Raw genomic sequence first — 72,089 nt, 5'->3', positions numbered from 1 at the left:
TGTGATGGTTTCTAACGAATATCGATATGCCGGAAGTCGCCATCTTGTATTTAGAAACGGCTTCTAACGTCGTTTTCTAACATCCATTCATCGAATCCGTTCGAAAAATATTCATATTGTGATGGTTTGTGACGAACATCGATATGCCGGAAGCCGCCATCTTGGATTTTGAAACGGCTTCTAACGTCGTTTTCTAACATCCATTCATCGAATCTGTTCGAAAAATATTCATATTGTGATGGTTTGTAACGAATATCAATACGCCGGAAGCCGCCATCTTGTATTTAGAAACGGCTACTAATATTGTGATCAATTGTAACGAACATCGATATGCCAGAAGCCGCCATCTTGGATTTTGAAACGGTTTCTAACGTCGTTTTCTAAAATCCATTCATCAAATTCATTCGAAAAATACTCATATTGTGATCGTTTGTAACGAACATCGATATGCCGGAAGCCGCCATCTTGGATTTTGAAACGGCTTCTAACGTCGTTTTCTTACATCCATTCATCAAATCCATTCGAAAAATACCCATATTGTGATCAATTATAACGAACATCGATATGCCGGAAGCCGCCATCTTGGATTTTGAAACGGCTTCTAACGTCGTTTTCTAACATCCATTCATCAAATCCATTCGAAAAATACCCATATTGTGATGGTTTATAACGAACATCGATATGCCGGAAGTTGCCATCTTGTATTTTGAAACGGCTTCTAACGTCGTTTTCTAACATCCATTCATCGAATCCGTTCGAAAAATATTCATATTGTGATGGTTTGTAACGAACATCGATATGACGGAAGCCGCCATCTTGGATTTTGAAACGGCTTCTAACGTCGTTTTCTAACATCCATTCATCGAATCTGTTCGAAAAATATTCATATTGTGATGGTTTGTAACGAACATCGATATGACGGAAGCCGCCATCTTGGATTTTGAAACGGCTTCTAACGTCGTTTTCTAACATCCATTCATCGAATCTGTTCGAAAAATATTCATATTGTGATGGTTTGTAACGAATATCAATACGCCGGAAGCCGCCATCTTGTATTTAGAAACGGCTTCAAACATTGTTTGCTGACATCCACTCATCAAACCTTTTCATTTTATTATTCAATTATTATTTGATTTATTTTTTCAAAATATCCCTTTTTGCATTCGTTGACAACCCTACGCACCTTGACAAAGTTAAAAGCTACGGTATTTGATCCCCTCCACAGCAGCAATTTGAAATTCAACCATTTCATGGAACGGTACCCACTTGGAAAAAAACGTTCAACGGTGGTCCTTCATTGGTCCAATACGTTGGATCATTGGTCCAATGAAAGTCCAATTAATCGTTCAACGGGAGGCCAACACGGGACCTTCGTTTGCCGATTTTGAAACAGACCGTTGAACCGAATGCTATTTTTTTCGTTCAACAAACCCGGCAGACAGAGGTCCATTGTTGAGCCAATTATAACATGAGGAGTTGGAGCCTCGTTGGACTAGTTTCACTGCAGAATTTCTGAAGTTTTCTCCACTTATTTGTTTAAACTAACAATACATACCTGCACAATACTTCTATTTCACGTAGAATAAAAACAAATTTTCTTTCTATGTAAAGGTAACACTTAATTTTCACACTATTTTTGCAAGAGAAAAAACAACAACAAACCGTTCCAGCAAATTGAACGAATATTTCGTGCAATATGTCGTTCAACAAACCAACAAAATTGAACGGCCTTCTGAGAGGGTATGGATATGAAACCCGTCACTAATGACGCCGTTTTGAATTTCTTCATGAATGCTTATTGCCAGAAATGAAATTCGTACCGAAGACAAAATGCAGCCGATTCTATTGAGGACTATCATTCTTTCGTTACATTCATCGTCCAACACGAGTAAGACTGTCGCCACTACATTCATGAAGCGCTCGCTCATGACTGTCACATGCGACTTTCATCTGTATGGTTCGTGCGACATTCATGTGTGACAGCCCGAATAGTAGGCAACATGAAATTTTCCAGCACACGACATTCAAAAAAAAATGTCAGCAGTTTCCAGCACTGACTGCCATCTCCGCCTAAGAGCAAATTCAGCAGCTGCAAGATTCATATGGGTGGTCTATAATGTAAATGAAACTGAAACAAACGTATCCCCAGCAATCCGTTTTAGTTTTATTTATTCGACCAGTTCTACTGTCAAATTTAAAACTGGTATACATTACCGTTCTATTTTTTTCTATATTTGAAACACAGATAAAACGCTGCTGGGGCTGCCAGTTTATTTTGTTATAATTTCTAGATTTAAATTTTAAAACTGACATAAATTATGCATCTAGAACTAGAACACTCCTGAATATGCCCTAACAGTTCAATTTAAATCTGAATTTTATAAGAAGAAAAACTGGGCTGCCAGCAGTGTTTTACTCGTGTTTCAAATATAGAAAAAAATAGAACGGCAGCGTATGCCACTTTTAATTTTGACAGAAGAACTGTTCGAATAAATAAAACTAGAATGGCTTGCTGGGGATACGTTTGTTCCAGTTTCAGTTCTATTATAGATCTTTTTTATATAGAACTTCTAGCTGCTGAATTTGCTCTAAGCAGACGCAAAGTTTACACTATTTATGTAACGACTTTTTGGAAATTCACCGAGTACTTTTCTGTACAAACCAAAAAAACTACCTAAATGTTCACACTCTGCGGCGACCAGTAGTCAGTCGTCACTCGTTTTCGTTCTAGCCATCAGAAAGGATATTGCATCTCGGTGCAATATCCAAAAAGTCTTTATATAAATAGTGTAAACTTTGCGTCTGCTTAGCGTTTCAAATTGAACTGTTAGGCGGAGATGGCAGTTCAATTTCAACTGAGTTGGTGAATTGGCTCGTCTCCGATGAGCTCGAACCTTCGTTGTCTGACCATAAGTACATCTTATTCGATCATTCAAACGTAAAATTTGATATTATCACATATCGTAATCCCAAGTCTACAAACTGGGACCTCTATGGTCTATGGACCGCTTGGCGACTAGATTTTACGGATTCCAACCAACAGTTGAAACCCCAATAGATTTGGAAAATGTTGTCGACGGGACAAACTCACTCATAGTTGAAGCATATGAAGAGGCTTGTCCACTTCGGATTGTGCGAGCTACTAGAGGAACTCCTTGGTGGAATGCTGAACTTGCTAGATTAAGGAAACTATGCAGAAGAGCTTGGAACCACCGATGCAGATATGGGTCGGAGGCATTCGTGTCGGCTCGAAGGGCTTACAAAAATGCTCTTTGATCGTCTTAGCGAAGTGGTTGGAAAAACATTTGCACAAATGTCTCTAGTCTCAACGAGACTAGCAGATTAAATAAGTTACTTTCGAAGTCTAAGGACTTTAATGTCAGTTTCTTAAGAACTTCAGATGGTGAGCACTTGTCTGATGAACTTCACTATCTTTTTAACACTCACTTTCCAGGATGTATGGATCCATCACCGACAGTTGTTCCTGAGACTTTTTGGGTAGTTACGATTCTTGGGCCCTTGCTCGAAGAGTTGTGACAATTGAATCGGTCAAATGGGCAGTAGAGAGTTTTGCGCTGTACAAGTCTCCTGGAAAGGATGGAATTTTTCCAGTTTTACTGCAGAAAAGGTATGAACATTTCAAACATGTTTTGAAGAAAATACTTACTTTTAATCTTGCGACAGGATATATTCCAAGAGCTTGGCAGGAAATAATTGTCAAATTTATTCCCAAAGACGTTCGCCACACTTATGAAGAAGCGAAGGGTTTCAGTCCTATCAGTCTTAGCTCATGTCTTCTTGAAACATTAGAACGCATTGTCGATCACTATATCAGAAATTTTAGATTGGGCTTGCATCCGCTACATGGAATCAGACCCTGTCAGCTTGGAGCGATCTCAATCTTCAGTTCAGCAACGCAATCGCACGGCGTCTCATTCAACATGTCATGTCAATTGTATGGGTGCGCAGCCCTGCTATTTTGGCGCGTACGAATTTGACATTTCTCTCCCCTATTTCTATGTATGAGATTCGATGCGGACTCACCTGAGGGCGACATGCTTGCTAAAAAGGATGTTGCCAATTATTTGTTCGGGAAATGTGAGAGCTGGATATCTTGTTAATATGATGTCTTTGATGGAATGTAACATGCTTATGAGCGTGGAAAGTCCACTTCAACCCTGTTACATGATGTTGTGTACATCATTAAAATAGCTTTCTCATAAAAGCAATCTTGCTTGGGAGTTTTCCTAGATATTGAAGGTGCCTTTGATAACGTGTCTTTCAATTCAATTCTGGAAGCAGCCCGTGGTCATGGCATACCTTCAAGTATCACAAATTGGATACACGCAATGCTTAGCAATCGACTTCTTTGTTCATCGTTTCGGCAAGCAGAGATTAGAAAGCTGAGTGTCTGTGGGTGTCCTCAAGGTGGTGTACTATCCCCACTTTTATGGAACCTAGTCGCTGATGGTTTGTTAAGGAAACTTAATAACTTTGGATTTCCGACTCATGGTTTTGCCGACGATTATCATATATTGCTGACCGGTATAAGCATTAACACTCTCTTTGATTTAATGCAGCAAGTCCTGCGATCTGTTGAGCAATGGTGTTGTCAGGTTGGATTATCTGTAAATCCGGGCAAAACATCAATGGTGCTTTTCACTCATCGTAGGATAATCACAGGAGCTCGTCCGTTACAGTTCTTCGGTTCAGAGGTTACTGTGGTTGATCAAATTTAATACGTCGGGGTTATTCTTGATTCAAAACTGAATTGGTCTGCTCACATTGACTTCAGGATTAAAAGAACTTGCATGGCTTTCGGCCAATGCAGACGAGCTTTTGGAAATCATGGAGACTCAAACCCAGATACATTCATTGGATCTACACAACTATTGTTAGACAAATTTTAGCATATGGATGTCTTGTATGGTGGTAGAAAGGAGAAGTTGCGACAGTTCAGGCAAAGCTAAATCATCTCCAAGGGATGGTTAGCATTATCTTGTGCATACCGTCTTAAGGTTACAGGACTTTGGAACAGTAACCCTTTAGATTATGCTACTAGCCACACTCGCTTGTGGTCTCAAATGGTTACGTGGGATGAGTATTTACTCGCTCCTAGTGACCTAACTCTCACATGCAGTTTTCCTTTCAAAACATTGAATGTGAGCTATCCTCTTCGTGAGGAGTGGTTGTCTGGAACGACAACTTGATGAACCCATAGTTTGTTATACGGACGGTTCTCTGTTGAATGATCGTGCTGGTGCTGGTGTCTACTGTCGTGAAATGAGGTTAGAGCAGTCTCATCCACTTGGTAGATACTGTACTGTGTTCCAAGCAGAAATCTACGCGATTCTGTGTGAAATGCAATCGGCAGTTCAGCAGAGGATCTGTGGTAAATGAATTTATTTTTGTTCCGACAGTCAGGCAGCCTTAAAAGCAGTTCGAATGATTCACGGTCGAATCTAGTGATCGCATGTCGAACTCAAATTAAAGACCTCAGCATTTCATATTCTGTTTACTTCCTATGGGTACCCGGCCTTTTGTATGGCCATAAACTAATATGACCTACCAATTTAGAAGATGCTTTCCCTTCTCCACAAATCGAAGTAAGGGATCTATCTCTCTCAAAATTCATCACAAGTCTTGCGGATTTTTGTTCCCTAGAAATAGACATTTAGAAGGTCTTAAACATGTGGGGTTGAAATGGCATGACGGAAAACGTTAAGAAATGTAATACAGTAACCTTCTCTTGGTCATAGCCACAAATTTTATTTAAATAATAATGATAGTTCCAGTGTAAAAGTTTAAGGTGTCTGTTAAAAACACCGGTATGTGGCGCACCGGATATTTTCTACTTAAGCAAGCTTCAGTAACATTATTTTTTCATTCTGGGCCGCTCCCGAAACCAAATCCTGGGTACGGGCCTGCCTTGATTACACCCAAATTTGAGCGAATGTAGTCGGTGCTACAAAATACCAGTGAAGCGCTAAAACAAAAACGGCTATAGTTTTCTTATGTTAACATTTCCGGAAGCGAAAGTGTCAGTTCGAAAAAATGTGAGGAGATAAAACTGTTGCCGTTTTTGATTTTAGCGCTGCACTGGTGTTTTGTAGCACCGACTACATCGCTCTAATTTGGGTGTAATCAAAGCATACTTTTCTTCCCTACACTTGTTTAGTGCCACCGTTGAACACATAAACGCTATATATTTTGATCAGGGCCGCCGAAAGGAAAGAGGGGGGAAGGGGGGATTCCCCCCGGGTCCGGACTTTTTCAGGGGGCTCGGAAAAAGAAAGACTTAAAACTTGACCGATCTACAAATTTTACCGGATCCGTCATACCAATACATGCACAGTCAGTCAAAGCCTAATAGACAAAAGGTATCTAACGGGCCTCGCCGGCCGAATGCGGATAGGTCTTAAGATGCAATTAATGCGAGAGTCGCGTTTTTGGTGTGGAAAATACACGGAAGGTATATTCACATGTATAGGGGCCCGTAATATTCACCCCGATTCTGTATTTCGTTCGAATTGGATTGTTTCGATCGAATACGATTGCATTCAGTAGCTCGATCAAGTTCGAGTTTTCCATACCAAAGCATCACTCGAACGAGTTCGAGTTTTCCATACAAATGCATACCTCGATCGAGTTAGAGAATGCAAATTTTTACATTCGTTCGACAAATCCGATTCGATAGAAATACAGAATAGGGGTGAATACAATTCCCCCGGGCCCTCATTTGCTCTCGGTGGTCCTGATTTTAATCCACTTAGTGATGCAAATAATGCTTTTTTCATATCGCTGATATTTTTATAAATAATATTCTTCACTCTACTTTTCCTAGACTCTTGCAAAAATAACAAATAAGTTTATTTAAACATCAACTAATATAACCTACAAAATGGAACTGTTCTCAGATATATTCAAATAAAGTTCAGGAATTTGATTCTTAGTTTGTGAAAATCGGTTCAGCATTCTCATATTACTTATATTTGCAAAAATACCACTAGAAAATTCAACCAAAAAAATTTTTTTTCAAACTTAAAAAACTTAAACTTTCTTTGTGTATCAACTAACATAACCTTTTAATTTGTAAACAATTATGATGAATAATTAAAATTTTTTGCATCGTCGTGCTAAATGACGGTTAAAAATTTTAAACACACTTTACCCTACAGTTTCGGAACCGGAAATCGAACCCGGATGAAATTCAACAGCAACCTATGGACTATAGGACCTTGCATTCGAGTCCAAGTTTGTGAAAATTGATCAACCATTTCAGAGAAAAATGAAGGAGTTTTGTTTTAGAGTTTTTGATCACTATTTCCGGTACTTCCGGAACCGGGAAATACGAACCGGTATAGCCGAAGGTGCGTTTAGTAAGTAACTAATATAACCTAAAAATTAAAACAGCTTTGAGCCAAATCTAAAACAATTTTACCCTTTGTTGCACCGTCGTTTTAAATAACAATGTGCAATTTTAAACACACTTTACCCTATAATTCCGGAAACTGAAGTCGGATCCATATGAAATTCAATAGCCTAATATTCCTATGAGAGTATCTTGAAAATCGGTTTGTTTAGAAATATAAGAAATATGAGTGTTTAACAAATATATTTATATTGATTTTTGTTGTATATCTCTAGTAATTATTTTTAACAATTAATAGTACTGAAGCCTAGCAGAATTACTTAATTTCGCTGAAATCAAAAAAACTCATTAAGAGCACCTCTTATGACTGTGGAAACACTATTCTATACACATCGGAGTACTGATCCACAAAATGTACTTCAAGCCCGTCGGTGATGAACTTAGGTAGATCCGTGTAGTCCTTTTTATTTTCTTCTGGTAGAATGAGGCAATTCACGCCACTCCTCTTAGCAGCAATTGTCTTCTCTTTGATTCCACCGACAGGAAGTACTTTTCCCATGAGCGAAATCTCTCCTGTCATAGCTACATTTTGACGAATTGGTAATCCTTTGGCTAACGATAAAAGTGCTGTAACAATGGTAACTCCAGCACTGGGGCCATCTTTAGGTGTAGCTCCTTCTGGTACGTGCAAATGAATGTGAGAGGATTCCAAAAAATCATTATTTTTATCAGATTGCTTCAAATAGTTCCGTGCAACGGTAAGGGCAATCCTAGCTGATTCTTTCATGACTTCTCCCAAGTGACCTGTTAATTCGAGAGTTCCATCGCTCCCATCTTTCTTCACAGAATCAATTAGTTTTCTTTTGGCAGTTTCTATGTACAATGCCGAACCTCCCATGGCCGTCCATGCGAGTCCCATAACCACTCCCGGAGGAGTTGTTTCGTACATTCGATCATGAGTAAATATAGGTTTTCCTAACAACTCACTCAGATTTCCTTCTGTTATTTCAGAAAACTCGATTTCTTTCCGAACAATTTTAAACGTTACTTTCCGCACAATTTTTTCAATATGTTTCTGTAAATTGCGTACTCCTGATTCCCGGCAGTAACTTCGAATAAGCAGATTCAATGCATCATCTGTAATATTGATGTGTTTGTCCTCTAAACCACAATCTTTTTTTGCTTGTGGAATGAGATATTGCTTTGCAATGGCTACTTTTTCTTCGGCGACATAACCTTAAAAATATATTTAAATAACGTTTAGCATTAGCAGAATTTAGACCAAAAAAAACTATTTTACCTGACATTTCAATCATTTCCATTCGGTCCCGCAATGGCTCAGGGATAGTATCTACAACATTGGCAGTGCAAATAAACAAAACCTTGGACAGATCAACTGGTACGTCTAGGTAGTGATCCAGAAAGTTCACATTTTGCTCTGGATCTAGTAGTTCCAAGAGTGCTGAACTTGGATCTCCCTGATATCCCCTATATCACATAAAAGGTACAGTCAAAAATTAATCTATTTGAATGTAAAGTATCTTACTTTCCAATCTTATCCACCTCGTCAATCAGTACCAGAGGATTTTCAGTTTTTGTTTTCTTTAAACATTGAATTAATTTTCCCGGCATTGCCCCAACGTAAGTCCGTCTATGTCCCTTAATTTCAGCAACATCTGTCATACCACCAACACTGAACCGGAAGTATTCTCGATTCAAGGCTTGAGCGATCGAACGTGCAATACTGGTCTTACCCACGCCCGGAGGACCATGAAAACAAAGAATTTTCCCTTGCGTTGTTCCCTTTAATTGACTAACAGCGATGAATTCGAGAATTCGTTTTTTGATGTCTTCCATGCCATAATGATCCGCATTTAAAACATCGGTAGCTCGATCGATATTTAAATTTTCTTCACTCATCACTCCCCACGGCAAAGTAGTTAGCCAGTCGAGATAGTTTCTCGTTACACTATAAAAAAAAGGTTAATAGCGTTACCTTGGTTATCTTGAATTTGACTCACTTGAATTCTGAACTATGGCTTTCTAGAAAATTTAGTTTGTTCAACTCTTCTTCGATAACATCTGCTACGGCTTTAGGAACTACTTTATCCTTGATTCGTTCTCGATACTTTTCACCAATAGCGTCTTTATCATCCTTCTCAATGCCAAGTTCTTTTTTTATAACCTTTAGTTGCTCCTGAAGAATATACTTCCGATGTTGTTGTTTCACCTTTTCTTCTACTTCGCGACCTATTTTGGCTTGCAATTTCGATAATTCCAGTTCTTTTTTTAATAATGATAGAGCAAGCATGAGTCGTTTTGGAATCTACGAATATAATAACATAATTAGACACAATATTCATTATTTGAGACCATAGAGCACTCACGTCCATTTCCTCCAGAATTTCTTGCAATTCTGGTGGATCCGCAGCAGATAATGAAGCACCAAGGTCACATAGATATACTGGATTATCGACCACACGTTGATTTTGATGCAACATTTGTTGTAAGCTCTCCCTATGAAATTATAATAATTTCATATACATCAAGCCTTGTTCACAAAATTTTCTAAACATTTACAATTTAACAATAAACAAGTCATTTACCTGTAGAGTGGATTCATCGTTATAATATCCCGTATGGTTTTGATTACCTCCTGTGTAAGAGCCTTCACTTCTTCCGTATGCTTGAATGCTTCATGTTTGATATTTTCTACTTCCACCATCAGCACAGACTGTTGTTCACCGTCTTTTAGTAGTCGCCGCTTTGGTATCTCTTCGATGGGCTCTCCGTCCAGAGTGCTGTCATTGTTAGCATTTCTAATGATCTTTTTATTGCGGTTTTTGTGTTTCCGACGTCGTTTTTCCGCATCACTTTCGTCAACTGAGATATTGATTTGTGTTTTAAACAATGGATATTTTATTGTCATTTCTGTGAGATGCAGAACAGAACAATCTAATCAATCCAACTGGTTTGTTGAAAATACTTACGTTTTCCTTCCGGTGGAGCATCGAGATCCTCAAATAACTGACCAACAATTTTAATTCGTCGATGAGCAGTAACTACAAGACGAAGTTTGTCACCGAGATCTTGCATTTCTTGTATTTGTGCGAACGTTCCCACATTGTATATTTCAATCAGATTTTCAACAACCTCATTTGGATTGTCATCATTTTTTTTTAAAAATATAGCTGCATACGGCTGGTTTAACTTAACCTTTCGCCTTATTAAATCTATGAGTAATGGGTTGGTTACCTATCAATATAAAAATAACTTGCGATTATAGATTCGGACCAAGTATGATTTATGCATATGAATATTCTCGAAATTTTTACAAATTCATTCTACTTACTTCCAGAATTTTCATAAACCTTGGGAATACTGGATTACGTTTAACAGCTATTACTGGTAAATGAGGCCAAACTTCTGGAATAGCCACTGTGGCTGGTAGTTGACTTGAAAACGAAGCCGATTCTGGTTCGACGTCCGGCTCATCTTCATCCTGATCTCGTTTACTGCAAAATGTCCGCGAACTTAAAACCTGCATTGAGTACACATTAAGCCGTCGTTGCAACAATATTCGAAAATCGAACGTAATTGATCCCCGTATCGGATTTGGTATTATTGCGTTACATTTCGAATGTTTACCGGCTCTATTTGAAGCAAAACTTAACCTTTTTGCACCCACATTCATAAAAACTGCTGAATTTTGAGCGTTTTTTGAGGAAAGCCGGTTAAAACCACGAATAAGTTGATTCATTTTATTGGTTCGGAGTGCAATAATATTCCACACTACTATTTTACCATTCCAGAATATAAAACCACATTACATCAGAATTCAAGGACCGTTCGTTCTGTCCTAATAATTGACAGCAGTTCGAAAGCACTGGAAAATTAGTCAACTGTCACGCCTTAACAAAAAATCATTTAGACAGAAATGTGACAGTGAACCAGTAAAAAAAAGTTGTTTATTATTGGCCTTCTAACTACAGTTCGACATGTAGATGGTGCTTTTGTACAAACGATGATGTTTTCGAATGAAGCTGTTAAAATACATACACTCAGAAAAATATTATAGTAACCGGAACCTGTTCCTCATGGTCATTTCAATTATGCACTCAAATAATAGTAACGACCATGATATAAGATTATTTACCATCTGCATTGATATAAGCACTAGAACAAAAAATCTACTACTTGACTATACTATTTGTCTTTATAATTTTTCTGGCATGGCAATTCTGACAATCATTGAAATAAGAACAAAAAAAATCCCATTGACAACTACAAGTAAGGTGAAATTGAACCTTCGACTACCATAAAGTTGAGAAGTGATATAGTTATGACTACCATGTGAGTAAGTTCTTCTTCAGAATATAAAAATGTTACCATGAATAAACATATAGTTGGATAGAGATTGTCAAGTTTGAGAGCACTATACATATTGTTCATATCAACATAATTTATGTAGAAAGAACATCGTCCGTATGGTATTTTTCAACCGACTATGTATTTACTCAGGGCGACAATACAAATTGTCAATCAACGCGTCTGCTTTTTTTAGTGTCACATAAAGCTTCATAACAGCGGCAGATTTCATATTCCAGCGACGAAATTGCGATATCTTGTATAAGTGTTTAATTTTGTAATAGTGCGCAGTTATGCTTCAGCATTGGTATTGCAGGTGAGTAAATTTCATAAGACATAATGATTAAGGAAAAATTGTTACAAATTGTTACAAAACATGGAGAACTCGATTGAGAGCATGTTAAACACTTGGCACTTGTCGTATTCGATCGATACATCGCCAATAATGAATATCTGAATATGGAAGCTATTTCGGAAATAATATCCAGAAAAAAATTTAATGTGTTTTCCGTTAAGTTTCTGTGTAAATAATTCTATTAATAATTTTTTTCGATTTTTCTACACTTTTATAGGAACTGTATTATTCCCCAAGAAATTCGCTGGTAAAAAACCCTTCTGGTTTATTATATGATCAATTTCATAACAGAAAAAAAAGGAAACATTAAAACGTTAAAGAGAGCAACGAGTTGGTGATTTGGAATGTCTACGAGCGATCAAAACATAAACTCTTGCCCTAAGTGAAGGTAAATTTATCATCATAAAATAATTGAAAGTAACGAATATTCGAAATCAAAATCAATTACTAGAAGTTGCTTGTTTCATTGCTGGAAAAATTGGCTCAGAATCAGGTTTTTCATCATGCTGAAGAAACACTATGAATAATTTTTTTAAATGTTATAGATAATATTTATATATAATGTTATATTAGAGTATAAATGTATTAGGAAAATAAAGCCGGTTTTAATGTATTCTTGTTATTCTTACATCGATTTTTTTAAATTAATATAACTTTTGAACGTTTTCGCATGTTCGGATGATCTTCATCATTGTCAAATTAACCATAATACCGTGTTTCGAAAGAACCAGAAGTGAAATGTTAAAAATACCATGGCACTAGTTGAAACAAAAAGTACAATGTAAAAATATATGCTATCATGGTTGTGCTAAACATTCCAATTGTAGTAGTTATTCATACGTTATACAGTTCAGCATTACTATTCTAGAGCCAAAACCATTCATAGTCAAAGTGAGCTTGCATATTGTTAATATCATCTGATTTTATTGTGTGCTGAGAACCACTATACTCGTATGGTTAAATTCACCTCCCATATGGTACCATATTATTTTTCTGAGTGTAGGAATGTTTATTCTCCAGTGAATTTTTATTTATTTGTATTTATAATCAAAGAATATTCTGTTCTAATTAGGGGAAAAACATTGATTTCTATCAATTAGAATTTTAACCAATATTTTAAATATTCAGCTTGGGAAAAAAAATCTAAGTTTTTTGCTTTCAGAATGACCTACAGATTGAAAATATTGACTTTACTTGGTCTGGCCGATTTTTCCACCCAATAGTTGTTTAAACCTTGAATTTCGATTACGAAAATTGATGACATAACCTCACTTAGCATTAATATCTAAATATAGTTTAATATTGAAGAAATTAAAGGTTTACCTTTTATGCAAAAGTTGAATGAATGAAAAAGTTTTACCCATTCCGTAGGTTTGTCCAATAAAAAAATACCATGCAATAACTATTTCCGCATTTAATATGCGATTCATATATTGGCACATTGTCGCAAAGCTAAAATGTAGAGGCGCTGCTTGTTTAGAGATTGTGGCGTGAATACTTAAGCGCACCTTCATGTGAGTAAACCAACTTTGCAATGTTAGACTGCGGGACAACTCGAAACCCTCGAAACTTGGTCACACCTGAAAATAAACTACACTAGCTACACTGGAATGTTAACACGAAAGGAAGTAAGAGAGACTAGACGAAAGCTGAACTATAATTACTGTTTTTTGAGAAGAAAAATCCGGCCACAGAATCGAGTAATTAGCAGTGAATAACAATTTATATAAACCTAGTTGAATTTCCGTTTAATCAGATATGATCAATAGATTATAGAAAGAAAATTTGTTGTTATTCTACGTGAAGTAGAAATATTGTGCAGGTATGTAGTGTTAGTTTAAAAAATAAGTGGAAAAAACTTCAGAAATTCTGCAGTAAAACTAGTCCAACTCCTCATAATAAAAATGGACCAACAATGGACCTCTGTCTGTCGGGTATGTTGAACGAAAAAACTGGCATTCGGTACAACGATCTGTTTCAAAATCGGCAAACGAAGGCCCCGTGTTGGCCTCCCGTTGAACGATTGTTTTTCTAAGAGGGGTGCAGCATAGAAATCAGAATGACCAGATCATTTTGAAACCCATTGATAAAAATGCGCAGTTAAATTTGACAAGCAGAGTTGCCAAGTTATTTTTTCAAATATCTGTCTGATTCAAACATTTATCTGGATTTGTCTGTGTCTAAAACTATGTTCAAAGTAATTTTGACTGAGCTTCATTTTCAGTGTTTTCAGTGGACAAAAAAAGCACTCAGCACCTGTCGTATAAAGGCCAAAACACCGTCAAAATCTGGTAAGATCTGCAAAATGTGGGAAAATTTGCAAAATTTGGTAAAATTTTTAAAATCTGCAAAAGATCTGGTTTATTGGAGAGTCTGGCGAAGCGAGAAAAATCTGGCATTTGTACAGCCTCCTGCTATGACGTCATGAAACTGTGGCCAGCATCATTCTGCAATGAAGAAGAATGCCTAGCCAAAAACTGGATATTACAAACTACTTGTTTATTCAGTACCCTTTAAAGCACTTCCCCGAAAATTATCGATCAGATTATCATAATTACGATAAGGAAATTAAGATTTAACTCGAATTGAAATGCTCGAATGTTTGTTTACCTTACTCCGAGCTCTGATTGCCCACTAGAGATGAGCAATTCGCTCCTGAGCTGTTCCAGTGAATCGAATCTTTAAAGTGAGCTGACAGCTCACAGCTCTTTTTAAAAGAACCGCAGCTCACCAGTTCACCGCACTGGTAAGGTGGAAACAAGTTATATGAGCTGAACGGATCTTCGACTCTTGAAGAGCGAGTTCTAAATGAGAAGAAATGTGTGCTTTCATTCGTTCTACCAAATGTGCATCTATCCTTCTTTAACAGATTGAATGAGCCATTGTCAATAAGAAATCTTACCTCTCACTCAGTAGGCTAAGGTACATTCAGGGATGCCAACAAATGTGACATAATAATGATTCGGACACAAATTAGTTCGCATAGCATTGTTCTTCAAGCATTAATGATTTTGATCATGCATATGAAAGAAAAACGGAGTAAAAGAAACGGCGCAAGAAATACGGTGCAAGAAAAACAGCGCTCAAAACTAACCTTCAGTTCATTCTGAATGAGCTGATGAGCTGATGCATTGAATCGATTCACTTTAGTGAGCTGATCGGTCCGGAGCTGCTCACCGGTATGAGCTGTTTCGCACATCTCCATTGCCCACCAAATGCCCCAGATGCCCGCATACGCATGGCTGCCAGATGGCTGACTAAACGCTGCCAGCGGGAAAAATATGGCTGGCAGACATTCTGGTGACCGACTGCCTCACCGCTGCCAGATATACAACTCAAACGATACAACCGTATTCACCAGGATTTTTCCACATTAAAATCTTTGACATTTTCAGCGAAGGTGAGAAGATGAAAACGCTCGGCTAACTTAGATACAGGCAACTTTGTTTTGTCAAATTGGATTTGACAACCGTCACTGAATCAATTTTGGTGCCGTCTGGTGGCCATGGCTGCCCAGGTAGCCAAAACGCTATGCGGGTGTTGGCTATACGATAGCAAGATGTAAAATACACTGGTGACGTGATAAGACAGTTTTGGTTGTGTTGGTAATTTTCTCATGAAATTTAGTATGGCGCGCCGGGATTCAAGCATGTAAACATAAACAAACGACCAGTTCAGATTGGGATTTCACTACTAAGTTACTCCATTTTGGCGGATCGCACTGTGGAATCTATTACAGTCATCATGGATAATGGAGTGATTGTGCTGTGGGTGGCATTTTTTGGCTGGTGATGATCTAAATGGTTCCGAATTGGATGAATAAAATGTTGCACTTATTGATAATTTTGTTTGATACACAATGGAGACCAAACGTTGATTGTCGCTTAACAAATCGGTTAACCGATAATGAATACATCTTGGTTTTACAGTTCCTAATCGATCAAACAATATTTGTCTGTAGCTCTTCATACTCTTAAGTATGGTTTTATTTGACTTATATTTTTTTCTGACGCAATTTATTGTCATCAATCCATCGTGATACACCAGAGATGACAAAATGAAATCATTTCAGACTACCGATGTTCATATGGAGGTCGAGCGAATCGATCCATTTGTTCGCTCGAATTACACCGTCGGTCTAGAATGTTACCAACCAAAGTTTGAGATTCCGAATGTTTACTGGGTACATACGTTCGAGGTTAACTACGAGCGAGTTGGTTATACGCTGCTCTACTCTACGATGCAGGCTTCAGTACTCCCGTTAACTCACACACAGAACGAAAGTTTCATATCAAGTTTCTATCCGTAGTACGTAAGTACTTTTTTAATGATGGTCGACGTGTTCTTGATCTTGTTATTTTTTTACAGAAGGAAGTTGCTGTGACCACTAAGTCTGGCTAGACCAATGCCATTTGCTTCTACCAAATCCATTCCGGAAAATTTGTCTTTGAATCGCAGGTTGAGCTAAAATCAGTGTACTCATTACGTGTGATGATTGAAAATATTGAACTTACCATGCTTTTTTAAGACCCGACGTTGAAAACCACAAAATTTAAGCTGCATTTCGCTCGACTGATAATCTTTGGTCCCGAAATGTGCAGAACATACGCGCCAATTCTTTTCACTATTGTACTCCAGCCCGCAAAAAATATACCAGTTTTTATAAATAGACAGATCATTTCCTCTAATTCGACGATTGAAACATCCCAGAACAAAACACCGCATTTTATTGTCAATATTTTCGCAAACAGAATCAACTCTAAATATTTTCATAAAAGCAACTCCCGGAACGTCATTTCTTTATGTTTTTCTTCTTCACGTCTCTCTGTTATTCCAAAATAAAATGACAACCGCACTAACACATAGAAAAACGTGATCACCAGGTATTTTACATCGTGATACGATAGCACTTGCTGGAGCGCCATATCTTTGCCACCGGGCTGCATTTGCAAGATAAATCTGGCAACCTGACAACGCTGTTGACAAGTTCACCAAGGCAGAAATGCCAAAATAAGTTTATTGTATGATATTTTGGATTCCACCAGAACAATGTTGGTTTTCCGAAATCTGCAAAAAATGCACGAAGTCGTATATTGCACTGATATGCAGACAATAATTTATGTGTACCTTATTTTTATTCTTTATACCGGTAAAATATGAGTTATGACACCTGGCATCATATTGTTCGTGAGCTGTGAAATAGAACAATTTTTTAAAGATTTTTACTGGCATCCCTGATCGAAGAAGCGAACGCGAGCTTTATCAATCAATCGAGTTTGTTCTGAAGCAAAGTTTGCATCATTTTTCGTTATTAATTTTGGACGTCGGATTTTGCGTGTTCCTCGCATGTGAGTTACGCTTTTTGGTGTTAAATTTGTTGACATCGACGTAATAGTTTTTTGTGCAGTGAAATTTCGCAGATCGGAGGTTAGATCGTAGTTTTTTCATCGATGGAAACACGAATTTTGATATAGACTGCGACGGGAATTATAATAACCTCAAATTTGTTTTTCCACTTGCGCGTTGTACGTTGAATTCTATATTTTTTTTGTGTGTGTTATTTGTTAAACCGATGTGCGTTTCGAAGGACATTCCAGTGATGCCAATAAATATAAGTAGAAAAGTTTCTCAAAATATACTTTCTGCTAATTTCAGTCAATTAATTAAACGATTGGTTTACCGAATGATTTGTAAACTTGTTCTCAACAGCGAACTGTTAAAATTTACTGCCTTGTTTATCATTTAATACCGTAGTTTCGTAAGTTGCCAATTAGATGATTGATTAGATAATGTGCGGAAAAAAATATTCAGATTTTAGTAAATTATTTAATCGACTGTAATTTCATTGTAGCATTTTAGCAACACATTGAAACATTTTTGAGTAATTCGAACTAATACACTGTTTTCCGCAAACAAATCTGAAATGCAATGCATGTACTTCGTAGGTTTGATGAAAATCTTTGTATTACCTGAATCATTTGATTTGTCGAAATGTAGGGTAGGCGGCTCAATCCATAAACGGCCCTTACACGATCATTAAAAGTGTCATTACTAAGTAATGACACTTCTGCTCAAACGCTCGTTATTACTGCATTACTGTACATCATTACTTTTTAGCATTATACGTTCATTATTAATGATGAGTATTTGTAACTACTCCAGCAATAGCAATATTTTTATTTTCGTTTAGCTGAAAATAAATTTGATTTGCAATTGAAACGTTAAGGTTAATGAAATATTTACAATTTAAATCTACACTGTCATTTTTTCGCGTATAGTTCTAAAGATATTCAGCACTTCCACAAAAAAAATAAGAAGAAGAAATAATGTTGCTAATGATGGAAAATCCGAAATTCCATCATTACTCGTGTCATTATTGAACTCGTAGACCTTACACGATCATTAAAAGTGCCATTACTTTTTAGTAATGACACTTTTAATGATCGTGTAAGGGCCGCTATAGGACGCTGATCTTAGAGTGAAGCCAGAGAGAAAACGACGAAGCGATGCGAAACTTGACAGATTGCACGAGGTCGCGCGGCAGAGCTCCATCTATTCAAGTTCAGCAGGAAATGACAAGTATGTCAGAGTGAGTGCGATGCGATCGGCCTCCTGTCACGACGCCATCTTGATGAGATCAAAATCGGAACTTCAAAATCAGCTGATTGCAACGTAAACAAACAATTAGTAATGCAATTATTTTCCGGTTTACCTCGTTTAGAGGTATTAGCGAATTTTGGGTCGACTCTTTCACAATAACTTGTCGGTTTAGCTAAAATACAGCAGACAGTGTTTCAGGACATCCACAGCAGGTAATTTTCACAATTTGAGATTCGCGTTGAGTATTAAAACATCGCAGTATTTGGGGCTCAAAACGCGAGGGGCTCAACGTAATCGGTGTACTTTCAAATGGCTGGTGCTCACATACCGGTGTCAGATGGCTGGATGCGATCGATCAGTAGTCGCTTTGCAACGCATCGAGTTCACTCTGACCTATTTGTCATTTTTTCTGCTGAAATTGAGTGGACGGAGCTCTGCCGCGCGATTCCGTGCGATCTGTTGCATTGCTTCGCTTCGCCTCGCGTGTCGCTTTCTCTCTGTCTTCACTCTTATAAGCCTGTTGTCGTATGTTCTAGCCCTGGCTTGGAAGGATTCTTAGTGTCAGTAGAATCGTAGTAATAGCCATGCAATGATTCTGAACACTAATTGTGTTGCGAAGTCTGTTGAAACAGGAAGATTAAATTCTACAATAGGAATGTATTGCCAAGGTTTTGCTTTGCAAGTTTATCTATACTAATGTAACCATACAATTTGATCTCAACGCATATCACCATTTCTGCATAACATATGCTGTCCATACTCGCATATCAGTCCCATATCGATTTTCGCCAATATTGAGTTTGCTTCAGAAATGAAATCTATCCTCAATATACTCTCAGAAATTGCAATAAAAGTTAAGAGTTTGTTCAGTAAAATGTGAAAAAAATAATAACTCATGTCTGTCCCATATGCAAAGTACCCGATAGTCCCATTCAGTGCAAATTTAAATGTTGTTGCAACATTTGAATAGCAAAGGTGTATTACCGATATTTTATGTAATAATACCATGACTTAGCATTAGGTAGCACAATAAATCAAAAAACTACAAGGATCAGCCCCATCGGGTTGTTCGAGCCGTTGATGTGGAACAAGGCAACAAAAATTTCTAATGATCGACATTTTCAATTAATCGTCACACTTTTGAACGCAAATGCACGAGAGTCTGCTTAGATTGATCTTTATTAGGAACCAACACCGAACACACGAACCCAGAATATAGACTCTATTTGTCGTGATTTGTATTTGTTTTGTATCCGACGAAATTACATCAATAGCCCAAATGTATGCAATTATATGTTTGTATATGCTTGCGATACGGATATCGATATTTAAGCTTCTCTTCGCCAAGTTTGTGTTCAAGTTTTGTACGCAAGCAGTTATTTTTATAGCATTTCTGTACCATTACTACCATTCTGCAATTTCGGTATTCTCATTATCAATCGAGTTCATCTCATATAAATTAGAAATTAATCATATGCACTCAAAATTTACCCTGGGGTGGTTGTCAATTTCTCAGGCGGAACGACAAAACATGGGATTTCATCCAATCTTGCATGACACAAGATCAGAGCATACCAATTAAAGGTTCAAATCGTTTTATGGCACTTTCTGTCTTGCTGGCTAGCAACAACCTACCTTTAGCATGGTACCCGTGGGACTGAAACGTTAGCTTTTTTTTTTTTTGCATAAATATCTGTTTATTAATCTTATTTTTGTGTATTACATCAACATTTTACAGTACAAGTGTTTTGACCCTTTGGCCTTTCATCTTTGTTGTTCATACGATTCGTTATTAATAATAGGTGTTTTAGTTACTCTTGTTTTACATACTAATGTTTAATCATAATATTTATTTTAATTATTTATAAAATGTCTACCTACTTATAACTATCCCTAACCTAATACGTACAAATTTTGAATTATTTGTATTTCAGAGATTGAGCACCTCTCTTCAAATTTCGTGCAGTATTGTTCGAATTTTTGTTCTAGTATATCCAGTGAGGCCATCTCATGTACTTCACTAGTCCTTGTCCAAGGGGGTAGATTTAGAATCATCTTTAAGATCTTACTTTGAATGCGTTGAAGCCTAAGTTTGTGTGTTCGTGCACAACCCCGCCAAACAGGGACTGCGTATTCAATTGCGGGGTAGATGATTTGTTTATAGACAGCCATCTGATTCTTCAGGCATAGTTTAGATGTTCTACAAATCAGCGGATACAGAGACCTAATGAGTATGCTGCATTTTTGAACGATTTTGTCAACATGTGACCTGAATATCAGATGTCTGTCAAAGGTGAGTCCTAGATAGATAACTTCATCGGACCATTGAATGACCTCATCACCGAATCGTATTCTGCATTCGTCTGATGGAACAAGTTTTGGAGATCTTGAATGTGGAAACAAGATGACCTGAGTTTTTGCTGCATTGATCACAATTTTCCAGCTTGTAAAATATTCTGTTAAAGCGTCCAGATCTGTCTGTAGTTTATTTTTCAGAGCATTAATGACACGACCTTTGTAAAGAATGGCAGTATCATCAGCAAATTGTGACAGAACACCACCACCTGGAAGAGGTGGGATGTCTGATGTGAAAATGTTGTATAGAATGGGACCTAGGATACTTCCCTGGGGTACACCAGCAGGAATAGTAAATCTTTCTGAAAGTGCATTATTCAGAGAAACCTGGAATGCTCTATCTGCAAGATAATTTTTGATAATTTTAATAAGATACATGGGAAAATTATACCGATGCAGTTTGAACACCAGTCCATCGTGCCACACATTATCGAATGCCTTTTCAATATCCAATATTGCCATGGCAGTCGTTTTGGACACTGATTTATTTTGCTGGATGACGTTGTTAACCCTTGTGAGCTGGTGGATGGTGGATCTTCCTTTCCGGAACCCAAACTGTTCTTCCAGAAATATATCCTGTTCATCTGCAAAAGCAAGAATTCGCCTTTGTATTGACTTTTCAAACAGCTTGGATAGGGCAGAGAGTAAGCTGATGGGCCGATAGCTCTTGGAAAAGGAAGGATCTTTCCCCGGTTTCAAAACTGGGATAACTTTAGCTAACTTCCACATTGAAGGGAAGTAACCAAGCTCCCAGCACCTGTTAAAAAGTTTAGCTAAGAAGACAAATGAGCGAATACTCAAATGTTTCAGCTCAATGTTGAATGTGTTGTCGAAACCGGGGGCCTTCATATTTTTGGATTTTTTCACAAAAGCCATCAGCTCATTCGCAGTGACTCTACTTTCCTCAGGAACTAAGCTGTCTGATTGGTCAACCTCAGCTACGCTATCAGCAACGGCTCTTTCATATGGACTAACAATGTTGAGTCCTAAATTGTGAGAACACACAAACTGCTGGCCTAGCGCATTTGCCTTCTCTACTGGTGTGATTAAAGGTATTCCTTCAGCTGCGTCCTGGGGTGACATCAGAGGAGGAATAGGCTTCGGTTTTTTCTTAAGCACCTTCGTTAAGGACCAGAAGGGCTTTGAATGTGGGAGAATTTCTCGAAGCTTTTGCTGGAAGTTCCTGTTGCGAAGCTCAGATATCCTTTCCTGGATTATCCTAGTTAAGTTGTTATAAGTAGTCTTCCTATCTAGGATGCCAGTTCGTTGATACTGCCTCCGGTAGATATTCCGAAGTCGGATGAGTTTCTTGGTGACACTGTCGATTTGAAGAGAGGAACTCGGCATATGTTGTACTGGAACCGTCCTATCACGAGCGACTGTGATTGAATGCTGGAAGGAAGATAGGGCCGCATCGATTTCCATCGGGGAATCTAGTGGAACATTGATATTAATAAGTTGGTCGGCGATTTGTTGAAATTGGACCCAATCGGTGCGATAATAGTTCCTCCGTGGTTGAATAGGCACTGTTTCTGGTGAAGATCCCAACGTCAATATTACTGGAAAGTGGTCAGAAGAGAGCTCGTAGAAGACAACCGGAGAGCTGTCTATGGCGATGTTGCTGATGAATATATCCAAAATGGAATGAACTCCCGATCTGGAAAGTCGCGTTGGTTGATCCGGAGCGAAGATGTTGTATTGTCCAGCTTCGTAATCTTCGGCAAGTACGAATCCGTTTCGATTCTGTCTTCTGTTTCCCCACAGCTCATGCCGTGCGTTCAGGTCCCCAGCAATGATGAATTTGTTCTGTCGTCGAGTGAGCATAGCCAGATCTCGCTTCAATGATGCACACGTACCATCTCGAAGATTGGTTTGTTTGGGGCAGTACGCTGCAATGATGATGATGGGTCCCATCGTCGTTGTAATCTCAATTCCGATGGCTTCTATGAGTTGCAATTTAAAGGCTGACAGAAGCCTGTGCTGAATGGATCGTTTAATGGCAATGGCAACTCCCCCTCCTCTGGTAGTTGCCCTGTCGAGCCTGTGAATCCTGTAATTGGAAATAAAAATAGAAATTTCAGGTTTAAGATTAGTTTCAGTTAAAATAGCAATATCGGCATTCTTCTCTTGAAGAAAGTCGGACAATTCAGCAGTTTTGCTCCTGAGTGAGCAAGCATTCCAATTTACTATAACCAACCCATTATATTGCATATTCGATGATGAATTTGCCTAAGGCGTTGATTTGCTCTAACCGCGTTCTGCAGTTTCGTAGTTTTGTTGTCATTGTTTCAAAAATGACGATCAGTTGTTCAGCAGAGAATAAATCACCAGAGTCATCCTTTGCTTGTGGTTGATTATTGCCCCATCCAGGAGGGATTCTTGAGGAAGATTCTTTTTGAGATCCAGCGGCTGAAGTCTTTGGATTGCGGCGAGGAAGTGGCGGCAAATTCGGAATATCCCTCTTCGGTGGGAGCCGTGGGAAATTAACTTCATCCTTCTGTGGAACATTCTTGCGCGTTGATTGTTTGCGGGACGCCTGTTGTCGATTTTTTGTGAACTCAGCACGTTTGGGACACGATTTGCTAGTAGATGGATGGTCGCCATCACAGTTCACACATTTTACAGCGATGTCATCTAGTAGGCAATCGTTGGTATTGTGTGGTTCGGCACATTTCCCGCACCGACTTTTCATGTGGCAATTCCTCGCTCCATGGCCGTAGTTCAAACAGTTCGTGCACTGTGTGACATCCCGATGTACCGGTTTATACTTCTGCCATTCGATGATTATGTGAAATAACGATTTAATCGTTTTCAGTTGACTCGTGGTGATGGAGCCCTTCTCCAGATGAATCAGGTACAGTTGATCTCTAAACTTTTTGTCCGTATTATGGCGCTTCATTTTAAATACCATCAAAGGCTTTAGTCCAGCCTCCGACAGTGCCTGCTTTAGTTCGGCTTCCATCATGTCGGGTAGTCCTCGAAGTACAACCTTCATAGGTTTGTTGGCGGCAATATCGTGTGTGAAGTATTCCGCTTTTGTCTGCTTCAGATAGCATTCCACTCCTTTGTAGTGGTTCAAAGCCGGAACAGTTATTTTGTAGCCTTCAGTACATAAACGGATTGTTGCCTGTAGTCCTTTGCTGATCAGTGTGTTGAAATCCGAGCGTAGAGTTGGTGGGAAGCCCTTCAGGTAGAAAGGCGGCATTTTTTCCTTCTTCTGCAGTTCCTCTTCGACATCTACTGGCAGATCAGCATATTGGTTTTTACTCAGCAAACGGTCGTTTACCTGTACATCACTTGGCTTCAGACGCTTAGCATCCTTTGGATCCTTCTCGGATCTATGGCGGTTTTTACCCATAGCTTGGGTAGGTAGACAACTGCGAATAAAAAATAAAACAAAATCGAAATTAGTCGTAATAGGTTATTCGTCTATCCACATCGAGTGTTAGATGACGAATATGAAACGTTAGCTAAAATTTCGCTTCTATTTATAGATTCGCGTGCTTCCAACAGCATCGTTTTTGCATCGATTGACCAAACAGAGCGATGCTTTCCCTTTGATATACCGCTTACTCCTTCAAAACCGTCGACTATGGCAGGGAAATCCGGTATACCGGAGATTTTTTTTAAGACAAAATAGGTCACTGCTAGCTATTAATCAACATTTAAATGATACACAATTAAAAATACATGGCTATGAACATTCAAATCAATACGTAGAAATATTACCTATCAAATGGTGACATAATACAGGGTGATTTTTTAAGAGCTTGAGAACTTTTTTAAACAATAAAACGCATAAAATTTGCAAAATCTCATCGGTTCTTTATTTTAAACGTTAGATTGGTACATGACATTTACTTTTTGAAGATAATTTCATTTAAATGTTGACCGCGGCTGCGTCTTAGGTGGTCCATTCGGAAAGTCCAATTTTGGGCAACTTTTTCGAGCATTTCGGCCGGAATAGCCCGAATTTCTTCGGAAATGTTGTCTTCCAAAGCTGGAATAGTTACTGGCTTATTTCTGTAGACTTTAGACTTGACGTAGCCCCACAAAAAATAGTCTAAAGGCGTCAAATCGCATGATCTTGGTGGCCAACTTACCGGTCCATTTCTTGAGATGAATTGTTCTCCGAAGTTTTCCCTCAAAATGGCCATAGAATCGCGAGCTGTGTGGCATGTAGCGCCATCTTGTTGAAACCACATGTCAACCAAGTTCAGTTCTTCCATTTTTGGCAACAAAAAGTTTGTTAGCATCGAACGATAGCGATCGCCATTCACTGTAACGTTGCGTCCAACAGCATCTTTGAAAAAATACGGTCCAATGATTCCACCAGCGTACAAACCACACCAAACAGTGCATTTTTCGGGATGCATGGGCAGTTCTTGAACGGCTTCTGGTTGCTCTTCACTCCAAATGCGGCAATTTTGCTTATTTACGTAGCCATTCAACCAGAAATGAGCCTCATCGCTGAACAAAATTTGTCGATAAAAAAGCGGACTTTCCGAATGGACCACCTAAGACGCAGCCGCGGTCAACATTTAAATGAAATTATCTTCAAAAAGTAAATGTCATGTACCAATCTAACGTTTAAAATAAAGAACCGATGAGATTTTGCAAATTTTATGCGTTTTATTGTTTAAAAAAGTTCTCAAGCTCTTAAAAAATCACCCTGTATTAATAATTGATACAAAATTGACTGAGCTGTAATTGTTCAAAACCTGACCACATTTCTACGTGTATTTTTCTGAAGTTTCTAATTTGCACCCCTATATAGAAAACAAAAATGTGTTCCACATTAAAATTCGGAAATAAAATTTTAATCGTCTTTATCTCTACATGTCGATTTTGTCGTGAATACGACTTACTTTACTATGGGGCGCCTTTTCAAAATTTACCCTCTGAGAGAGTGATAAGTTTTTGATCGTGAATATCTCCTGTTATATCTAACGAATCAACATAATTCTTGCTACATGCCATCGGAGATATGATCACAATTTTATGCTAAAACTTTCAGTTTTGTGACATATTCTTAAATAGTTCACAATTAAACTTTTCTGAAATGTTTGGTATAAACGAGTATCAAAGAGGATAATTCATATGGCGCGTTTGCCTTTCTCGTATTTTGAAAGCTCATAGCTCAGTGATCTGTAGAAGGATTTATATAATCTAACAACCAATAGAATCGAAAATATTCAACTTGAACGTGTATTACAACAATATTGAAGTTTTTCAATAGTACACTATTGAAAAACCTGTTTGATTTAACCCATGACAGCACCAGCCAATCAGAACGCGAGATGTCTGTATCTATACAAGAGCATCCATATAAAAGTTGAATGGTTCACTTTTCCTATCATTTGCTGAGCAACTCTCCCCGAAACAAGACACACGACAGCAACATCGAGGACCTGTCGTCTCATTGTTTCCCGATATGAATGCACGAGACACCGTCAGCACAATGAAACCGAAAAAGGCAGCCAAAAAGTCCAGCAAGGCCCATTGCCGAAACAAGACACACACGAGAACCATCTCAGATCTCAATATTTCCTACCAAAAGATTCATCAAGATGGGAGTTAAAATAATTTGCACCGTCACTAACACATTCAATTACGAACGGCAATGCGAAAGCGAAAGTGATGATTTTGAACACATCTTTATACTAGTTTACAAATATGCCGTGTGAAACAGAGTTGCCACAGATCAATATGTATTTTTGTCGCGAGTACTTTAGTATGCGGCCGAAAACAAAAATTGTTAGAACAAATGTTTCCACTTGATTTGCGCATTCTACTTTCCAGGCGTATCAGAACTGGCTAAACTTAAAGCAATTCTAAATATTTCTTTATCACAGTGATGTGGTCATCCTGAAAAGGACGGGGTTTTCAACGGATGGCCAGCTGCAGATGACGAGGGAAGATTTTCGTTTTCGTTGTCATGGGCAGCGTTACCGGTCAACTCCAACACTTCGGCAACCAAGTACTCCATCACTGCCGCCAGATAGACCGATGCACCAGCACTGACACGCTCGGCGTAGTTCCCCTTCCGAGGCAAACGATGGATTCTGCCGCCAACTGGGCACTTCAGACCAGCACGGTTTGAGCGGGACTTTGCCTTGCCCTTAATTGTTCCTCCACAGCTCGACGACCCATTCAGTATTACTGGCTGCCGCTCTGCTAACTCTCTCTTTTATATCGTTTCACTGTTTCCCGTTCTGCGTATAGGAAAGGAATTCTAACAAAGGGGACGTCCTACCGTGCTACCACTAGCACGTATAAAAGGAAATGTGATGTGAGAAATAGCGTCATTTAAGTTAAAGCAGCTACTCTGTACGTACGAGACACCGTCAGAACGATGGCTCCGAAGACAGGTAGAAAAGCAGATTTGTACCGTCACTAACACATTCAATTACGAACGGCAATGCGAAAGCGAAAATGATGATGTTGAACACATCTTTATACTAGTATGGGGTCGTGTGAAAATATGCCTTGCGAAACAGGGTTGCCATATATACAGATTAATCTGTATTATCATTATTATTATTATTATTATTATCATTATTATTATTATTATTAGAATCACTCTTGCATACCGAAGATCGTAGATACATTTCAGACCAGGCCATTGCAATTGTCTCGTACTGAAATTTCGAGAAGAATCAGATATCTTCGAACTTCATAGCTTCAATAAAAATAAACTACAAATTTGTCGTACCTAGCTTCCTATATTAGCAAATTAAAAATGAATTGTTTCAAGTTTGGAATATATAGTTGTAGAATAGTAGCTGTTTAATGTAACTAAACTGTACTTTAATGTAGGTGTATCGCTTCAAATTCTATTAGTGAATAAGAGGAAAGCTTGCACAATTCATACAATCAATCAACTAACTGATATTCGGAAAAGTGATGGGAGCGTGTCAGTTTTTTCGTATTCACGACATCCAGTTATGTCTCTGACATTACTCACCCGCCTTTTTTATATGGGACTGATATGCGAGTATGGTCAGTATGGGATATCTCAAATTTTGAATTTTTCAACAAACACAGATGTTCTAAGATCATTAAATGCGAAACTTTAATTATTGATTGAATTTTAAGAAAGTATTATTCATTTTATTTTTAATGAGAACATTCAAGATAACGACTTGATTGGCAAACGATATAATTTCGTTTAGTGACAGTGACGTTATGTGTGAATTTCTCCATATGAAGGCATCTAACTATGTAATTTTGACGGTGACAAAGGTTGACTGTGACGAACCGAGAAATAGCTGGCGAGCTATGAATAATAGAATGATAATTTTCACACCAGACGATAGAGAAAGCATTCCTCAATTGTTTACATATATATGGGTTACTCTCAGCGCGTAATCCTTTTCTAAATGCGTGTACAAAATACGTAATCTGGCAGCGTTTGGCAACACTGGCAATTATCTTTCACCTTCTAAATATATACATTCCTGAAGATTGTATTCGCTATAAGAGATGCCAAATGTAAAGGCGTATATCATTCTAGAAAACAACCCACATTATATTATAGATGAATAATTGAACTTTTTGTTACCTATGATAGATGAATTTGATGATTTATTTTAGTGCGAATAGAAGCTTGGTGTTAATTTTATTTTATCGTGACCTCAAAAAATCATGGCATCTCTGATCCTGACATGCAAGTGAGCGCGGAAAAGTGTTTAAAATAGACGTGCAAAACCTGTAATATAAAAAGCCGCATAAACAAAAAATAGAATCAGTGGTTTGACAGCATTAGTGATTGTTTTTATTATTTCATAGGTTGTGACTAGTACAAACGTCATATCAAACATTCTACGATTGAAAAAAGTCACGCAAAAAAACGGAGTTAATCTTTCGTACACCTTTGCGGTGTCGTGATCCGTAAGTGCCGTGTTTGCAAGTGAATCTGTTTTGGTGTTAGTTCGTCTCCCGGCAGTATCTACGACTTGATAGTGTATTAGTGCAGGAATGGCCCACCAACCAAAGCTGCACCGACGGGATCTGCTGCAACCATACGTGACTGGTGGAACAACTGGAATAACCGTAGCCGCCGGACCAGGAGAGACCGCAAGCAATCAGTCAAGCCATTCTGAAAAACGCAAACACCGTATGTTAGAGTGTGATAGTGATGAAGATGATTTTGCCGGATTTGATGAGGACGCCGCTGGTAGCGAGAACGGTAATCGATTTCATTGCTCTACTCATTTTTTTTTTGACTTTCGGGGTGTATGTACGCTCGCGCTTCCATTTTCATTTTCTGCTCTCGTGTCAAAATCCGATTGTCGCGATTTAATAAAATGTCACCCAGTTGACAATATTATTGCAAACAGGTTCCAATAATTATGTAATGTTGTTTTTTCTATCACTTGACGCTACTGTACACAAAACCGTATTCACGATTTACGGAAATAACTACAAATCAGGAGTTTTGAGTTCTCCAAGATCTTCAAGTACGATTTCCGCTTTCACGAGCTCTAAAAAAGTACGAGAACTGGAAACGAACCTTTGGTCATCTACAGAAGCATATGGGGAAAAAATAGTTGCCTCGGCGAGAGGTGCAACATCAGGATCTGCCGACGAACAGGTATTTTATATGCTTTGTTGGCATTTTGCTCCTAACAACAAATATGTTTGTTTATTTATTCAAATAATAACATGTATTCCTAAACAACTCTGAAGGACGAAATGGAATCTTTAGTGGGTATGGCATCCGCACCTGGGAACGCTTTTGACAACAGCGGTAAAGGTGTAAATATGACGTCGATGGCTTCTAAGCGAAAAGTAGTCGCTCCTGTCAATGCCCTTGATGAGGCCTTCAGGGTGCCATTTAAATATGGTTGGAAAAGGGAATTGGTGAGTGAATTTAAAACACTACCAGTTCGGTTGAGATTGAATGCAATGCTTTATTTTGTTTTAGGTTTATCGCGCGAATTTAGATGGCAACAGTAAAGATAAAGGTGAGGTTTATTACATTACACCAGCCGGCAAAAAGCTTCGAACACGTAATGATATCGTCATGGCACTGCACGATGGATTAACGTTAGACAATTTCACGTTCATTAAAGACCCCGTTGGTGGCTCACCAGACGAAGAAATTATACGGTTAGCCCTGCTTAGATCCTATAAATAAATCATCGAATTTAAAATAACATTTTTCATGCAGAAGTGCTAAATCCTATGGATCGACGCCCCGACGTTCACTAAACTCCCTACCTGTACCAGAACCTCTTCCTGACAACAATTTGGGTAAACGAATCCCAAAACCTAAAATGCCCAAGGGTGCAAGTCCTCCGCCGTCTGCGGCGTTGGTACGTGCATCCGTCGCTCCGTCTCGTACACCTCCTTCTTCGCGCTCTAATTCGCAAACCTCGCCTAAATCAAGTGGAATATTGACTGGTTCCCGAGGACCGGCACTCGTTGCGACAGGATTGAAACCGAATGAAAACTCCTTTGTCTCAGCAAAGGCTGGAAAAGCTAAAAACAAGTAAGTACTATTCCGTAACTTTCAAACGCTAAAAATTTAGCTCCGTTGTTAAATATGGTATATTAATTTTTAAGCATTTGACTAGTACCAATATTTCCATTTCATAAAAGCAACTCATTCATTTTGACCTAAACCCTCCCTTCCACCCCTTTTCACCTCAAAACAAATGATGACTGTTTGGGATCTGCGGAATGATTTAATCCTCTTCGTTCAGAGTGGAAACGTGTACCATCCAGTGTCTGCCGGCGATGGGAATGATTCCCCAGCTACAATGCATCTCGTGTCTTTGCATGTATCATCCGGAGTGCGTTGACGTTACAACAGCCGAAATTCTAGCCCGACGATTTACCTGCAAGGTGAGAAATATTCTCAGGTAGTCCTGTCACGATTGGAGAACTTTTGTCTATTTCTCGCTTTTTAAGATATGCGCAGAAGAACTGTCTGCAGTTACGGAGGTAGAAGGTGTCGCACCCCTTGCTAAGTATACAGTTAATTCATCGGTTACAAGCATGCCTCTAGCTACGCAAACGATAAGCAATGGAAATTCTACAGCCCCACAGATGGATAAACAGAAGAAACCAACACCTCCACAGCAACCACCAAAAGTCGGTCCGGGAACTCCCAGAAATGGAGGAAAAGAACCTCCTCCACAAGATGTAATAGTAGTGGGCAATCACCAATTCGTAGTAGTCCCGAAGGGGAAGCCATCGACCGCGAAGAATAAGAAAAATTCAAAACTTTCTCAATTTCAACAATCCCAACCTACTTCACAGCCAGTAGTGTAAGTATCATCGCCCCTGTTTGTCAAGTTGTACATGATGCAAGTTTTTTAGTTGCCCATCACTGGATATTTACAACAATCCAATCGTGTTTTTTTGTTTAATTTCAGGAGTGCTTGCTAGATACACTCCCATCCACAGATCCCAACACGGTCGCTCTTGATCAATGTCCTTTCCTTCCTTTTTCATTCATCCTTTAAATCCTTGATTATGATTATGTATAGAAATATTGATAGCGTTTTATCAATCTACGCATTGTTGTTTTCTTTTTCACAGGTCAGAGGATTTACGAAAATCGGTTGGAAGCACGAAGCTAACAACTAACCACAGTAATAATCGCAGTTTTATTGCTGCCGATCTAGCTGCAATACGAAACGAAACTGGTGTTCCACGAAATTCTTCACTTGCTGCCGGAACTGAACAAAATCGTCTGTTTGCTTCAAACTTCTTTTCAAACGTATCGATCGGTTACGACGTGCTTCAACAGACTTTCCAGTACCTGAAAGTGCAGGTGAGCAAGCATGTGTTTTTTCTCACAATAATATAAGCATCCTATGTTTAATTTTCGAATTGCTACAACGGGATTACAAATCTATAAAAGGAGACGGAAATAATACGGTGAACGAGAAAATATTTTCACATAGCCTATCTGATTTCAGTTCTTAACACCGCACGTAGTTTGAATTTCTACATCCCATACGGGACAGTTGCAGTGGTGACAAAGTACAAATGCTCTTTACATATTTGCTTCAAAATGTTCTCCAAGCAAAAACATCTGAAAGTGATGCTTTCGTACCATTCGACAGGGGGATGTTCGGTGAAGGTCGAGTGAACTTCATTCGATACGATTTTTTTTTCGTTTCTGTTCTCGGCTTATACCGTTTTCGTTTTCGAGTGAATCTAACACCGAGTAAAACGAACATGCGGTACATTTATAGCGACCCTTAAGCGGCCCTTACACGAGACAATAGTATTGTCAATACAAGGAGTATTGACAATACTTTTGATCATTCACATTGGATTGACGAAAATATTGTCAAAAAATCAAAACTGCTCATCAATCCTACAATACTTTCTCCTCAGAGAGGAAACAGTTAAATATGTACAATGACCTCTTCTCTCAATGTTTCAATATTCAGTTGCAATATTTGAAGATCCAAACGCTTGATTTTTTCAAAAAACGCGGACTCAAGTTACCAAGCCGATTGAATTGACGGTATTGACAACACTTTGGATTGACAATTTTATTGTCACGTGTAAGGGCCGCTCTTGAGTTACTTTTTTTTATAAAGTTTTTTGCTTTTGCTGGCCGTTTTAAAATAGAAAAGTATTTTTTTTTGCTGGATCTTTTTTTATTTTTGTAGTTGTCTCCTTGTCCAGTTTATCACATGGCTTACCGCAGTGAACATCTTTTTGGCAATATTGACATGTGGCCATCTGATTGTCATAGGTAACACGTGATTTGCACGGGATTCTTGTATCCTGACCGAAAGTCACATAAGAAGGTATAGTCCTCTTCAAGCGTATGCGTAACAAACGTACGCCATTTAAAATACCGGGGAAAAAGTTCTTCCACTTTTCTTTTTCGATAGAGAGAATCTCTCCGTATTGGGACATAGTTTTGCGAATATAAGGATCGATGACGCTTGAGGGAAGATCATGCACACGCACTTCTATAGCACTATCTTCCATATATACTGGAATGTTGTATTTGTTTGTTTGTTTATTTAGGTATAATCAACAGACACAAAATGATCCTAATGATAATTTCTAGTAATATATAAAAAATTTCCAAGTATCCTACAGCGTGATAGATTGAAGTCAAATCCTGATGGAACGCGGTTGAATGATCTCTGCGAGCAAATAATAGCATTGTTAGCACCGTCGTAAAGGAAGTCGAAGAAATGTACTGTTGCGAAGAGCCCGGGGTCGGACGTTGATATTAATTTCGCGGAGCAAAGCAGGGCAGTCAATCATATCGGTCAGAACATTTGCTATCAATAAAGCACGTGCAACATCTAGACGAACTTGTAGTGTATCGAGACCGATTAATAACCCGCGACTTTCGTAGCTTGGTAGTTGGTGAGGATTGTTCCACGGTAAGCGCCGTAGGGCGAAGCGAATGAATCTACGTTGTATCGATTCGATTCTATTAGCTCCGTTTATGTAGTGAGGGTTCCAAATGACAGAACAGTACTCCAAGGATGAACGAACAAGCGAGCAAAACAGAGATTTTAAACAGTGCACGTCTGTAAAATGTTTAGCCATCCTCATTACAAATCCTAGGCTGCGAGAAGCTTTAGAAACGATGTAGCTGATGTGTTGCTTGAATGTCAGTTGCTCATCGAGACAGACACCAAGGTCTTTAACACACGTCGTTCTGACTATCGGGAATCCTTCCAGAAAGTAATCAAAATGAAATGGCTCTTTCTTCTTCGAGAACGTGATGGTCGAGCATTTGTCAGGATTCAATTTCATACGGTTTAATTTACACTACTCGGCGAAGCTCAACAACTGTCGTTGAAGAAAACCTGCATCTTCTGGGCTTCGAATGTAATAGTAGATCTTAACGTCATCGGCAAACTAGAGTAAAGTTGATGTCGTTGAAATACAGTAAAAATATTAAAGGCCCGGGATGGCTACCCTGCGGAATTCCGGACGAAGCGATAAACTCATTGGAAACGTGATCGCCGATTTTCACTGCTAAACGACTATCTATAATATATGACTGCAGCCACCGAAGGATGTTAGAGCCGAATCCAAGGCTTTCCAATTTATCAATTGTTATATTGTGGTTTATTATATCAAAGGCAGCAGAGAGATCGGTGTAAATAGCGTCTGTTCGTAAACCTTTCGACATACCATCAGTCACGTAGAACATGAATGACAATAGGTTGGTGGTCGTGGAGCGCTTAGGCATAAAACCATGTTGAGTGTCAACAATATATTGTTTGCAGTGGTTGAAAATCCAGAATAACCTTTTCAAATAGTTTAGGAACTGCACTAAGCGATGTGATGCCACGGTAATTGTTCACGTCTTTTTTGTCACCTTTCTTATACACTGGGAACATAAAAGAAGATTTCCATAAGTTGGGAAAAACTTCTATAGAGAGTGACATCCGAAATAGTCGACAAAGGGGAGAAATTACACCAGTCGAGCAATTTTTCAATATAACTACCGGTAAGCCGTCAGGGCCAGAGGAGGTAGACGACTTCATGCAAGCGATTGCCGTCCGAATCGAATCCTCGTCAATATGAATGAGATTTAAAGAATTATTAGATTCTGGAACGTTGAGCGCGGCGAGTGTAATTTTAATATTTAATGTTTTCGTGCTCCACATAGTGCACATTGTTATTGTCTTTTGCGAATTGAATTGCATCAAACTCTTTATAAAACTGGATGTAAACCACATTATTTGTCTTATTGCATTGAAGTAAACGCACACGTTTAATGTCAAGATGCATTTGCTCCTTAAGCACACCTAGTTCTCGTATCGAAGGTCGAATTTTGCACTACCTGAAGTGAACAATAATTGTATTCTTTTGTAGCAGCGGTAGCTTTTGTTCTTTTGGTTCACTCATTTCGAGATCGTTATATTGTTCACTACACAATACTGTACTTGGTTTCTTCCGTCCCGAACGTAAGCGGTTTTGTTTTATCAACTGACTTGAATGAGATGTGAAAGCGAACTGCTCTTGGGTTATTTATTTATGGGTGTACGTTGTTTGGCTGAAAATTGTTTGGCATAAATTTGTTTGACATAATGTCATTTGGCGTAAAATAAAAATACATACTGTTTCATTTGGCATAATTGTTGTTGTGCATAATTTTCATTTGGCATATTTTCTTTATTTTCGATTTGTTCTGAGAGTACTTTAAAATGCTGAATACAGAACGGCCGAAAACACTTGAATTACAGGTTTTCCGATTTCGCTAATCGGAAAACCTGTCTTTGCCTTGTCCTCGTGGTATAAAAACTAGAAAATAAATTAAAATTGGCTGTCTTCTAATGCGAGACCAAACGAGTGGATTACAAGTTTGCGTGCGGGGGCCGCCGCTTCCGATGGCTTCGCTTATGTGGTTGCGCCACATTGATAGACATGTAATAAATATTCACTTAAAAATCGAATGTAAAAATGCCAAAGGAAAGACAGTGCTAACTGGTGAACGGTTATATTAACAATGAAAAAATCTTATATCACTATGATCAACTGCCCCTTCGATCTACATCTTCAACACCCCCTCTCAGTTGATATCTTCCAGTCCAAGTTTTCTGCGAAATTCAATGAACTGAGGCGCAGGCAGTGACTTCGTTAGCATATCCGCTTTGTGCTGTTTAGTCGCTATGTACACCAATTCAATTTTGATCTAGAGCGACCCCAGGTTCCTAAAACAAACACATCAAAAGTTGTTTGGGCGACTCTGGGTCAGCTCTCGGGCTGCTCTGATCAATAAACGAAAACGGTATATGATGATGAATAATCAACTGCTCCTTCGATCTACATCTTCAACAAAAAATCAAGCAATAATCGGAAAACCTGTAATCCAAGTGTTTTCGGCTGTTATGTATTTCAGCCTTTCAAAGTACTCCGAGAACAAATCGAATATCTGAAGAAAATATGCACAATTGAAATTATGCCAAATTAAACAGTAGGGTAAGGGCTCCCTATTTCATCTCATTTGTAAGGACGTCGCCTTCAAACCGAGGGGGACGACAGATCTAGTTTTTTCAAATAAAATACAAAAAGTCAATGGAAAGCGAAAAAAACTACATCTATCCAAACATCTAGATCGATCCGTTTGAAAGCGTTTCTAACCGTGTAAAAGAAAGTCAAAGAACATATGATCTCTTAAAAAGTTTCTGTTACTGGTCTTGACATTCACTGAGTGTCAACATTGATTCGTCAGCAGATTGGTAAAATGAAATTATGGTTAAACAACATTGAAAATTTTTTCTCTTAGTAGCTGGGAGCATGAAGATGGAATATATTTCAATTTATTGTAGCCCTTTGAAGGTTTACCCAAAGATATCTCTGTCTGTGATATTAAACTGGTTTTATATTTTGTTAGATGCTAAGACTTGCAATTTTTATGTTTAGAAACGTTTTTCATTAATACTGAAGCCAAAACTGAATAAAGCTGTGTTTATTATGGTATTGAAAATCTTATAGAAAGGATAACAATTCATTTTTTTTACTTTAATACAGATTAACAGCAAACTACATACTTATTTACTTCACGATTTCCCTTCTAGCATATTTTGAAGGTTTGCAGACGTTAAAACAAATCAGACAATGGAACGTCTCTACAAGAGAAACCACAGTGTACGATGTAGATGAAATTCGGAATAATTTTTGGTTCGAGTTGAATATAGAAACTGTGGAAAATGAGGCAGATATTAAACGAGAATGGCCAACATTCCGACAGGATATGGCAGATAATCCGGAGCATACGCTCTCGGTGTGTGGGTTAGCTATGCACCAGAATATAACAAAACTGATTTTACAGGACGATAGTTCACAACTCCCGAACTGTCTGCATCTGGCATCTTCATGTGACATTTGTAACTTTCAGGCGAGGGGGACGACACTAAAAAACTGCACTTCGCTTCGATTAGGCTTTTTCACGCTACATACGATTATGCACACTTTCCTTCTCTTTGCTACACATAGTAGCGGTTGAATACGGATCGATCGTCTTTTCTTGGATTTTTGCTGGTTAACAACATAATCATGGAGATATGATGTATCGTAATAGGCCATGAAACCTGAAAGCGAGGGGGACGACAGATCTGGTTTTTTCAAATAAAATACAAAAAGTCAATGGAAAGCGAAAAAAACTACATCTATCCAAACATCTAGATCGATCCGTTTGAAAGCGTTTCTAACCGTGTAAAAGAAAGTCAAAGAACATATGATCTCTTAAAAAGTTTCTGTTACTGGTCTTGACATTCACTGAGTGTCAACATTGATTCGTCAGCAGATTGGTAAAATGAAATTATGGTTAAACAACATTGAAAATTTTTTCTCTTAGTAGCTGGGAGCATGAAGATGGAATATATTTCAATTTATTGTAGCCCTTTGAAGGTTTACCCAAAGATATCTCTGTCTGTGATATTAAACTGGTTTTATATTTTGTTAGATGCTAAGACTTGCAATTTTTATGTTTAGAAACGTTTTTCATTAATACTGAAGCCAAAACTGAATAAAGCTGTGTTTAATATGGTATTGAAAATCTTATAGAAAGGATAACAATTCATTTTTTTTTACTTTAATACAGATTAACAGCAAACTACATACTTATTTACTTCACGATTTCCCTTCTAGCATATTTTGAAGGTTTGCAGACGTTAAAACAAATCAGACAATGGAACGTCTCTACAAGAGAAACCACACAGTGTACGATGTAGATGAAATTCGGAATAATTTTTGGTTCGAGTTGAATATAGAAACTGTGGAAAATGAGGCAGATATTAAACGAGAATGGCCAACATTCCGACAGGATATGGCAGATAATCCGGAGCATACGCTCTCGGTGTGTGGGTTAGCTATGCACCAGAATATAACAAAACTGATTTTACAGGACGATAGTTCACAACTCCCGAACTGTCTGCATCTGGCATCTTCATGTGACATTTGTAACTTTCAGGTTTCATGGCCTATTACGATACATCATATCTCCATGATTATGTTGTTAACCAGCAAAAATCCAAGAAAAGACGATCGATCCGTATTCAACCGCTACTATGTGTAGCAAAGAGAAGGAAAGTGTGCATAATCGTATGTAGCGTGAAAAAGCCTAATCGAAGCGAAGTGCAGTTTTTTAGTGTCGTCCCCCTCGCTTCAAACCCCGATTTAGCCACTAAAATCACTGTAACTATTTCATATTACTGCTTCATTCGCCTTGCTCCACGTTGAAAATTGATTCACATTCCTTGAAAATTCAACTAATATTTATAAAACAGCTAAAAACACTAATGATGTTTCCACTACTCTGCTCCTAATTTCATCTCAATGGATTTTTATCCATCCTATCGTTGATCTTTTATTCATCCTATGAATTAGCAATGGCGACAGCAATCAAAACAAAATATTCCACTATTACACTCTCACCCGCATACGCATGGCTGCCAGATGGCTGACTAAACGCTGCCAGCTGGAAAAATATGGCTGGGCAGACATTCTGGTGACCGACTGCCTTACCGCTGCCACATATACAACTCAAACAATACAACCGTACCCACCAGGATTTTTCCACATTATTATTATTGGTAAAAAATTTACTCGTTGAATTATCTAATTAATGGGGCAATGACTTACGAAAATCTAAAGAACTATCTTTTAACATCATTTTATTAGTGAAAACAGATAGAACAGATATAGACTTTCTATGCAAAGTAATACATATTTTCTATGAAAATACCTGGCATCTCTGTGCACAGCCGATGAAACACACACACTTCACAGCGTTATGTTGGCGTATAGCGGAATGAAACCAGTGCTACTAGATTTGCCACAATGGTTATTTCATTAGTATTTAACACGTTCTTTCTGGTAATATTCGAAGCAGAAACAGTTTTATTGAAATATTAATATCAATAATATAATTAAACTAATGTCACGGATACCAAAAACATACTTTTTGATGATAATTTGAAGAAAATAAACAATTTTTGTTTTGTAACATTATGAGATAACTTGGCAACTTTGCGAAACCAAATGAGATGAAAACAAAGCGCAATCAAGTGAACGAAGTGAAAAACTTTCATCTCATAGTTTTGAAGATTTTTATTGCTTGTCGGGTAAATTTTGAAGTTTTTAATCGTTAACTAAACAAGTGGCAAGTGAACATAACTAATTATGAAGTCATCCAGCATTCAATGGTAGTGTAATTGTGCGAAATAGTGATCATGTTTTGAGACGAATCGATTAGTAGATATTCAGAAACATGACGAACTGTAAATCTTGAGACGAAAGTGTGTACTAAATTGAAAAATGAGTTTATTTTATATGAAAAAAACGATCACCGAAGAATTTAAAACCATTTCTTTCAATAGGAAAGTGTGACAATAGCTTTTCAAATCATTTTAAAACATTTCACAGTTTGCTTCCGGTAGGTTTTAAAATATTATTCATGATCAAAGTTATGAGGTGAAGGGATGAGATGGAAATAGGAGCTCAGATGAAATAGGGAGCCGTTGCTCTATGTCTTTTTATTTTATGCCAAATGAAATTCTGCCAAACAGATTAATGCCTAACAAAATTTATGCCAAACAAATTTCGTACATCCCTTATTTATTGCTAAGGGGGTTTCTTGTTTGCAAGTTGAGCTACGGTTTGAATGACATCATAGTTTTGGAAAACAAGCATATTATATTATTCAAATGTTCTCAAATAGTATTTTTAAAGAATCTAGCAGAGGATAGGGCATACCTCAGAGTATAGGGCATAATCTCAATCAAAACACGATGATTATATGTGAAATTTCTATGGTATTACATTAGGTTCTTCCACGATGATAGTAGATCCTGTTCAATATGTAATCTTTGTTATATTTTTTTCATTACGAATATGGGAGTACGGGTAACATACATACAGTATGACTTCGTCAGTAGGGTGTCGAGAGAAAATATGGTCCGCGGGAACTGCATTATTACGGGCAGACAAGTTTGTGGGTATGAGAATATCATTGAACTAATAGATTTTAAAATACATTACCCTGCGGCCCTGCTCGTCGTTTAATTTAGGATAGCAGGACATAATAATCAATATGCAGCGGTTGCTATTTTCCGCTGCAGCACAAAGTACTGTTTTTATCGCAGTCAAATTCATTTTAATTCCAATAAATAAAGCAGATTGCAATAAAAATGAACAAATTATTTTGATGTAAATTTTTATGCGATGGTAATTCATGAGTGCAAAGTCGTACGCAACGATGATTTTGAACGGAAAATTAAATTGTGAAATATTTATGATTATTTATGACAGCTCTTAGGTACAGAATAAGTTTCGCGTGAACTTTCACGCTTCTTAAGAGTACGAGTTGAACTTTTGGCAACTTGAAAGTACGGAACAAATTCTGCGTAAACTTTCCCACTGCATGTGAGCTGAACAAAGTATTATATAAGCTACTTAGAAGTTTATGCGGCTGCGTCGCGCGAACTTTCAAGTGTGGGTATACTTGAAAAATGGGCTACTATTCATAAGCTTCGTAAGCTGCTTAAACTAAATCAGTCCCCTTTATCCAAACTTTTAATTAATTGGAAACTCAGAAGTTAAATAATTGTGGATCAGCTAATTTTGCTTATCCATTACTTAACATTGAGGCATTCGCTTCGAGTTTTTGCGTCATTATAACAGCAGTATTGTAAATTTTTCGAGCGATTTTGGTTGTGATATTGCAGCAGTAGCGCAGCTATTGCATTCGATTTCACCACAATTAGAACAGATATTCTTCACAGTTTTGCGAATAGCCTAAGGCAGTTCGAAATTTTATATGAGGAATGGATAATAAAACTGGAATGTAAACAAACGTATCTCCAGAAAGCAAGCTTCATTTATTTGAACAGTTCCGTTTTTTTTTGTTATAGAGCAACCGCTTCCTATTTCATCTATTACACCACTATTCAATGTTGAATGGCATCATAATTAGTAATGTTTACTTTTTACTTGTTTAATTAACGATTGAAAATTTACACTTAATTTACTTGATTGTGCCTTGTTTTCATCTCATATCGTATCGCAAGGCTGCCAAGTTTTCTCATAATGTTAATCAATATTTTTTTTCTCTAAATTACCATCACAAGTATTTTTATTTTTTTGGTATCCATGACATTAGTTTAATTATGTTATTGATATTTATATTTCAATAAAACTGTTTTGGCTTCGAATATTACTATAAAGTGAGTGTTAAATACTCATGGAATAACCATTATGGCAAATCTAGCAGCACTGGTTGCATTCCGATATGTCAACATAAAGGATTATTCACACATATCCGGTCCGGTTCAGTGCCGGCACAACACCGTGCACGGATACTGATATTATTTCATTCGTTTTCTATGCGCGCATTCACACCTATCCAGCACAGTGCCGTTTCAGTGCAGCTCGCCGTCAGTGTCGCGTCCGTCCGGCAAACTCAAATTCGTCGTCACCGATATTTTTCATTTTCACTGAAGTCGGTATGTCATTGCATTGGCTGTGCCGGAACGGAAACAGCACGGAAACGGAACGGAAGGGTACCGATAAAAAAGAACACTGACGGCGCACTGAAGGCACTTTCACTGAACCGTCACGGAACTGAAATGTGTGAATAGTCCTTAACGCTGTTAAGTGTGTGTGTTTCATCGGCTGTGCATCTAATATTTTCATATTTTTAAAAGGGCTTAGGGCATATTCAGTAGTGTTCTAGTTCTAGATGCATAATTTATGTCAGTTACAAAATTTAAATCTGGATTATAACAAGAAAAACTGGCAGCCCAAGTAGTGTTTTACTCGTGTTTCAAATATACAAAAAATAGAACGGCATCGTTGACCAGTTTTGAATTTGACAGAAGAACTGGTCGAATAAATAAAACTAGAACGGCTTGCTGGGGATACGTTTGTTCCAGTTTCTGTTCTATTATAGATCTTCCATATAGAACTTCTAGCTGCTGAATTTGCTCTAACCTTCTAGTAAAATTTTAAATGTAAAACGAAAACGACCCAATAATTTTTATATTTCGAATTGGTTCTGAAAATATCGACGAATTTTGACAATTTGAACTTGAGAGTGTAATAGTGCAATATTTTGTTTTGATTGCTATCGTTGATTAATAGGATGAATATAGGAACAACGGTACACTCAGAAAAATGTTACGGTAACAGTTACTATATAGAGGGCCAACCTGACCATGCGAGTATAGTGGTTTTCAGCCGACTATTAAATAAGATGATTTCAACAATGGTCAAGTTCGTGTTTACTATAAATGGTATCGGCTCTAGAATAGTAATATTGAACTGTATATTGTATGAATAACTAATACGATTGAGATGGTTAGGCTAACCATGACCGAATCTTTATTTACATTGTGGTTTTCGCTATAACCAGAGCCATGGTATTTTTGACATTTCACTTCTAGTTATTTCGAAACTAAAGGCAGTGGTTGATTCAACAATGCTGAAGATCAGCAAAACATGAGCTAATGTTAAAAAGTTTTATGAATTTGAATTCTAGAACAAGAACAACAAAATAGTTTCATTGAATTCTATTTTATCTTTGCATCAAATCAAATGATGATGAGCCTGGTGAAATATTGATTATCAACGTAGACACGGAGCAGCATTGCTTGGTTGCAACTGTTGATCCCAGGCTCTGTTCGGTGAAGTTTTTCCTGAAGTAGGAATGGGCAGCATGGAAGAATTAATAGCCAAGTCCAGATGCAAATCTCAAAACCCACCTGCCATATATTGTTATTTTTTTCGTCGGATTCGAGCGATTTGAATCCGGGAATCGGATGATGTTCGTCGTTTTCATCAATCGCTTGATGTTGTTTCTACAGCGACCGATAACAAATAATAAAAATTATACAGGACGTCGATTTCACTAGAAAACTAGTAAGGCTACAAAATTTACTCACCTGCAAGACCTTCCAAATTGCACAATATAAGTCACAATATACATTTTTTTTTTCAAATGTGTTACGAAATTGTCTGCTGTATTGTAACTTTATGTGACAATAACAAAGTACATCCGTTTATTGACAATTGGTATAGTCAGCACAAATGAAAAACATAGTCGGTTAAAAAACACTATACGATAATGTGCTTACTACATAAATTCTGTTGATATGGACTACATGAATAGTGTTTTCAAACTTCATAATTTCTTTTAAACCATGTATCTATTTATTGTAACATTATTATACTGTGGACATATTTACATAGTAGCAATAACTATTTAGCTCCTCGTATATATCAAGCTCCGAGAGCAAGTTCACCTTACTAGAAATTGTGATTTTAACTATTTGTTCTTATATTTGAGATGACTACCATTGTCAGGATGACCATGCCAGAAAAGTCAAAATACAAATAGTTTAGTCAAGTCGTAGTCTTTGTTGTCTAGTAATTTATACAATACAGATGGTGAATAGTCATGTATCATGATTGTTGCTACTATTTAAGCGTATAGTTGAAATGACAATGGAAAACAGGCTACGGTTACTATGGTATTTTGCTCAGTGTAGGATCAATAAAAATACGTTGAGATGAAATTAGTAACAGTAATGAACATACCAGAAGTGTTTTTAGCTGTTTTTTAAATATTAGTTTAATTTTCAAGAAATTTGAATCAGTTCTCAATGTAGAGTAAAGCGAATTAAGCAAAAAATATGAAATAATTATAGTGATTTTAGTGGTTAAATCAGGTTTTTGAGGTAGCGTCCTTACAAATGAGATGAAATAGAGAGCCATTACCCTATTATAATATCAAGATTTGAATTTATTTTATTTTATTTACTTCATAAATTATCCATCTAGAACTAAATCACTCCTAAACATGTTCTTTGGATGGCGCATGCATCTTACGTAGTCGCTCTTAACGACGCACAGTGGTCTAAAACTGGAAAAAGACAGTCAAAAGTCTGTATTGTGCATGCAGTAAAAAATGGGAAGCGACGTCTCCCTCGCCTGAGTATGTTGCTCCAGCGAAGTTCACTGTGCTCCAATGGTATATAGACTGTCATGGGATTTATTAATCACTCATAATTGTACGAAACTTCACTCCCTTGTAATGTTCAATGTTAAACCCATTGATTCCTTCATACATTATCAACTTGAAGCGCATACAGAAAGTGACATTCCATCGTTGTGTTTCGATACTGGAGGCAAGACAATGTATTCATTTTTATTCATTAATGTATACTGGAGGCAAGACAATGTATTCATGAAGCACGTGGTTCATAAACAAGACAACAAAATATGTATAAAGTAACATGATTCTATCAGTTGATGTATAGGAAATGGCAGTTCAACTGACGTCGCTCGGCAACGTCGCTTGGCTAGATTGTCCAGCGAATTGCAGATTAGTGCTGCAGCGGCAATACTGACTTTCACTGATTTTTAAGAGCTAACGTGTCTTCGAGAAAGTTTTACAAGATTATATAACGCTTCTTTCGAAAGTGGCACCTTAATTTTTGTTAAGGAGATAGTACCGTTTTCGAATAAAAAATTTTTTTTTCTCAAAAATAATTTTTTCTCTCATTTTGAAGAAAAAAACGTGCTTAATCCACCTAGCAGTGAGATGATACCTTTTTTATCATCCGCATGTGTTTTTTGCATGAATATTTTTCGGTATTTTAGTTCTAATGACATTAATTTAATGACCGTCGTTTCAAGCGGCAATTTAAAGTTCTATTCATTTATTACCCTGTAATGTCGAAACTGCAAATCGAATCGAATTGGAATCTAAAAGTGTAATAATCGATTGAACATCCCATAATATGTCAAAGTAAGTTCCACTTTAGAGTTTTTCGCCATTATTTACGGTACTTCCAAAACCGGTATTCAGGAAACCAGCGTAAAGGAAAACGATACGTATGACCATAAATTAATATGACGAATAAATTGCAAAAGCTTTAAATTCAACTTTGAAGCTTTTTGGTATTGTCATCTTCTATATCGTTTTGAATTTTAAAAATTCATCACCGCAATCGGAAGCTGGAATCGAATAAAACTCACCAATTTTGTATGGTACCATAAGGAACCGGAATTCGAAAATCGGTGTAGCCCTAGTAAGTTAAATCCACCTCAGGAGTTGTATAGTTAACATTTGATTCAAACTGTTTGAAAATCAGTATAGTCATCTTTGAGAAATCGTAGCGCGAATTAAATTTTTGGGCACCTTCCGAATCGAAAACTGAATACCACTACAACTGAAATAAGTTTATCTGGCTATCCAAATCTGCAAACCCGATAAGCCTGATTAATTTATGTGAAATAAACATTTTTATATTAATCACCCTGTATCTCCGAAACCAAAAGTTGGATCTGACTGAAAAGCAAGATGTTTTATAGGATCTTAGAACTTTTCATTTGAATCTTAGATTATTCTTAGATTTCATTTGAATCTTGGATCGGTTCAGCCATCTACGAGAAAAATGGGTTACACAATTTTAATTTCGTTTCACATTTCATACTGTAGTTTCGGAACCAGAAATCGGATCCAAACATAATTCAGGAACCTTGTTTAGGACGACTTTTCATATGAATCTAAGTTATTAGAAAACGGTTGAGTCATCTTCGAGAAAATTGAGTGAAATTATTTGTCACACACGCATTTGCTGATCTCGACGAACTGATGATATAATTATGGAATAGCTATCAACACAAAAATGCTGCCATCATCTAGTTAACATATGTCATATTCGAACGATTATGTTGCCAAAAACGAACGGTGCTAAAATTGATCCGAGGCTGTACACAGTATTTTTGTTACTTAGAAATAATTGTATGTAACAGTATAAAAAATCGTGTTTCACGTTGCTCCCTAGCATTGCTTTATCATACAATGCACAAAACTTCTACTGCTGGAATAGGGGGAAAAGTCGCTTACCCAAAAATTTACATATCTCCGTTGAAAATGGACGGATTTTAACAATCTATGGTTTGTGCGAAATCTAAGTTTAAATTTTGACAAAAAACTTCGTTTAACTCAAAAAGTAAACATCCAATCTCAAAACCATACAATAGCGTTCTGGGTGACGGGGAGATCTTTCATTCGCGATTAGTTTGATCAAAATCGGTCCAGCCATCTCTGAGATCTCGACCTCTTAGTTGACAACACACACACACACACACACACACACACACACACACACACACACACACACACACACACACACACACACACACACACACACACACACACACGGACATTTGCTCAGTTCGTCGAGCTGAAGCGATTGGTATATGACACTCGGCCTTCCGGGCCTCGGAAAGTTTGAGCGAAATCTATACCTATTTTTATATATATAAAAAAAGGTAAAACGTTCGAAGTATTTCTGCTAAAGATATAAATAATAAAAAAAATATTTTTCGAGATATATTCGCTTAATTTTTTTCCTGAGTAGAATCTATTACCTAAGTATCTACTAAATTTAAAAAAATTAAAAAAATGGAAAAATGTTTTCTAAACAAAATATGATAAAGTATTGTAAAAGTACAAACCTTTACGAAGAGATTCCTTGTTTAAAAGTGTAAATAAATTGAGTTACGTCGAAGCAACACAATTTTTAAGACGAGATGTTGATCGTGTGACGCTCACTGCAAAAGTGAGTTACAGAAATAGCAGACGCGAGACGGCCTCCGTTTCTTAACCATTCATGGTTTCACCATAACCATAGTGAAAATAAGTCACAACAATAGTACTCAAGATATTCTCATTAGAAAATATATTGGATTAGGAATATATTTTCCTATAAGTATTGTAAAAGTTTGCTGCCTTAAGTTGCATATTTCGCTTCGGCATAAGGTTTCCTAGGTAAAAAAAAGGTAAAATGATGTATAACTTCACCAGAACAGAACAAACCTATGCACTACTTTCTACAAAATTATGGAATTTTATATTTTATACAATTATTCTAAACGAAGTATGCATAACAAAATAACTCGAAACAAGTTACGAATGAAAAAACTGATTTTAAGGGGATTGCCATAAAAACGCTTTGTAAAGGGTGATTTTTTAAGAGCTTGAGAACTTTTTTAAACAATAAAACGCATAAAATTTGCAAAATCTCATCGGTTCTTTATTTTAAACGTTAGATTGGTACATGACATTTACTTTTTGAAGATAATTTCATTTAAATGTTGACCGCGGCTGCGTCTTAGGTGGTCCATTCGGAAAGTCCAATTTTGGGCAACTTTTTCGAGCATTTCGGCCGGAATAGCCCGAATTTCTTCGGAAATGTTGTCTTCCAAAGCTGGAATAGTTACTGGCTTATTTCTGTAGACTTTAGACTTGACGTAGCCCCACAAGAAATAGTCTAAAGGCGTCAAATCGCATGATCTTGGTGGCCAACTTACCGGTCCATTTCTTGAGATGAATTGTTCTCCGAAGTTTTCCCTCAAAATGGCCATAGAATCGCGAGCTGTGTGGCATGTAGCGCCATCTTGTTGAAACCACATGTCAACCAAGTTCAGTTCTTCCATTTTTGGCAACAAAAAGTTTGTTAGCATCGAACGATAGCGATCGCCATTCACTGTAACGTTGCGTCCAACAGCATCTTTGAAAAAATACGGTCCAATGATTCCACCAGCGTACAAACCACACCAAACAGTGCATTTTTCGGGATGCATGGGCAGTTCTTGAACGGCTTCTGGTTGCTCTTCACTCCAAATGCGGCAATTTTGCTTATTTACGTAGCCATTCAACCAGAAATGAGCCTCATCGCTGAACAAAATTTGTCGATAAAAAAGCGGATTTTCCGAATGGACCACCTAAGACGCAGCCGCGGTCAACATTTAAATGAAATTATCTTCAAAAAGTAAATGTCATGTACCAATCTAACGTTTAAAATAAAGAACCGATGAGATTTTGCAAATTTTATGCGTTTTATTGTTTAAAAAAGTTCTCAAGCTCTTAAAAAATCACCTGTTATATCCGAAACGGTGCGACCTAGACTTATTATATTTGACAAAGTAAATTATTTCCAATAGTTCTAAAACTTTGTCGAAGAAAAAAAAATTTCCATCTCTTCAGAAAAAAAGTTATGGTTATATTTTTTGTCAAAGTAGGTTATGAACAATTAGGGATAGAATCAAATTACGCGGTACATATTTGTAAATATTTTCTTAAAAGCAACTGAATGCATTAAAAGAACGGTTCGGCAGCTACTGATTTATGTCCACGTTTTTATTGATTCGAACCAATGGTTCCAATGGTCAGCAAATAACATGATTCATATATTGTGTTAAGCTCGATTTAGATTTTCCTCGTTTTATTCGTATTTTCGATGTGAATAACATTTTATAATTTAGGAACTGGATTAAATCTGGATAAGAAGTTGGTTCAATTGGCCATTAACAAGAGCTACGAATTGGAATAGTTTCCACTACAGCTCCGAAGAATATTTTGCTTTGTCATTTTGTTTTTTTTTTTGTTTTTGATTATAGAGGTTTTAACCTTAAGGTCATTCACCTCTTCGGGCCAGAAAAACTTTTTGACCCTATATGCGGGGTTGGGAATCGAACCCAGGTGGGCTGCGTGGAAGGCATCGACTTACTCAACACACAACACCCGTCCCTGATTTGTCACTTTGAATAATTTTTAACATTCATCGCCTTATAATAGCGGAACCAGAAGTCGGATCCGGATAAAGTTTAGAATGTGCTTAGAGTACTATAAGACCTTTACTATTTTTAAACTAATTTTCATGCACTTCTGAGACATCTGGTTTATACAGAACCTATTTTGATTTATTTTTAACTCTAATCTCATCAATACAAATGTTTTCTAAGTTCCAGAGCCAATTTTTTTTTCCTAAATTTCTGTGTCAATGCAGTGCTTAAAAAATTAACACGAAGCTATCATCATTATTTTAGTCTAACTCGAAGCTTTAGCGAACATTTCCACAAACAATTCACATTTAAATCATTCCACGGCATCTAAAACTTCTGAACTAATCTAATTTTCTCTTTTTTAGGAGCTCCTGCGAGCTAGCTGTGTGTGTCGAATGTGGAACCAGGTAGCGAACCACCCCCGGCTGTGGAAAACTGTACGAATGAAGAATTCGCTCGTTAATGATTGGACTGGATTGGCGAATACACTCCAGAATAACGGCACAAAGCATTTAGATTTACGAAAAATGTTGATATCTGCCAATAGCGACGAGATGTGGAGAAATTTTGCGGAAAATATTTCTCATGTAGAGCATCTAGAAAGAATCGATCTCTGTCGATGTTCGTCAGTTGTGGTTGGTAATCTGCTGAAATCAAACCCAAATCTCAAAGTGATCAATGCACTGGCTATCAAAAATGACCCAATGGATTTCTCCAATTTTGAACATGGACGATACCTTCAGGAGCTGAGACTAAAATCTTCTGCAGCGGTTTCGGTGAATAGTGATCTTTCACAACTCGGTTTTCTGGTTAATCTACGACACCTTTCATTGACATCTATCCAAAAACTTGGATCTTCGTCGATTGAAGCTCTGGGTAATTTGATAAATTTAGAATCACTTGAGTTAGGTGAATGTACAGAACTTGGTCCAAACTTTGCAAGTATTTTGACTAGATTAACCAAACTGCAGCGATTGCGTCTAGAAAAAGGTCAAGAAAATTTTCAAATGTTCACAGTTTTAGATGGTATTGCAAAAGTCCCCAGTTTAACGCAACTGGAGTTGATAAACTGTGATGTCAAAGTTGGTTTCGACAAGCACATTAACAAATGTTGCAACATTCGTAAACTGCTCTTGATTCCAACATACGTTTCGCAATCAGCGGCCACAAACCATATGGTGCTTAGTGGAGTGTCGAAACTAAAAGAAACTTTAGAAACCTTCCTCTGGACCGTGACAGTAGAATTACTTCGGGTAACGGAACTCTACATCGATCAGTGTGATACAAAAAACCGCGAAGAAAAAAATAGTCCCGGAGAAAGCATACCAATTCTAAAGCCAGTACCTGGTGTGGATGAATTTCCAATTGCAAACAGCTCTAATCCGCCGGATACACCCGCTCAGGTCGAAATTGTTCCACTTACCACTGTCAATAATATTCTCGATAGGTCATTACCCAAGACAAAATTGAAAATATTAAAGATCCCATTCGCGAGTACATGGAAGCAAGGTATGATTGAACTACCTTAATATCCGGCAGAACAACAGAAACTAATCAAATTAGAATACGCATCGTTTTAACGCTGACATCTAGTGATAATTATCCACATTATTTCTACGTGTACAATTACATGATAGTTTCATTTAGGTGTAAGACACGAACCGGAGAATTATTTTAAGAAAAGGAAGCATTGCTACCCTCATTGTACATAGGAATTCAATGTCACTGATAATCCGAAAAATTGAATTAAGTTTCAATTGAAGATGAGCTTTTCTCCCATTGTGCGAATATTTTTCAAATTGTCCATTAACGGGAGCCATCACAATTGAGACAGCTGATATTGAAAGTGTTGATTGATCAACATTTTATTGGCGACTATGGCACCTTAAATGAAAAAAAAACGTGGTTTTTAATATGAAAATGTTCAAAACTACAAAGTTTTGTTCTATATTGCATTCAAACAAATTAAACATGATGCAATACTGTATAAACTTCTGTTCAGACTAATTTCTTTTTCTTTATTTCATCACGCGTAATCATTTTCACGATAGATCTAAAACGTAGATTATGATACTGAAAATACATGTATAAGAGAACATATAAAAAACATTTTATTATCAAACCCGAAATCCCATGCAGTTTATACTTATTTTAAGAACACTATGTTTTTGTTACAACTGTAGAGTTTTTAACCATGTGATCATTCGCCTTTCCTGTCAGACAAATACTCTGCCCTTACGTACGGGGGTTGAGCATCGAATCCATCACACAGTTTATCATTCACTCCGATTCTGAATTTCGATCGAATGAGAAATTTTACATTCGTTATATCGAATTTTCCAGAACGCAAATTTTCACTTTCGATCGAAATACAAAGTAGGAGTGATTACTTATTAAACATGATCGATTTTCTAACAGAAGTTCCCGTTCATCGATTGTAATAGCCAATTTACTGACAATATGGAGTAATCAAATCAAACCTTAAAATGACCATAATCTACAGGCAAGTCGAGACTTAACGCTCCGAGTAGAAGACGAACTGTTAATGTAAGTAAAATTGGTTATGTGCGTTTATCAAAAATTTGATTGATTTTGAGCATTCAAGTTGTTCACCCCGATTCTATATTTTGATCGGGTATGATAAACTGGAACTCGTTCGAAATACAGAATGAAAATTTCACTATCGATCGAAACACAGCATCGGGGTAAATGATTCTAAAATATTTGATGTAACAAATTAAAAAATTATCGACCCAAAAGTTATATATATATATATATATATATATATATATATATATATATATATATATATATATATATATATATATATATATATATATATATATATATATATATATATATATATATATATGTGTGTGTGTTGTTTTTGATAATAGGTTTTTTTTATACATATAAATTCAATAAATTCTTCTATATCAGTTTATAAAATTGTGATCAATCTTCGATCGTTAAATCCATCTCAAATCGCGGATCTCCTGAATGGCCATTGTGTTTGATCGTTTTCAAAAATCCTATATATTCTTCTGGTAGACCGGATTCTTTCGCTCCGGCAAGTATAATTTTCATATAGGTTTTCGATGGTTGTCTTTCGAACGGTCGATGTGCTTCTTCAAAATCTGGTACTGGTGGATTTTTAACTAACTGATACACTCTGCATTCCAGTGTATCTCCCTTGGAATCTATAATCGGCAGAGATAATGCCTTGTAAACTTGATTATGTACACCTTCCTGTCTGTCCAAATCAGGTAGATTAGAGGAATTGATCTCCCAGATAGCACCCCAAACACGTTGACCGGGGGCTTCTATAATAGTGGCGGGAGCACCTTTCCATCGAGCGGCATAATGGAAAAAGTCAACTTTGTAATCCTGGCAACAATGAACTGATTTCAAATTTATAGAAAGTAATGGATAATATTCGTATCAACCTCTAAATATCCAATTCCTTTCCTTACTGCTGTAGGACTTTCCATGAGAATTCTCTTCGACCATAGATTACTTCCAAACGCGAAATAATTGAATGTACTTGTAGTCATCCCAATGATAGCAGCTGAGAATGGCAAATCGAATATTATTTCAAAAAGCTTGTCTATTGCTATACATGAAATCGTCTGGCAAAAGCCTACTAATGCTTACACATGGTGACTATCCCGATCACGTTAGAGAACAACAAGATGAACCTAAAGCGCATTTGATGCAACACATTCGAAGGTCAATGAACGAGAAATATTTTAATATATATTGTCTGCAGAGCATTCGATCGTACTTCCGGAGGGTATCGCATCTATTTATTTCACATCCGAAAGAAACATTTATTTAGTCTTATTCACCTTTTTTATAGATTTCACGACAATCCATTGACCACTTATCACATATATATTACTCTAAATAAGAAATCATAAGATAAATGACTAATATTGTTTATTAACCAATACAGATACCGGAAATAAGATAAGATCTGCGAGAGAATTTTTGGCATACAAAACTTTCCAACGAACTTACTAGTCAAGTTGATACGACTACAGTTACTACAATAATAGATAAGCAGAGACGGTAGATTAGGTAGAGACAATAACTGGAGCAGATTAGACTTGTCAAATAATAAAAGCAATCAAGCTTGACGTCACATAACGTAAATTCGTCGTTTTGCTTCCAAATGGAAAAGGTATTGAGATCTTCATTAAAATTATAGTCATTGGAAGGCTATTGTATTTATTTTTTACAAAAAAATATATTATATTATTGAACAATCCAATCAGCGTGGTCACCACGAGATAGCGTTATGGTGATTGTTTTGGCATATCCCATGTATTTAGAAAAATTTTTGACGAATTTTTCAATTTACTTGAGTTTGAAAGAATGCAGATGGCAAAACCTTACAAATATGGGTAAGAAAAACGATTATTCACGTGTTGTCATCAAACATATGATTTCAAATTGTCCTATACTCTTGACAATCTCGGATGAAATTTGAAATTTTCAGTTCACATACAGATTTGATTTAGATGATAAAACTTGAGTAAATAGACTAGTCATACAACTTTTGATTATAATTTATCAATTAATCTCAAAATCCAACCCAAAAAACAAAAAATGTTCCAGATATGAAAACAGTACCCAACCTCACTTCTTCGAATTTGGTATTTCATGTTACGATTTCTCCATAGATATCAATCAAACATACCACGGAAAGTTACTGAATCATTAATGATCGATTTTTTACCAAATTTTCACACGTTTTTGTTTGTTAGTATTCGATTTCTAAGAAAAAAAAACCCTGCAGTTTGTTCGAATCTTCAAGCAAAATCTGAAAATTAATGTTATCCACAAGACATCCAATCCATAAATTATGCATCTAGAACTAAAACCACAGACTAACAGACATGACAGTATGAGTAAATTCTTATAAAAATGATGCACTAGCTCCATCTATATTGTACTGCGCGAACTATCTACTATCGGTACACCCCTTGTGATATGTAAAAGTTTTTTTTACTAGTTGGCTTCCCCTCGTTTGTCAACACCGATCAGCTGCTTGCTGGGATGCCTGATGTTATCATAATATCGTCACAATACATTATTGAATTACGTTGATAATATATTTAACTTGTTCGCGATGTTGGAAGGTAACCATTTCTTTGACTCAACGTTGTTCATCTAGACTATTTTTTATTGCGTTGGTAGTTTTCATCCAAAATTATGTGGCGGCAGACCAGAAGCAAGTAAATATTGTAACGAAACGGGTTCGTTTTTGTATTGCGTTGGAGGATGAGAAGTAGGCACATTAATATATAGAGTTTTGGCAATATGTATTAAATCTGTATCGTGCATGAAATTCGCATGGACGTATACAAATCAATACATTACAGGTAATTCTGTATGAATGGCAACTCTGTTGGTAAATGAAAAAAATAAACACAGCCTAGATGACAGACAGGATGTTTTTGATAGGGCAACGTGGCGCCATCATGACATATGCGAGTACTGGCCAACTAAAGGAATATTCGAAATGACCGTTAAAACGATTGAAGAATCTAATTTGAGTGTCCTGCCCGTGCAGGAGTGCTAGAACACTCCTGCACGCAGAGAAAAATATTGTAAAAATAACTAAATTTTGGTTTCACGCAACGAATAATTTTGTTAAAATAGTGACAAAAGAAAATCTGGTTTGAAATTGCAAAAATTGTTGTTTGAAGCTACAAAATAAAATATTTGATTTTGCTCAGTGCATTAGTTTGTTTCAAGAAATATTTTGTTAAAAATAACAAATATTTTACTTGCGCATTCCTGTCAATTTCTTGACAAAAAATTTCATGGTAAATTTAACTTTCCAAATAAGTTTAAAATGAACTAGCTTTAGATAAAGATAATAAAATTAGTTCTTCGAATTTATAAACTTGACAGTTGAAATGAACGATAAGATTCAAACCTAAAATAATTAGTATTTCAACAAACGCTTTTGTTTGTTAAAATTATACATTTTTGTTTGTCATTATTCTTAAATAGAGATTTCTTTCAAAATAATTTTCAAGGTAATTTTTTAAACTAATTTTATTTAGATTTTTATCAATTTTCAACTTGTTAATTGCTTTCAATAGCTGTTGGGCCCTTTTGTCGTATGACGATAAAATTTTTCACATGTAACAATTAATGATTCGGTGCTCCATTAATCTGGTCAAGATAGAATTCCTGCATCAAATATTTTCTGTAAAAAAACATGTTATGTAAAGTAATGCAAGTTTAGTAATATTTTGAATTATCCATACATATACTTCAACTGGTAAAAGACCCCGAGGAAACGAAAGAAACACTTAAACTTTCCTTCTAGAACACGTGCAAACTTTTTTGATCATCCACGGGAGCTAAATTGATTGACTTATAAGAAACAAAACTGATACGGTTAATGCAAACAATAAACTTAGTTGCCATTACACAAATAAGATCATAGATAAAATTAACCAATTTTATTCTTGATATAAATGTAAAACTCTATTGAATCAACAAATTCGATTGCCTATAACTTCAACTTAACTTTTGTTTACATGTAATAAATGGCTGATTTATTTCAACGATAAAATCTGCCGAAACAAACCAGTTTTTCGATAGCCAGAATGAGAATTTGTTTTCAAATCAAATAGATATAATTGTTAATGTAGAAGGGAGAAATTGGTTCAAATCAATCATATTCTAGCTTGAAATCAACAGAAATCATATTTTAAAATCTACTGACTGTTTTGTTATTTTAAACAAGCTCAATTTCTCTGCGTGTGACATGCCCTAAGGGCATATTCAGGAGTGTTCTAGTTCTAGATGCATAATTTATGTCAGTTTTAAAATAAAATCTAGAAATTATAACAAAATAAACTAGCAGCCCCAGCAGCGTTTTATCTGTGTTTCAAATTAGAGTGACTATAATCAGAGTGGCGACAGCTGTTCGTTTGGAATGACAGCTCCCAGTTACAAACGAGCAAACGACCTGTCAATTCAATGTAGAGCTAATGGAATGTTTTGAATTGTTGCCAGCATTACGGATGAGACGTCGTCACTCTGGTTATAGGCACTCTATTTCAAATATAGAAAAAATCTCGGTTAATTTTTCAAAAGGGCGTATAAGCAAGTGGCAGTTTCTCTTTGTTTACTTTCTCTTCTATTAATTACCAAGCGGTTTCCACGTTTATCACTCAACTCTTTACATGAAATGATACCCGAAACTATCGACTTTCAAACAGAATAGTGATATCAAAGAAAATCTTTTTAATCACATCACAATAATCGAAAGAGAGAGTGATTAAAGAGAAACTGACACTTGCTTATACGCCCTAATGAAAAGTCAACCGAGAAATAGAACGGCGAAGTATACCAGTAGTTTTAAATTTGACAGTAGAACCGACGACACGACCTGCCACTCGTCTATCAAAACTGTATCGTAAATTTAAGTACCCCTCAGTAACTCGTAATGTCAAAACGAGTTCACTTCATTTTTTTTCTGAAACTGGCAACTTGGAGCGATAAACAGTTATTTTTGAAATAATAGTAACCATCACCTTGGTTACTTGATACAATTGAAAAATATCAACAAAACAAATTGAGGCGAAATGTAAGGGCATATTCAGGAGTGTTCTAGTTCTAGATGCATAATTTATGTCAGTTTTAAAATTTAAATCTAGAAATTATAACAAAATAAGCTGGCAGCCCCAGCAGCGTTTTACCTGTGTTTCAAATCAGCTGTTTTTCAAAGAACGGCGAATCTCACATTGACAGCAAATAGAGAAAAACATCGATGCATGTTTCGAATTTGGTTTCAAATCGTATTTAGGAATCATCGTATATTCTCAGATCAATTTTTGATTAGCCGATGATCTGTTCGTTTATCTTTAAAAAGTATGCAAATTTTACCACTTTCCTTCTATATCTACTGAATAAATCAACATAAAAAGAGTTTCGCCGACGACACGACCTGCCACTCGTCTATCGAAACTGTATCGCAAATTTAACTACCCCTCAGTAACTGGTAATGTCAAAACGAAATCGCCCGAAAAACTATTGAAACTGGCAACACAAGTTGATAGATTATTGATTTTAAATAACAGTTACCATAACCTTGGTTACTGCATATTGGAGACTTGAGAAATGTAAACAAAACAAACTGCCTCGAGTGAAATTATCATGTAGTTTAATCGAATTGAGGTCTTCGTTAAGGTTTGCTGGTGCTCGAACATATTAAAAATGACTTCCAGACAATTCAAGATTCATGGATGTTTGTTAAATAGTTCAACGTAACTATACTTAGATCTATAATGACTATCTGCTATGTAAATGAGTTTTTAAATGGTGTTAAGTTTTGCAGTCATTCAATCCGTCATTGCGAAACTTTTTATCAGTCCGATCATCAGAATTTATTGAAAGCATATTTGTTATTTTCTAATGACATTCTAAAGTAAAACCATTTCAATTCGCCCCTTGTTCCAAATCGTTCAACCCTCGTTGCTAATCAGCATACATGTTTTGAAACAATGCGCTGTCATATTTTGGAAACTCCTCCTCTACTTCTACTCTCAGTGATTTGCGGTCTTCGCAAAGTGCGTGTATACTTTGATGAATATGAAATGCACTTGAACAGGACGGGAATCAAATTTCTCAGTATATTTAATCTGATCGCAATTATAGGTTTTGAAGTGCACATCGAAAGCCTCCAGTACAAACAGGTCTCCTTCAAACAATTTGATTATTTGTGTCTCAAACAGAAAAGAGACTGTAACTACGGTCTACCGTAAGGCTGCTGGAACATGTTGAAGTAGTCGAATGTAAAGAGTGTGAGATACAATTCAACAATGAAGTCTCATTTTCATTTCATGAAGACTGGTACTAACTTCCGGGTTGGTTAACAGTATGTTAAGCAAAAGTGATGTGTTTCGGAAACTCGACTGGATATTTCTAAAAAGGAAGAGCATCATCATGGATGAGTTAAATGACTACACTGCAGTTAGAGCTAATGAGTAGCTGTGGATGATATAGAATGACGCCTTTCTGTCGCAAACTTTACTTCTAGTACCAGATTTGGTTATTGTACTATTGTGTTTGGCGCAAATCTAAAAAGGAAGTTGAAACAAAATTTAAAATTATATAAAAGTTTTAAAACTTTCTCAAATGATTTATTTATTTATTATAGCGCTCCTTGGTAACTAGTTCATAGCAACTTAAACAGTGTTGCTCAAGAAGATTATTTTCATGATTATCGAGGGGTCGCTATATTTATGGTAACTGGCGGTAAATCACTCACGAACAATTTTTGTTCAGATTTTTCTTCGGAGTGCCTGGTCGTCTCGTCGGTTTCGCCCTTTTTCGATTTGTTTATTTTTATGCTTCCTGTGTGAATGATGAAGTTACGCCCTTGCGCATTTTTTTGTGAAATTAGTTGGTTTTCGTGACTAAAATATATATTCGGATAATTTTATCGTCTCATTTACTATTTCCAGTAGTAAAAGGTTTGGAAACTATAAAAAATAAAGAAAATAAATGGTTTCGCCCTTCCTTACTAGGAATTGAAGTATCGCCCTGTTTGTTTGCATAGAACACGAAGGGCGAAACTTACGTAAACAAATGGAATGACAGTTTCGCCCTTTATAGTTCTTTGTATTACTAAGATTGAGATTTTTGTAGAATCTGATTTTTTAGGCAAAACTGTAGGATTTTGAAGCATTTATTGGTAGGAGAGAGAAACTCGATTTGTTTACTCTTGTAAGATTCGTCCTTCTTTGAAAAACAGCTGAAATATAGAAAAAATAGAACGGCAATGTACACCAGTTTTAAATTTGACAGTAGAACTGGTCGAATAAATAAAACTAAAACGGATTGCTGGGGATACGTTTGTTTCAGTTTCATTTACATTATAGACCACCCATATGAATCTTGCAGCTGCTGAATTTGCTCTAAGATACACAAACTAATCAATTCCATCCTAAGAGCAAATTCAGCAGCTGCAAGATTCATATGGGTGGTCTATAATGTAAATGAAAGTGAAACAAACGTATCCCCAGCAACAGAGATGCCAGGTAAAAATTTCAAACATCTGTAAATCTGAAAAAAAATCTGCAGTCAGCAAGTATGTCTTGCTGGCAGCAATTGCTCTATAAAGTATGACACGTAAACTGACTTGGCGAGCAAAAAAAAAAAAAGAAGGTCGCGGAAATTTCAAAAGTCTGTAAATATACACGAAAGTCTGCAAAAGTCTGCGAAAATTTCAAAAGTCTGCACAACAAAAATCTGGAGACCTGGCATATTCAAATTTAAAACTGGTATACATTGCCGTCCTATTTTTTCTATATTTGAAACACAGATAAAACGCTGTTGGGGCTGCCAGTTTATTTTGTTATAATTTCTAGATTTAAGGGCATATTCAGGAGTGTTCTAGTTCTAGATGCATAATTTATGTCAGTTTTAAAATTTAAATCTAGAAATTATAACAAAATAAACTGGCAGCCCCAGCAGTGTTTTATCTGTGTTTAAAATATAGAAAAAATAGAACGGCAATGTATACCAGTTTTAAATTTGACAGTAGAACTGGTCGAATAAATAAAACTAAAACGGATTGCTGGGGATACGTTTGTTTCAGTTTCATTTACATTATAGACCACCCATATGAATCTTGCAGCTGCTGAATTTGCGCTAAGTTTTAAAACTGACATAAATTAGGGCATATTCAGGAGTGTTCTAGTTCTAGATGCATAATTCATGTCAGTTTTAAAATTTAAATCTAGAAATTATAACAAAATAAACTGGCAGCCCCAGCAGCGTTTTATCTGTGTTTCAAATATAGAAAAAATGGAACGGCAATGTATACCAGTTCTAAATTTGACACTAGAACTGGTCGAATAAATAAAACTAAAACGGATTGCTGGGGATACGTTTGTTTCAGTTTCATTCACATTATAGACCACCCATATGAATCTTGCAGCTGCTGAATTTGCTCTTATGCATCTAGAACTAGAACACTCCTGAATATGCCCTAAATGTTTTAAATCGTGGAACACCTGTAATTCGGTTCCAATGACGGAGATATCGAGAAAAGTATCGGAATTTAAAGATTGGTTGTTGGAATGCTACACTGAGCCAAATTTTCTTCTTCGCATTATATGATATTCTAATGATTTTTCACTATTAGCATTTCCAATGATAACTACAAGGTGTATTCAACATCATGTCAAATATATAAGATAATCTTTTGAAACATAAAACTTTTCTTAACGTTATTTCCACAAGGTTGTCATATAACGAATGAAATTTCCAGCCTGAGTCGAATTTTTTGGCGTGCCTTGTAACTATTACTACACTCAAATAAAAATTCACGTTCGATTCACTTGAAAAATCACGTAGAATGGTTTCAAATGTCAAATTGAATATTTTACGTGACGAAAATGAATGTTATACGAACATCCCCTAAAATGAATATAGTCATCACATAAGGTTTACGTGAATTGATCAAACGTCAAACAATCTACGTGAATTTCCAGTGTGAAAAACTCGATTTTGAAAATGGCGAGCAGTGGCCCTCGAAGTGTAAGTAGTGTCAATATTTGCGAGAAAAGTTATTTAATTACAATTTTTTACTCCATCGACCGGACCATTCCAGTATAAAAGTTTCCATGTGTTCAACTGGACCGAGTGCCTGCGTGAGTCCGGAAGTTTACCCGCTCCTGCCGAATGCTTCAAACAGGCCGTCGGTATGAAGCTAAAGACACTGGAACCATGTAATGCGACTTCAACCTGTATCGGTAGTGTTGTGGGAGTTCTTGGATCTCGACTTCGGCTTCGGTTGGATGGCAGTGACAACATAAACGATTTCTGGAGGCTTGTCGATTTGAGATACCACAACGTTATTAGTTGCTTTTTAAGCCATTGGAATTATATGACAATTTTCTGAAATATATGTTTTTATTTCATGGCATTTTTCATTTCATAGATTTATATCAAAATCTTGGATCTTCCTTTCGACTTCAACCAATATGTAAAATAGTAATTTTCTGGTATCTAAATTTGATATGAACCGATAGATAAATGTAATATGAGCAGTACATTACATTTTACCTATGAAACACTTAACTTTTACTGGATTATGCATTAAACAGCTTTTAAAAGTCAGTCCATTAAAACCTACGTGAAAAGTAGGGTGGAAAATATTCACATAACTTTTCACGTAACTATAATATGATTATTATTTTGAGTGTAGATATCCACACAGCATACATTGGAAGAATTCATGAAGCGCATATTATATTCACTTCAAATTTATATAGATAGGTTTATCTATATCATAGGAGTATTTTTTTAAATTCATATATAACTTTTGATGTAGGTTAAAATATTATCGCAATAAAACTTGCATTTTTCTTCAGCTTAAGAAAGCAGTGTCCCGTTTTCTTCCTTTTCGCAAATTTTATATACGCTTCCAATAAAGGTTGTAAGTTTTCATATGACTTTTATTAAATATAATAAGCATGCAATCTATAGAAAAATGTAATGAATATTAAAATTATATTGGCTTAAATTTTATCGACTTTTCGCATAACTTGTATATGGTGTTCTTATCAATATCATAAAGATTATTAAGACATAAAATTTATTGAACATAAGTTAGATTTTATATAGAGTTCCATTAATGGTCATAAGTTGTCATATATGTTTTATGGAATATCATCTACATACGATTTATATTACACATCCAATGAATATAAATTATGTAACGTGTGAGGTTTCATCGGATTCCAAATAAATTTTTTGGGATATTCTTATAATTTTCATTATGGTAAAGTCTATTTACATTTATCGTACACTTTAAATAACGATTATAGGTTTCCATATAACTTCTATAAATTATATTGTGCATATGATTCATATGACAATTCTAATGAATAAAAATAAGATTTTCATTTCAGTGTAGTGCATAAGCTGAGTATATACGATAGAAATAAAACGAAAATTTGAACTCAAACATTGATATTATCCGCAAAACAATTTATTGTTTCAATTGTGGTAACTGATGGTAAATCTTTAACGATCACTTTTTATTCCGATTTTTCTATGGAGTGTCTGGTCATGTCGTCGGTAGAACTGTATTTGCTCTAAGGGCAAGTTCAGGAGTGTTTTAGTTCTAGATGCATAATTTATGTCAGTTACAAAATTTAAATCTGAATTTAATAACAAGAAAAACTGGCAGCCCCAGCAGTGTTTTACTCGTGTTTCAAATATTCAAAAAATAGAACGGCATCGTAGACCAGTTTTAAATTTGACAGAAGAACTGGTCGAATAAATAAAACTAGAACGGCTTGCTGGGGATACGTTTGTTCCAGTTTCTGCTCTATTATAGATCTTCCATATATAACTTCTAACTGCTGAATTTGCTATTAGCTGTCCTTAGGGCATATTCAGAAGTGTTTTAGTTCTAGATGCATAATTTATGTCAGTTACAAAATTTAAATCTGGATTTTATAACAAGAAAAACTGGCAGCCCCAGAAGTGTTTTACTCGTGTTTCAAATATACGAAAAATAGAACGGCATCGTAGACCAGTTTTAAATTTGACAGAAGAACTTGTCGAATAAATAAAACTAGAACGGCTTGCTGGGGATACGTTTGTTTCAGTTTCAGTTATATTATAGACCACCCATATGAATCTCGCAGCTGCTGAATTTGCTCTTACACGAGACAATATTATTGTCGATACAAGGAGTATTGACAATACTTTTGATCGTGTAGTGGAAACTTCATTGGATTGACAAAAATATTGTCAAAAAATCAAAACTGCTCATCAATCCTACAAAACTTTCTCTCCTGAGAGGAAACAGTTAAATATATACAATGACCTTTTCTCTCAATGTTACAATATTCAGTTGCAATATTTAAAGATCCAAACGCTTGATTTTTTCGAAAAACGCGGACTCAAGTTACCAAGCCAATTGGATTGACAGTATTGACAATACTTTGGATTGACAATAATATTGTCACGTGTATGCACCTGCCTTGAACTGACTGAGTTGCTGGAAGCTACCCAAAAACGTCACATCAACGTCAGAACACACCAACGAAGCATCCCAATCCAGAATAATCTCTTCATTGCTACAAGCTGAAAAACATGAAGATTCATCGAACGCAAAATGTGTCTAAAAGATGTATGCCACAAACCAATGATGTATTCAAATTTCAATTCAATACTGTGTAGGTCCCACCCTCCCTATGTCCCCTTACTAACTGGGGAGTATGCCGCCCCGTAATACGGCATCCCTTTCTCTCTCCCTAACAACAAGACAATCGGCCACGTTAAGCTAAAGCAAATTGTCACGTGTAAGGGCCGCAATTAGGTTGTGAACGATTTCGCGGTCGTAATTAAATTTAAAAACTGCGGCCCATTTCAAAGTTTGACGGATGGAAAGTTATTTGTATTTATTTTGCACTGGAAATAAATTTGACTAAGGAATTGATGCTCGAATTTTCTTTGCAAGATTTTTTCCAGTGTCGGAAAATAACCATCGATCTGTCAAAAATAACTATGCTTTCGAGCAGGGTTATTTCTGACAACATCAAAATAACCACTCGAGTATCAGATTTCAACCAAAAGTTTAAATTAACCACGAAATGGTTCACAGCCTAAGACAATTGAAGACAAACACGAGAAAAGGTCCTAAGTGCAAATGACAGTTTCTCTTTGTTTACTTTCTCTTTCGAGTATTGCGGTCCAATCAGCCATCTTTCCATCTAACACTTCACATAGGATAATAGCAAAAACCATCAACTTTCGATATGCACTGTAAAATTTGTTGGAAATTATTGGAGTTTGTTTAATAATTGAAAGAGAAAGTAAACCAAGAGAAACTGTCATTTTCACGTGAGACCTTTTCTAATGTTCATCGAGAATTGAAGAATCCAATCAGAGTGACGACCACGAGATAGCGTTATGGTGATTGTTTTGACATATCCCATGTGTTTAGAAAAAAAATGGACTTCTCTTCAGCTTTCATGTTAAAAAAAAAATTTTAAAAAAAATTTAAAATTGTCCTATACACTTGAAAATCTCGAACGAAATTTGAAATCTTCAGCTCACATAGAGATTTGATTTTGAGACATCAATCTCAAAATCCAAAAATGAAAACAAAGAATTTTCCAGATATGAAAACAGTACCCAACCTAACTTCTTCGAATTCGATATTTCATCTTACGATTTCTCCATAAATATCAATCAAACATACCACGGAAATTTACTGAATCATTAATGATCGATTTTGTTTACCAAATTTTCAGACGTTTCTGTATGTTAACAGATCGGCTGAAAAGTTCGTATCGTTTCTATGAGAGTGCGCCACTAGAATTAAATCCATACCATTTTCAGTTAGTACCAACCTTCAAAAGATACGTGTATAAATTTGATAGCTGTCTGATTATTAGTTCGTGAGATATTGCATTTTGAGTGAAGCTACTTTTGTTATTGTGAAAAAAATGGAAAAAAAGGAATTTCGTGTGTTGATGAAACACTACTTTTTGATGGAAAAAAGTGCTGCTGATACCAAAAAATGGCTTGATGAGTGTTATCCAGACTCTGCACCGGGCGAAGCAACAATTCGTAAGTGGTTTGCAAAATTTCGTACTGGTCATATGAGCACCGAAGACGATGAACGCAGTGGACGTCCAAAAGAGGCTGTTACCGATGAAAACGTGAAAAAAATCCACAAAATGATTTTCAATGACCGTAAAGTGAAGTTGATCGAGATAGCTGACACCCTAAAGATATCAAAGGAACGTGTTGGACATATTATTCACGAATATTTGGATATGAGAAAGCTTTGTGCCAAATCGGTGCCGCGTGAGCTCACAATCGATCAAAAACAACAACGAACGAATTGGGCTTCGAATTGCTCCCTCATCCACCGTATTCTCCTGATTTGGCCCCCAGTGACTTTTTCCTGATCTCAGACCTCAAGAGAATGCTCGCTGGTAAAAAAATTAGAAGCAATGAAGAGGTAATCGCTAAAACTGAGGCCTATTTTGAGGCAAAGGACAAATCGTACTACAAAAATGGTATCGAAAAGTTGGAAGATCGCTATAATCGCTGTATCGCTTCTGATGCCAATTATGTTGAATAATAAAAACGAATTTTGGCAAAAAAATGTGTGTTTCTATTAAACGATACGAACTTTTCAGCCGAACTGTTAGTATTCGATTCATAAGAAAAAAAGAAAAACCCGGCATTTTTTTCGAATCTTCAAGTGAAATCTGAAAATTATCACCATTGCTTAGTTCAAAGCTCGCCACTCGAGCAGCGCAGCGATCGCAAAAGAGTTGGTTGAATTCAGTTACTGGACCGAAATCTATTGATCCGCAAAAACCATTGCAAAATACCTTAGATAACTTGTCCGTTTCAGCTGTTCATCTGGGAGAAAACAGAGCTGGTTGTCTTTTCAAGAAAGCATGATCCCGAGCAACTTCAGCTTCAAATGATGGGTAGAATTATCGCGCAGGTTTTGGCTTTCAAATACCTCGGGGTGTGGTTTGATTCAAATGCACGTGGAGAGGACACATTAGGTATCTGATAACAAAATGCCAACAAAGAGTAAATTTTCTTTGCTCATCCGGAAGATCTAATAAAATTGTATCAGACAACGATACTTTCAGTGATGGAATATGGATGCGTTTGTTTTCGTTCGGCTGCAAACTCCCATATTATCAAACTAGAGCGAATTCAGTATCGTTGTTTGCGAGTTGCCTTAGGCTGCATGCATTCGACACATACAATGAGTCTTGAAGTTCTGGCAGGAGTTCTTCCATTGAAAGATCGCTTTCGAGAGCTCTCGTCCCGACTGCTAATAAAATGTGAGGTACTAAATCCCCTGGTTGTTAATAACTTCGAAAAGCTAGTTGAGTTTCAATCTCAAACAAGAATCATGACAGTATATTTTAACCATATGTCACAGGAAATCAACCCTTCATGATATATTCCTATCCGTGTCATCCTCCTAAATGTTCCTGACTCAACGTTATTTTTCGACACATCCATGCAACGCGAAGTGCGTGGAATCCCGGAACACCTACGCTCGATGGAAATCTTAAAAATATTTACAAGTAAGTTCAGACATATTGACTTTGAGAAAATGTTTTACACGGACGTGATTCGATTCGTGATCCAATTGAAGGCCTTTCACTGGGTTTGGTATATTCAACAATAATGTTTCGGCTTCATTTAGGCTTCAAGAACCTGGATCTGTTTATATAGCAGAGTTAGCAGCAGTTTATTATAGCTTGAGTGTAATTGTCATATGATCTTCAAACCATTATTTTCTCTTCACAGATAGTCTGAGTGCAATACCCAAGGTACGCAATCCAATGTCCCAGTTCACGACAATCTTGCTTATTGTGACCTTCCTTACATGAAACTTCTTTATCATTTCCATTGGAGTTCCAATTTAAATTTTATTTTATGTTAGAATCCTTTCTCTTCCATGAGTTCAACCAATAGCCAGTTATATTGAATAAAATTGATCAACTGATGCAAACAAACCTGAAATAGTTATAAGATCATGTACAAAATAAATGTATTTTATTTAATGTAGCAAATGGCTTTATAAAAACAGTGTTTAGATTAACTAATGGATACCAACATACTAATGCAGCCCTTTTTAAAAATAAGCAGCTGAAGTTAGTAATTATCCCTTTTCAAAATTATAAGGTCACCTTGTATGTTTGTCAGTTTGTGTTGAATATAGTGATTATAAATATCATTTTTATTCATTTAACAGCGCTATGTGACTATGGATAAGCGAAAGAGACTATATCAACAAGAACAAGGACAAATTTTGGCCTTCAAGAAAGTAGGATGCGGGATCAGGAAAATTGCAAGAGAAATTGGTTTTTTGAAAAATCCAGCAAAGTATGGTCATATATAAAAATGCAGGACGCAAAAAGAAACTGTCAGAGAGCGATACTCGTCGAATTGTCAATAAATCGACGTCAACATTTCAAATAGGCATAAAAACAATTGATAGATTCTCTTTGTTTACTTGCTCTTTCGATTATATCTGCGTTATTACACAAATGTTCGTTATTTATTTGGTACTGTTAGAAATATGGGAATATTGTCTTTCATTCTATACGAATATTTTGTAAGTACACGTGAAAATTAAGGAGATATTAACAAAAAAGAAAGTAAACAAAGAGATAATTGATATTTTGGACTGGCCAGCTTGCTCACCGAATTTAAATCCAATTGAGAATCTATGGTATTATGGTGCGACAAATTTATGCCGATAATCGTCAATTTTTATCATTACAAGAGCTAAAAAGTGCTATTCTTCAGTCTTGGGAAGCTATTGAACCGGAAACACTGCAGAAATTGGTGCAAGTATACCAAATCGTGTTTTTCAGACAATAAACCGTTCTGGTGGAGCAACGGATCATTAGATGCTTTTTGTTACTTATTTTAATCATCAGAATCTTAATAAACTGCAAGTGGCCTTATAATTTTGACAAGCCATTTTTCCTTAAAAACGTTCTATCACAAAAGTTTTTCAGCAAAATCAATCAACTCTTCGACTCACATTTGTGTTTTGCAATTTAATTTCATGTTCCATCGAAAAAAAAATTCTTAAACTATTCCTTTTTTTGTATCTTGAAATTTATGGGTGGCCTTATAATTTTGAAAAGGTCTGTATGATATTCGAAATGTTTTAGATTTAAAGTACTATGCTAGGACAGGACCAGACAACTGGCTTCTTTTTCCAGAAAAATATTTCTCTTCTTATTCCGGTTGCTCCCTGCTGTAAATAATAAATGCCTCGGGATCACTGTTGCCAGTAGAGATAATTATTCATTCTGAAAACTTTCTCCCCATATAACCTAGGACAGGACCAGACAACTGGCTTCTTTTTCCAGAAAAATATTTCTCTTCTTATTCCGGTTGCTCCCTGCTGTAAATAATAAATGCCTCGGGATCACTGTTGCCAGTAGAGATAATTATTCATTCTGAAAACTTTCTCCCCTTATAACATGCAATTATTTATCATTTGAAAACACTTAGACAAATGTTATATCGGTCAAAACTATAGCTCTGGATTCATTTTGATCAGATGTTTGTTTTGAAGAAAACGTTTAATTGAAACAGCTTAATAAAATTTTTCTAAAACACTCAATTTTGGGTAATTAATTTTTGCAGCTTTATTAACTAAAGTATTCAACATATTCTATTTGAGAAAAATAATAACATACAGAAGTATCTAAAGATTCGGTGCTATTCTCAACCAACATAATCAATATTCTCGTCCATATCATACTTCGTGATTTCAGGCTTTCTCTTTGTATCATCCAGTGATTGTTAAATGTACTCGTATACTTTCCACATTGACAGGACTTAAAAACAAATTGAACTTAAGTACTATTGAAAATAATAATTTTGAAAAGATGACCCGAAAAATAAAATATCCAATATCAAGCTACATTGTTACCGACGATACTGACAACACTTTTTCTACCACCCTGCAGTAATATTGATTTCAACAACTTGTACTTGCTTATGTCAATTTCAACCAATCACGAGCTGGTCCGAAATTGGTCCTAAAAGTGGATTAACCATTGTCAGGTCCTGTCCTAGCTTATAACATGCAATTATTTATCATTTGAAAACACTTAGACAAATGTTACAGGGTTCGGCACTCGAAGTGTAACCAACTTCAGACCGCTCGCGCAGCTGACGCACGGGCATCAGCTCTCTAGAAATTTGCTAAATGACAGTTCGGAGTTGTATTGTTTACTAGCGCAAGAAAGCATTTTGCCAAAAGTGAACGCGAAAAAAAAAATCTTGACTTGAGAGAGCGAAGGAGTTGCTTCGTTTGGCCGAAAGCGGTCAATTTCCGAACATTGTATTCTCTGACGAGAAAATTTTTCCAATTGAGCAATTCGTAAACTCTCAAAACGATAGGGTTTACTTGACCGACCGTTCATACGAGAATTTGAGTCATCGATTGGCCACCAGGAGGCAGCACCCGCAACAGATAATGGTTTGGGCCGCTGTAACCGCAGATGGGCGCTCTCCAATCGTTTTCATCGAGCCTGGCGTCAAGGTAAATGCGACATATTATCGGGAAAGTATTCTGGAGGTTGCTTTGAAGCCGTGGGCAGACAAACATTTCGGTGGCAGACCATGGACGTTTCAGCAGGACTCGGCACCGTCTCACAAAGCTCGAGTGAACCAAGAATGGCTGAAAAACAACGTTCCGAACTTCATCACGTCCACACAATGGCTCTCGAATTCACCAGATGCGAATCCAATGGATTATTCTCTTTGAGTCATTTTGGAGAGCAAAGTCCGAACTAAAAGATACACCAGTCTCGAGGCGCTGAAAAAAGTTATTGTCCGCGAGTGGGCCTAAATACCTGCAAGTCACATTCGGCAACTTGCGATTCGTTTTTTGACCGTCTCAAGGCCATAGTCAAGGCAAAAGGTTGTCATATCGAGCAAAAGAGAATTGATTGTGAATTTTGTATTATTTTTACACATTTTGTACTTTGAATTAAGTAAAAGTAATTTTCCAAACTGAATTTATGGCCTTTTTAATTGGTTACACTTCGAGTGCCGGACCCTGTATATCGGTCAAAAATATAGCTCTGGATTCATTTTGATCAGATGTTTGTTTTGAAGAAAACGTTTAGTTGAAACAGCTTAATAAAATTTTCCTAAAACACTCAATTTTGGGTAATTAATTTTTGCAGCTTTATTAACTAAAGTATTCAACATATTCTATTTGAGAAAAATAATAACATACAGAAGTATCCAAAGATTCGGTGCTATTCCCAACCAACATAATCAATATTCTCGTCCATGTCACACTTCGTGATTTCAGGCTTTCTCTTTGTATGATCCAGTGATTGTTAAATGTACTCGTATACTTTCCGCATTGACAGGACTTAAAAACAAATTGAACTTAAATCAAGGGGAGAGTCGCTTAACACAAACTATATTGTGCCTCTAAAAAACACGTGATATACTGTGAATCAAAGTGTGCTACGCTGTGCTCCATGAAACAGCTACTTGTCAAAACTGAGCCCTTTATGTGCCGCAACTGTGCAACTGTGTGAAAACGAAAGTGCCAATATTGATAAATGCACCAACGCATTGTGTTAATGTGTGATTGGCACATTGTTCTAAGCGACCTCCCCTTGACTTAAATCCTATTGAAATTAATAATTTTGAAAAGATGACCCGAAAAATAAAATATCCAATATCAAGCTACATTGTTACCGACGATACTGACCACACTTTTTCAACCACCCTGCAGTAAAATTGATTTCAACAACTTGTACTTGCTTATGTCAATTTCAACCAATCACGAGCTGGTCCGAAATTGGTCCTAAAAGTGGATTAATAATTGTCAGGTCCTGTCCTAGGTACTATGTATTGTGGATGCCACGGCGAAGAAAAACTTATGTAAAGGGTGATTTTTTAAGAGCTTGAGAACTTTTTTAAATAATAAAACGCATAAAATTTGCAAAATCTCATCGGTTCTTTATTTTAAACGTTAGATTGGTACATGACATTTACTTTTTGAAGATAATTTCATTTAAATGTTGACCGCGGCTGCGTCTTAGGTGGTCCATTCGGAAAATCCGCTTTTTTATCGACAAATTTTGTTCAGCGATGAGGCTCATTTCTGGTTGAATGGCTACGTAAATAAGCAAAATTGCCGCATTTGGAGTGAAGAGCAACCAGAAGCCGTTCAAGAACTGCCCATGCATCCCGAAAAATGCACTGTTTGGTGTGGTTTGTACGCTGGTGGAATCATTGGACCGTATTTTTTCAAAGATGCTGTTGGACGCAACGTTACAGTGAATGGCGATCGCTATTGTTCGATGCTAACAAACTTTTTGTTGCCAAAAATGGAAGAACTGAACTTGGTTGACATGTGGTTTCAACAAGATGGCGCTACATGCCACACAGCTCGCGATTCTATGGCCATTTTGAGGGAAAACTTCGGAGAACAATTCATCTCAAGAAATGTACCGGTAAGTTGGCCACCAAGATCATGCGATTTGACGCCTTTAGACTATTTTTTGTGGGGCTACGTCAAGTCTAAAGTCTACAGAAATAAGCCAGTAACTATTCCAGCTTTGGAAGACAACATTTCCGAAGAAATTCGGGCTATTCCGGCCGAAATGCTCGAAAAAGTTGCCCAAAATTGGACTTTCCGAATGGACCACCTAAGACGCAGCCGCGGTCAACATTTAAATGAAATTATCTTCAAAAAGTAAATGTCATGTACCAATCTAACGTTTAAAATAAAGAACCGATGAGATTTTGCAAATTTTATGCGTTTTATTGTTTAAAAAAGTTCTCAAGCTCTTAAAAAATCACCCTTTATATTACCTAGGCCTCAGTTTCAGCATTTACCTCTTCATTGCTTCTAAATATTTCACCAGCGAGCATTCTCTTGAGGTCTGAGAACAGGAAAAAGTCACTGGGGGCCAAATCTGGAGAATACGGTGGATGAGGGAGCAATTCGAAGCCCAATTCGTTCGTTGTTGTTTTTGATCGATTGTGAGCTCACGCGGCACCGATTTTGCACAAAGCTTTCTCATATCCAAATATTCGTGAATAATATGTCCAACACGTTCCTTTGATATCTTTAGGGTGTCAGCTATCTCGATCAACTTCACTTTACGGTCATTGAAAATCATTTTGTGGATTTTTTTCACGTTTTCATCGGTAACAGCCTCTTTTGGACGTCCACTGCGTTCATCGTCTTCGGTGCTCATATCACAGACTAACAGACATGACAGTATGAGTAAATTCTTATAAAAATAATTTTTCGTGATGCACTAGTTCCACCTATATTGTACTGCGCGAACTATTTACTATCGGTACACCCCTTGTGTTATGTAAAAGTTTTTTTACTAGCTGGTTTCCCCTCGTTTGTCAACACCGATCAGCTGCTTGCAGGGATGCCTGATTTCATCAAAATATTTGAAAATTAATCGTCACAATAAATTATTGGATTACGTTGATAATATATTTAACTTTTTCGCGATGTTGGAAGGTAACCATTTATTTGACTAAACGTTGTGCATCTAGACTATTTTTTATTGTGTTGGTAGTTTTCACCCGAAATTAAGTGGCGGAAGCCAGAAGCAAGTAAATATTGTAACAAAACGGGTTCGATTTTGTATTCCGTTGGAGAATGAGAAGTAGGCACAATTATGTATATAGTTTTGGCAATATGTATTAAATCTGTATCCTGCATGAAATTCGCATGGACGTATACAAATCAATACATTACAGGTAATTCTGTATGAATGGCAACTCTGTTGGTAAATGAAAAAAATAAACACGGTCTAGATGACAGACAGGATGTTTTTGATAGGGTAACGTGGCGCCAACATGACATATGCGAGTACTGTCCCAAAT

At 36.7% G+C, this 72,089-nt stretch overlaps 3 protein-coding genes and 1 long non-coding RNA gene across 14 annotated transcripts; 1 reads left to right on the top strand and 3 right to left on the bottom strand.

Annotated features, from left to right (window-relative positions):
* Positions 1-7,604: 7,604 nt before the first annotated feature.
* On the bottom strand, positions 7,605-11,274 carry LOC131436731 (lon protease homolog, mitochondrial). Of its 2 annotated transcripts, none has more exons than XM_058605610.1 (8): positions 10,725-11,274; positions 10,363-10,627; positions 9,979-10,303; positions 9,760-9,889; positions 9,394-9,698; positions 8,919-9,341; positions 8,673-8,860; positions 7,605-8,608 (listed from the first exon to the last, which is right to left on the bottom strand). In XM_058605610.1, exons 1-8 carry the CDS (start codon positions 11,130-11,132, stop codon positions 7,734-7,736), a joined length of 2,919 nt encoding a protein of 972 aa, XP_058461593.1. In that variant the 5' UTR covers positions 11,133-11,274; the 3' UTR covers positions 7,605-7,733. The 2 variants fall into 2 exon arrangements, with proteins under 2 accessions (XP_058461593.1, XP_058461594.1); XM_058605611.1 differs by having other exon boundaries at positions 9,979-10,255; positions 10,725-11,273.
* Positions 11,275-17,346: 6,072 nt separating this feature from the next.
* LOC131435391 (uncharacterized) lies at positions 17,347-50,729 on the top strand. Of its 6 annotated transcripts, none has more exons than XM_058603222.1 (10): positions 17,347-17,443; positions 28,842-29,241; positions 29,486-29,646; positions 29,742-29,915; positions 29,980-30,164; positions 30,226-30,546; positions 30,761-30,902; positions 30,969-31,327; positions 31,602-31,836; positions 49,004-50,729. In XM_058603222.1, the coding sequence occupies exons 2-10, from the start codon at positions 29,031-29,033 to the stop codon at positions 50,165-50,167; spliced, it is 2,952 nt and encodes a 983-aa protein (XP_058459205.1). In that variant the 5' UTR covers positions 17,347-17,443; positions 28,842-29,030; the 3' UTR covers positions 50,168-50,729. The 6 variants fall into 6 exon arrangements, with proteins under 6 accessions (XP_058459205.1, XP_058459203.1, XP_058459207.1 ...); XM_058603220.1 differs by having other exon boundaries at positions 17,393-17,443; positions 28,624-29,241; XM_058603224.1 differs by having other exon boundaries at positions 17,408-17,522.
* On the bottom strand, positions 42,564-43,074 carry LOC131435399 (uncharacterized). The gene is made up of 3 exons (XR_009230491.1): positions 42,944-43,074; positions 42,764-42,859; positions 42,564-42,697 (listed from the first exon to the last, which is right to left on the bottom strand). It is a non-coding gene; the product is annotated as an uncharacterized LOC131435399 (long non-coding RNA).
* Positions 50,730-51,519: 790 nt separating the features above from the next.
* On the bottom strand, positions 51,520-52,776 carry LOC131435395 (gamma-glutamylcyclotransferase-like). Of its 5 annotated transcripts, none has more exons than XM_058603236.1 (5): positions 52,598-52,764; positions 52,487-52,540; positions 52,293-52,336; positions 52,085-52,206; positions 51,520-52,025 (listed from the first exon to the last, which is right to left on the bottom strand). In XM_058603236.1, exons 3-5 carry the CDS (start codon positions 52,294-52,296, stop codon positions 51,594-51,596), a joined length of 558 nt encoding a protein of 185 aa, XP_058459219.1. In that variant the 5' UTR covers positions 52,297-52,336; positions 52,487-52,540; positions 52,598-52,764; the 3' UTR covers positions 51,520-51,593. The 5 variants fall into 5 exon arrangements, with proteins under 5 accessions (XP_058459219.1, XP_058459218.1, XP_058459217.1 ...); XM_058603235.1 differs by having other exon boundaries at positions 52,659-52,762; XM_058603234.1 differs by lacking the exon at positions 52,487-52,540 and having other exon boundaries at positions 52,293-52,440; positions 52,659-52,776.
* Positions 52,777-72,089: the final 19,313 nt, after the last annotated feature.

The sequence above is a fragment of the Malaya genurostris genome, chromosome 3 (assembly GCF_030247185.1).
Source record: "Malaya genurostris strain Urasoe2022 chromosome 3, Malgen_1.1, whole genome shotgun sequence".
NCBI lineage: Eukaryota > Metazoa > Arthropoda > Insecta > Diptera > Culicidae > Malaya > Malaya genurostris.
Note: the sequence above shows the minus strand (reverse complement) of the source record. Positions and strands in the feature narration are given on the sequence as shown.

Excerpts from the sequence above, each read along its gene's own strand:
- LOC131436731 (XM_058605610.1), bottom strand. The coding sequence starts at position 11,132 with ATGAATCAACTTATTCGTGGTTTTAACCGGCTTTCCTCAAAAAACGCT. Across the intron at positions 10,304-10,362 it reads TGCTCCACCGGAAGGAAAAC|AAATGACAATAAAATATCCA; the intron begins GTAAGTATTTTC and ends TGCATCTCACAG. Across the intron at positions 9,699-9,759 it reads AAATTCTGGAGGAAATGGAC|ATTCCAAAACGACTCATGCT; the intron begins GTGAGTGCTCTA and ends TTATATTCGTAG.
- LOC131435391 (XM_058603222.1), top strand. The coding sequence starts at position 29,031 with ATGGCCCACCAACCAAAGCTGCACCGACGGGATCTGCTGCAACCATAC. Across the intron at positions 29,242-29,485 it reads CGCCGCTGGTAGCGAGAACG|GAGTTTTGAGTTCTCCAAGA; the intron begins GTAATCGATTTC and ends ACTACAAATCAG. Across the intron at positions 30,165-30,225 it reads CCAGACGAAGAAATTATACG|AAGTGCTAAATCCTATGGAT; the intron begins GTTAGCCCTGCT and ends TTTTTCATGCAG.
- LOC131435395 (XM_058603234.1), bottom strand. The coding sequence starts at position 52,347 with ATGCGCTTTAGGTTCATCTTGTTGTTCTCTAACGTGATCGGGATAGTC. Across the intron at positions 52,207-52,292 it reads GATCGGGATAGTCACCATGT|CTGCTATCATTGGGATGACT; the intron begins GTAAGCATTAGT and ends TGCCATTCTCAG. Across the intron at positions 52,026-52,084 it reads AAGGAATTGGATATTTAGAG|GATTACAAAGTTGACTTTTT; the intron begins GTTGATACGAAT and ends CATTGTTGCCAG.